Source organism: Trachypithecus francoisi, unplaced genomic scaffold (assembly GCF_009764315.1).
Source record: "Trachypithecus francoisi isolate TF-2019V2 unplaced genomic scaffold, Tfra_2.0 Contig00030, whole genome shotgun sequence".
Lineage (NCBI taxonomy): Eukaryota > Metazoa > Chordata > Mammalia > Primates > Cercopithecidae > Trachypithecus > Trachypithecus francoisi.
In genome coordinates this window covers 170820-242908 of record NW_022680463.1, presented here as the reverse complement: position 1 = coordinate 242908, position 72089 = coordinate 170820, and positions in this window count along the sequence as shown.

Sequence of the window (72089 nt, the reverse complement as noted above, 5' to 3'; positions counted from 1 at the left end):
AGAATCTCTTGAGCCCAAGAATTCAAGACTGCAGTGAGGTAAGATCACGCCATTGTATGCCATCCTGGTGACAGAGGGAGGCCCTGTTCCTAAAATACATTTTAAAATAAATAATAAAAATAAAATAGATATTAATAATTTTGTTTTGCAATTTGGGAACATAGTATTTTCTTAATCAATATATTCATATGTTTTTATGTATAAATATGTATGTATTTTTTAATAGTCATTAATACTGCACATTTGCTTGCTCATGGGAACCAACCCAGGACAGCGGTGGGATCGGATGCTCTTTCTCCTTAATTCCTGAACACATGCATTCCCTGATGATAGGGGAAGGTTGTGACCAGGAAGGATTTCTGCCTTGATGCTCTGTGGATCTTTCCCCAGGAGGCATCAAAACTGTTCAGTGAAATTCTACACAACTGAGGAAGTAGAACAGTCTCTACTCATATTATAAATAATTTTATTTGCAGGGGATATTATTTTGTTGTTAATTTAGAGTGAATTAAGCAGTATAACACAGACTAGCCTGCCACTGGAGAATAAGGTTTGGTGACAAATGTCAAGTAGATTAGGTTTTAAAAAATTATTATAATCTTAGTTTACAGCACAGTTATGTGAGTAATTGGGACAATTCCAACCAGTCTAATCTAAAGCTTCAGTTAGGCTTTTAGACTCTCAAATATCATTTTTAATTTAGTTTAAAATTCGTGTTAGTGGGAAAAAATGGCAAGTTTTTTTGTTTTGTTTTGTTTTGTGTTTTGTTTTTTGTCTTTTGGTTTCACGCATTCCTTTCCTCAGTGTTCTCATACATCTATTTTAAAGCTCAACTGACAACCAATATTCTCTTCCTAGGAATTCTTTTGGTATATAAAGCAACCACAGCACTATTATTTAGCCCCTTCAGATAAAATGAAAACTACACACAATACACACACACACACACACACACACACACACACAGATACACACACAGAGTCACTGATCAAAAGATCAGTACAGGCCAGGACCTAAAACAGAAGGTGAGTAGCTGTAGTTGACTGAAATGAAACCAGGTCAGAGTTGACCCAGACCCAGCCAACAGTTGTTGATAGAGGCTTTGAAGAGGCTCTATCAGATACGTATCAGATTATTATCTAGCCCCAGCAAAAGGGCATTGAAGATCTGTTGAGTTTAAAAGACAATGTCCTGATGATTTGACCTTGCCAGGGTAGGAGCATTCATGACTTTGGCCTTTAAAACCCTCTGCAATTATCCAACTCAGTAGTGATAGTTTTTCTAAATGTCTAAGTTGCTTAACAAATCATCCAAAACTTGGTGGCTTAAAACAACAACCATCATTTACCATCTCTCAGTCTCTGTAGGTCCTCCAGAGTATTCAGTGGTGATGCTGGCTCAGGCGCACTCAGGAGGATGGAGTCTGGTGACAGCTCAGGCTGGGGACATTGCCAGGTTTCTCCTCTCATCTCTCTGGTGCCAGGGCTGGAATGACTCAAATAGCAGGGGCTGGACAGCTGAGATCCTCAGGCACCTCTCTCTGTGTCTCTATGTCTCTCCCTGGAATCTCTCTCCAGCACTGTTTTCAGGGTGGCAGGCCCTCTATTATGCTGTCTCAGGGCTCCTGAGGCATGTTTCCCCATGAGAGCAGGAGACCGGCAGAGTTGTGTCACCTTTGCTAACCTAGCCCAGAGGTGACCCACTATCACTTCCACCATTTTCTATTCATTAGAAGCAAGTCCCTAAGTTCAGTTCACATTAGGAGAGGGGAATTGGACTCCATATTTTGAAAGTGGTGTGCAAAAAAATCAAAGATGTGTTCCAAACCATCACAATGGCTATGCCTAATAATTACTTATTTTCATAAGTACTGGATGGGTTTTACCCAACATGATAGCAGGTATAGATTTTTCTTCCTTAAAAACTTTTGAGCTTCAAACATAGGTCATATGTCATCCTTTTTTATTACATAATGAAATAATTCTTAAGCAAATCTTTTGTGAAATAAGGAGAGCTATAAATAAATAGAGTAAATAAAATAAACACATAAACATCTAGATGAAATGCTCATAAAGATGTCAGACTTAAAAATGTTATCAGGTCATTTGTACCACCCATTTACTTTTCCTATGAATATTATCTCTTGGAAAAGATAAAGGCCAGTGCTTTAAGCAAGTAATATGCACAATTTTAAATATGAGTGAAAATAATAGATGTTGAAAAGAAACATCCTTTTACATCCTCTTAAAAGATCATGCCCCAAAACCACTGAGGCTCTTTCCTGGACACTTTGAATATGATTCTCATTTGAAGCTGACGGAAATTAGAATAATTATTAACACAAACACAATAAGTAATAATTAATTTTTGCCTTCTTGTGTATGCCTCACGGAGTATTTCTGCAATCAATCAACTGACATGCCACCACCTGAATTAACACTAAAATGTTTCTTTGGTATTCGACAGGTGTTATCACTGACTAAGAATCACAGCCTTTTTAATTAGCAAAATTCATTGTGTTGAGGGCTAGTTAGGCTTTTATCAATTAAAAAAAAATTCTTCTTTTTGAATAATAGTGAAAATTTAGCACAGCCCTTGAATATCCCCAAAGAGGTGAGCATATGAAAAAAACCACCAACCCAGGAAAGAAGAAACATAAAGCAATATTTATACCCCATCTGTGATTCTTCCAGAAAGAGCTCTAGTGGATTACCTGCAGGGAGACTAAAACTTAGAGCTCTAACCAGAGAAGCAAAAACAGACAGGAAGCATGGAAAATAAGATCAGCCTAAGGTTAAACAGAGTTTGTAGAAAGCATATGCTGAGGATTTCTTATTTTAAAAGTTAAGCTTGCCGCATATTATAACATCAACATATTCAATGACTATTTCATGTCATTTTCACATGTTTCCATAAAACCCAATGAAAGAATTGAGAAGGGAACAATTCTCAGTTCTAAATTTGCTTTATATTTGCCAATCATTTTCACACTGAAAAGAACTGAACCGACATAATTTCAGAACCAAAGAAAGGCACATTTTACAGGGCAGGTGTCCTGGTCTACGACTCTCATACAGAGAATATTCTTGCGGAGAATATCAAGGCTGAGGTCACAAGCCCCAGGTAAGAAAGACGTATTGAACCATTTTGGTTTACAAATAAGTAAAAGAGAGAAGTCTCAGAGCTTAATTGCCAAATAGACTAAAAATCTCACATAATTTTTAAATAATAAACTAATTATAAATAATAAAATTAATTTTTAAAGCTGGAACATTTCCTCAAAATATATTTTTGTCTTATTCCCTACAGTTTAGAGGTGGATGGGCTCCAATGACTGTGTTTCTTAGAGTATTAGAATGAATGGGATCCTGTTCTTTGAATTCGCAGACTGATAATAATAGTCCCTACCACTCTGCAGCCTTTGCCATGTGGCCTGGGTTTCAATTAGTATACTTTTAAAATATAATCAAAGCTGAACTTATATTTGTAGCTGTCTCCAATGGAAAGCTGTAATGACAGCTGGGACTAAAATGAAAGGATTTCTGTATCATGTAAAAGGCACCAAAAAGAAAACTATCAAGATCCGGGTTCTCCATCTTATCCTGGACACCAGAAAGCTTTGGGATCTGAAACTAATGCTCCCCTCTCAGGTACTCCATTTCCAAATCCGTATATTCGACTAATTATCTAAGATCCCTCTGGCTGTCAGTGGTTACGGTTATTTGAAACAAATCCTCATGACTTCTGTAATAAGGCCTCAAACCTAAAATCACATGTCAAAAATGAGATAATCAAGAAACAAACCATGATTTAACTTCCCCTTTTGGGATTCTCTTCAACTCTGACACAGCCAGCCAGCACATGGAATACTAACCAAGTGCTATTGCTGAGTGGACACATTGAAAAGTCACCACGATTTTATCCATAAAATACTTACTGAGATTCGATCAGATATAAAATACAGTTGTAGATGCTAAGATAGGCAGGTGTGAGGTGCCACCCCTCCCTGGAATTGCTGGCAGCACCCACAGGGATATGAGACAAACACACTCCTAAAGAGGAAAGAACAATGCTGCACAAGTAAGTAATGCCACAGGATCCTTCAGGTGTCACTTCAGCAACTGGAAACCTCTGTGGCCAGCAGCACCTCTGTTTGAGTTCTCCTTGCTCCCACTGGGCTCATTCCACCCACTCAGCCAGGCCGGCTATGCTCAACTAATGCTGCTGACTTGGGTCCCACACTTGCCATGGGCAAGCCGGGCATGGAGCAGCAAGAGGTGTATGAGTGAGCAAGCACAGGATCTGGCCACTGCACACAACCAGGTATGTCAGCTGCTGTGGTATGGCAGGCAGCTCCAGGCACTGGCACAGGCGCTGGCTCAGTGTGAGGCTGTGGCTGAACCAGATGTACCACAGGACACACATGGCTTCTGCTGTGGGCATCAGCATCTGGACAATGGGAACACAGTGGCACCCAAAAGCTCAGAGATGCCAGGAACCACAGATCCCCAAAGGGGGTGTTACAATGTGTCACAGTCCTGGCTCAGGGAGCCTCAAGGTCTGCGCTCCCAGAAGGGCCACAGCTCTTCATTCCCACAGTCTGGGAGTGTGTCACCACCCATAGCTCTGCAAGCTGGCCAGGAAAGCATTATACCTCCTTTAGCTCCAGCCATTTGGTGGGGCCCGAGTTCTTGTCTCATGTCCAGGAAGAATGAGTTTACATGGACTACTAGAGGGTGAGCAAGGCAGAGAAAAGCCTTATTAAGAGACAGAACACCTCTCAGCAGAGAGGAGGCCTGAAGTGTGTAGCTTCTATCCACAGGCAGTTTGTCCAGAAGAGAGTAGAGAAGGACCAAAATGGGTAGCTCCTATGCACAGGCAGGTCATCCCAGAGAGTATCTGAGTCTGGCTGAGTATAGGATTTTTATGGGCTCAGGAGTGAGGAAGTGCATGCTGATTGGTCCATGGGTGGCCATGGTTGGGCCTGGGAAAAGCACCATAAGTTCTCACTCTGGGTCATGAACTTCACCTGAAACTGGCAGCCTGGCCCTCAGGCTACAGTCCATCCCTGGCTTGAAGGTGGGAATTCACTGGGGACCCACCCCTTCCCATCTAGGAACCTGTCTACCTCCTGCCACCATCAACATGCTGTCTGCAGTGCCCAGGCAGTCCATGTTAAGAGTGCCCGCAGGCCCATGCAGAGCCATCCTCAGTCCTCTGGGCTCTCTCCCTGAGTTCATTGGTGCCCAAAGTTTCAGAGGTGTCTGAGGCAGCAGGCAGCTAGTGTGTCACCACTGCCTTGAGCACTTGCATACCCAGCCAGGTCACGACAGTGCCCAGGCTTGGCCACAACTTTGCTCCACACTGGAGCGGGCACCAGGAATGAGGAGAGGCCAGGAAATGGGAACAGGCACTTCCAAGACTGCCAGGGCAGGAGTCTTCCCAGGCCCCTGAAAGTGCAAGGATGCCAGGGTCTGGAGCCATGGCTAGGTGGATGGAGCTGTTCCCGGGAGTGTGGGGCTCCTGCCCCATCAACTCAGTAGGGTGCAGGGCTTCTGCCTGTTCCTGGCCCCCACCAGTTTCATGGAGTGCATGGCCCAAGGCATCCTCACAGCGGCTGCTCCAGATGGGCTGCCGCAGCCATCAATGATAAAACAGGTCACAGTGATATCAGGGCAGTGATACACAGGATGGGGAATGTCCAGCCACTTTGCTAAATGTAGCAATGTCTGTGAAGGGTCTCCCAATAATCTCCTTTAGCTCCCTGTAAAGTCACCCCAAATAAACATAAAATCTATACCAGAAACGATGTGCTTGTCATGCAAATGCAAATTGAAGGCCAATTCCGTATTCCTTACTTCTAACCAATTAATTATCCCATTTGCACAATTTCCAAATAAAAATTCTTGCCTTCGTTTTGATGATGGTCACTTTTTAAGGAGACCAGGTCTGAACGAATTTGTTAGTGAGTGAAAACTTCACAGTTCAGAGTTTGTATATACTAGTGTGAACTAGTATGCCTTAAAAACAATGAAAATGATACTGAGGGCTCAACCTGAAAATAAAAATGCACAATTGTGCCTATATAAAGAGGAGGATTTATGAAACCAGGTCATGAATTTACAGCAGTGCATTATACACAGGAACCCAGTCATCATTTTTCCCTTCTGTCATTAAGGTCTCTTTCTGCAGAGATGCTCTGTTCCAGACAGAAACAGTCCAAATTATAAACATTTTCTAAAGGATTTGCCCAGTCAAGCCCATTCAATGAGCAGATAAGTTCTGTGGCAATCTGTGTCAACTGAGGAAGAGTAGATGTGTTCATGTGCTCGTTTTACTGTGTGTGCCCTCTAGCTGAGAATCTTCACTCAGTTTTCTTGCTCCCATCCTTCTCTTCCCCTTCTGTTCTCCCCCAGCACACACGTTGAAGGACCCAGATGGAAGGGCCCTTCACTATGTGAGAAGGGGAAGCCCTGCTGAGAGGGAGAAAATCACAGCACAATTGGTCACTGAGGCAGCGGAAGAGGCAGGCAATGGAAGAGGAGGATGGCCTGGCAAGCCCCTGGAGAGGATGTGAGGTTTCATCCTCTGCGCAAGAGGTAACGATTGAAGTACATCCCAGGGGAATAAGCGTGGCAGGGACACCTTGAGACATGATCTTTCAGACTGCAGAGTGGAGGCCACACCGATGCAGGGTCCAGAGTGGGTCACTGAATTGGTCAACAGGGAGGCTGTACAAGCATTTTTGGGCAAGTCAGGATGGTGGTTTGAACTTGGCTGGTGACCATGGAAAGAACAGGAGCAATTCAAGCAGGGCTTTGGAGGCAAAATCCACATGATCTGTAAATAGGCTGTATGTGTGGGCGTAAGGGAGAAGGAGTAGCCAGGGGCTTCTGAGTGTTTGCACAGAACCACACGCTGCTCGTGACAGGCTCCAAAGGACTCCGCCCTGTCTGCATATGCACCCTCTGTGTGGAAGGAGCAGCAGTACAGACACAGGAGGTGAGGGGACCATGGCCAGCTGCCCACTGCCAAATGCCTTGGAATAGCTCTTACCTCCTAAGTACCCAAATTTAAATCAAGTACACGATTCAATCATTCTTCCATTTTTTCCAAAAAAAAAAATTATGACAATAAGTTCTTTGTTTTTGTCTGTTTCTACCATGCCTGTTTCACAGTAGGATTTGAAACTTAAATTTCAAAATATCCTGAGAAATAAGACTCCTCTTGTGTTTCTGACCACATGGAAGCAAAAATAATAAGACAGGCTGAGCGCGAACATGTTTACAGATCCATCCTTAAAACAAAAAAAGAAGAAAATAGATGAAGCATTTGATGTTTGGAATCTCTTTTCAAACTGAACCACATTATTTGTATTTTCAAAACCAAAAACTTGCAGGGATTTCCTAGTTGGTGTTGGTGTTGTTCAAGTGCATGTTTTACAATCAATGCTCTTTGGGGGTTTTATAAGCTTGTTTGTTTTTCATGGTGCCTATCCACAAGTAAAATAGAGTGGATTTTGCTGATTACATGAACGTTGAGTCTACAGGTTTTATGACACAGTGCGTTATCACCATTGCTCCATGGAGTTTAATCTTTTTCCATTAAGTTTCTACGCTCAGAAAGTGTTCACTTTTACAAAGAATGTAAACCATTACTATAGACTCTAGGAAATCTGAGGATGAGTTTTTGGTGGAACAGGTCTGGAAGAAGGTTAAATTCTCAAGGCATAAGTCATTTGCATCTAATAAAACACAATAGATGTGTTGTGTCTAATAAAACACAGTAGACTCCACGTGTCAAAGAAAGTATCCTCAAATAATATAATAATATGAAGTAGAAATGGCAAATGGTAAACAAAGCCAACTTCCCAGTAAAAATCTCAGGAGGTTGTTTCTCACAGACTGTTTTCATGAAAAAGACTTGAAGTAGTTTGCAATAAAACACACACACAGAATAAGACAAAAATAATACAGAAAAGCAGGATTGAGAAGATAGATGTCATGCAAGGGATTTGAGGAAGACATTGCCTAGGCTATCTCACCAGCTTTCCTCCTGGGCACGCGAAGGACGCTGCTCTCAGCTCTGGGCTGCTCAGTGACGCTGTGTGACTTGTATAAGCCAATGAAATGGGAAGGAATGTGACAGGTGTTACTTCCTAGTGCAGGCAGTGAAAAGCCCATTTGTGAACTTGGGTTCTCTGCTCCCCTTACACTTCAACTGAGGACAACATGTACTCTCAAGGATGAGGGAGTGGAGCCCACATCCACTTGGACTTCTGATGGAGTTTCCCTGCCAATGCCTCTGCCAACCTGCTCAGGACTTTTTGTTGATTCTGCTAAACCACAGAAATTTGAGGGGATTTGGGACTTATCCTAGCCAGTCCCGACAAATACTGTGATTATTTAGAAAAGGAAAAAGAAATGTCTGTTCCCCAAAAGGCATGGATAAGTGAGATTAGCAATGATATAAAGCCTAAACTAAGTAAATAATTGTTCATCCAATGTAATTGTGTTAGGTTCTGTTTTTTGAGTATTTGCATCCATTAAATGTTCAACATGCATTTTCTCACTTAATGCAGATGTGGGAAGGAGAGTTTAATGGAATAAATAATTTACATGATTTCTAAGAAATAGAGCAGGACCTGAACTCAGTGGATCTACTTCTAGAGCAGAACTTGGAACTGTGATTCCAAAAAAGGACTTTTGCACAGAGGGTTGCCTGGTAAAATTACCACAACTCAGCAGAAGAAAAACCTTTTCCTAGTTCCAAATAGACTGAAACTTGGCACATGAAGTTTTAAGTAAGGAACACAATGAACAACTTATTTAACAGTAGAATAATAATAACAAGAACATGGGTTATGGGATGAGGTAGGCACAGGGTTGGATCCTGGGGTGACCACGCTTTTTGAGGGAGATAATTAAGAAAAACAATATGCCCTCTTAGGTGAATACTGTAGAGTGTCACATAAAATCTAGAGGTCCCTAAGAGAGATGTTGGTTTGTCTTTTTTAAAACTTTTTTTTTTTTTTTTGAGATGGAGTTTTCATTCTTATTGCCCAGGCTGAAGCGCATTGATGTGATCTCAGCTCACTGCAACCCCCGCCTCCTGGGTTCAAGCAATTCTCTGGGTTCAAGCAATTCTCCTGCTTCAACCTCCTGAGTAGGTGGGATTACAGGCACGCACCACTATGCCCGGCTAATTTTGTTGTATTTTTAGTAGAGACAGGGTTTCACCGTGTTGGCCAGGCTGGTCTTGAACTCCTGACCTCAGGTGATCCGCCTGCTTCAGCCTCCCAAAGTGCTGGGATTACAAGTGTGAGCCACAGTGCCTGGCCTTTTAAAAAACTTTTTAATTTCAAATAGTAGTTGAAATATTTCAACTGGTATTATTCTGAAGTAATTTCAGATTTACAGAGTTGAAAATGATATTTCACTATCAATTGTTGACTTTTCATGTATTTGCTTTCTCTCTCTCGATGTACACATACACAAAAATTATTGGTTGGTTCTGAACCACTTAGGAGTTCATTTCAGACTTTAAGTTCAAGTATCTATTTTTTCAACACAAAAACATGTCATCATCAATCTACAGTACAATTATAAATTTAGGAAGTTTAGCATTGATACTATACTATTACCTCATACAGATGCTCCATGACTTACAATGGAGCTAAGTCCCAATGAACTCATCATTAATTTAAAATACCGTAAGTCAAAACTGAATTTAATACACCTAAGCTACCAAACAACACAGCTTAGCCTAGCATACCTTAAATGTGCTCAGAACACTTACATTAGCCTACTTTGGGGAAAATCATCTAACACAGGATTCCTGAGCCCTCGGGCCATGGACTGGCATTGGTCCATGCCTGGGACTAGGAGCTGGGCCATACAGCAGGTGGCGAGTGGTGGGTGAGCAAGGGAAGCTTCATCTGTATTTACAGCCACTCCTCAACTCTTGTATTACGCCTGAGCTCCACCTCCTGTCAGATCAGCGGCTGCATTAGATTCTCATAGGTGCGTGGACCCTATTGTGAACGGCACATGTGAGGGATCTAGGTTGTGTGCTCCTTATGAGAATCTAATACATTATGATCTGCCACTGTCGCCAGTCACCCCTAGATGGGAACATCTAGTTGCAGGAAAACAAGCTCAGGGCTCCCACTGATTCCACATTATGGTTAGTCATATAATTATTTCATTATCTATTACAATGTAATAATAATAGAAATAAACTGCACAACAAATGTAATGAGCTTGAATCATTGCCAAACCATCCTCCCCTTCCCCGGGTCTGTGGAAAAATTGCCTTCCGTAAAATTGCCTTCCGTAAAACCAGTCCTTGCTGCCAAAAAGGTTGGGGACCGCTGATCAAACACAAAACCTATTTTATGATAAAGTGTTGAATATCTTGTAATTTATTTGTATACTGTACTGAAAGTGGAAACCAGAATGGTTGTATAGGTGCTGGAAGCACAGTTTCTCCTGAAACCATATCTCTTTTGCACCACAGTCCATATTCAAATTTTGCCAGTTGTGCAATGATGTTCTTTAATCATCTTTAAAGTACTTCATGAGTCTTCATCTTTTTCAGAACTGTGGCATGTTTTAAGAGTAGAGATTAGGCATTTTGAAGAAACAACCTCTGCTTAGATCCCCATCATGCATTTTTGAGAGGAATGCCACATAAACGATGTTGTACCCATACTCACTTGCTTAATTATTTGCGGTCTATTATTTGTTTCTGCTGCCTACTTCACAAAGCCTTTCAGGTTCAAATGAGATTGCATCTTTGAAAATTCTTTAAAAGACGTTACTTCCATATGCAATTAATAAAATACTGTGTTGCATAAACAAAAATACTAGTTTATTTTCAATGAAAATGTCACAATTTTAAAGAAATGAATTCAAAATGAACATTCTCCAACTTTAGAAGGGAAAAAAATAACATAGTTATTGTTTTAACTGCATTGCATACAATGAGCTATTTTTTAAAAGCCCGTATGTGAGATGGTAAAAATATTTGAATAAAATAAAGCAACTCACTCAATTATGTTGAAGTATCTCAGGTGAAAGAGCATGCTTGATCTAAATTGCTTTTTGTAAATAACTCATTTTCCTGCTTCATTTAAGTGAATATAGACTATTGGAAAACTAGTATCCGACTAAAGTGTAGATCCAAAATATTGGCCCTGTCACCTTCATATTGAGAGGCCTCCTGCAGTCCAGGGCTGAATAATCACAAAACACAGCTTATGTAGGTTATTAAAGACCTACTTTGAGGTCTTTGAGGTCTGGAGTTAGAGAAACACGTGAATGCCCAGAATGTATATGAAGGTCTCTGCAACGGCACCACATCAGGCTGAATAACACAAAATAGAAAATATCTTCAAAATTCCACTCATGTTCCTAACACTCACTTTTCACATTGCTAATGGAGGCTCAAAAAGAAGGGTTTGCCTGTCTCTACTAAAAATACAAAAATTAGCAGGCGTGGTGGTGTGTGCCTGTAATCCCAGCACCTCAGGAGGCTGAGGTGGGAGAATCACTTGACCCTGGAGGTGGAGGTTGCAGTAAGCCAAGATCATGCCACTGCACACCAGCCAGGGTAACAGAGCGGGAATCTGTCTCAAAAAAAAAAAAAAAAAAGAAGGGTTTGGAACTGAGCAGACTAAGGAAACTCTGTTTTTCCCTGTCTGGGTAGTTAAGTTTTGTTTTATTTTGTTTTTGTTTTGTTTTGGGTTTTTCAGATAAGTAAAAGGATTAGCAAGAGGTTATAGAAATCTCTAGGGGACCCAGAAGCCTTGGAATATGCTTGATTTATCTTAAGGAATGGATCTATCCAGTATAGGCTAATCAGGCTTCAACATTTGCCATGCAGTAAGATGTAGATTACTGATATCATTTGGATCTGTGTCTCCACCGAACTGTCATGTCAAATTGTAATCCCCAATGTTATAGGTGGGGCCTGGTGGGAGGTGACTGAATCATGGGGGTCGTTTCTCTTGATTTAACAGCATCCTCCATGATGTTGTCATGGCAAGGGTGAGTTATCACCAGATCTGATTGTTTACAAGTGTGTAGCCCCTCCCCACTCTCTCTCTTCCTCCTACTCCAGCCATGTAAGACGTGCATACTTCCCCTTCACCTTCCACCATGATCAAAAGTTTCCTGAGGCCTCCTCAGAAGCCACATGCTTCCTGTACATCTTGCATAACCAGACAATTAAATCTTTTTTCTTTATAAATTATCCAGTTCCAAGTATTTCTTTATAGCATTATTAGAATGGACTAACACAATTAACTAAGTAAAAAAGATCTTGCATTAAACAATAACAGTTTTCATATTGGGGGTTTATGAATACTTAGTGGTTTGCAGATCACCATCAAAAAACCATAAATGTCCACAAACTGCAAGTAAATTGTACATGTTTGGGGAGAAGCCCCATAGCATTCATTAAAGTTGCAGTATAGTGGAAGCTGGGTTAAAAACACCTCCATCCCAGCACTTTGGGAGGCTGAGACGGGTGGATCACGAGGTCAGGAGATCGAGACCATCCTGGCTAACATGGTGAAACCCCGTCTCTACTAAAAAATACAAAAAACTAGCCGGGCGAGGTGGCGGGCGCCTGTAGTCCCAGCTACTTGGGAGGCTGAGGCAGGAGAATGGCGTGAACCTGGAAGGCGGAGCTTGCAGTGAGCTGAGATCTGGCCACTGCACTCCAGCCCGGGAGAAAGAGCGAGACTCTGTCTCAAAAAAAAAAAAAAAAAAAAACACCTCCAGTGGTGTGATGTGATCACAGGGGTCTTGACCCACTTCCCTCGTTAACGTGATTAGTCTATTTTTGCTTCTCTGATGCACATCGCTCGTATCCCCCAGTCTCTTCCCTTCTGTCTGGGTCCCAGTTGCTGTATGTTCTTCACCCTTGCCTTGTCTTTGCCTGGATTCTGTTTCTGACAGCTGATCCCTCCTTTATGATATACACTATCCCTTGCTCCATTCCACCTAGTGTTGGACTGGAAAATCCACAAGAAGATTCTTGTTCTGTGAGTTGTTAAAAATATTCTTAAGTGGATAGATTTTTGCAATATGCATCATCAAGGTCAACGTAGACATGTGAATTACTTCTATAAAGCCTTGAAATAGATTTAAGCAAAATACTAGACAAATGGTAATTTGTTTTTAAATTTCTTAACTCACATACTTTAGAAAATAAAATTAATTGGGTAATTTAAAAATGAATCATAAGGAAGTCAAATTTAGCGTGTATTTAATACAATAGGAGTAGTAGTAAAATTTAAAAACTGAGCATATTCCCAAAAAAGCTATAGCCATGAAGATACATTCTTGGGTAGTTTTCATAATTGTCTGGGTCATACATATATATTCATACATATGTATCCTTTTCAAATAATGTGGAAATCATCATTTCTAATATGAAATTTGGACAGCACAGGTCAAGAACTGCTACAGTGAAGGCCACAGCAGTGAAAATGAGTTTGTTCCTCCTGAATTTCTTTGCAGTGGTTAATATTTGACTAAATTCAAAATGCCAAGTAAGAGAGAAGTGGAGATTCAAGGACTCACCAAGAAAAATGAAATTTTTTTCCCTGTGGAAGATCAGGAATCATGAAATATAATTAAAACAATTTATTTAAAAAGAAGGCAAATGTTCTAAGAACTTTCCTAGAATCCCAATTACCACTGCAGGTGCCAGTCACACCAACACTTGACTGGTTTGGCAACTATTTTTGCTAGGGGCACAATAAAAAAAAAATCTTAATTTAGTTTTTTCACTATTTTCAGGGTCAGATATCCCCAGCAGGCACAAGAGCATTTGCCCAATGTCCTGCACTTTTCAGAGGAATGTGAAGGAGCAGTGATAACTGGAAATCTACTAAGCTTTGATTCTGACCTCCAAACTCCCCCTAGCCGCGCATTTAAGTCCCAGCTATTAAAAAAAAAAAAAGAAAGAAAGAAAGAAAAGAAACCTCTACCAGTGGATTGACATCCTGAGAATTATGCCAGCCTGAAGAAAAGAGTTTAATCAATTCTGATGGAGAAAAGAAGGAGTGGTAAAGCCATGTATAAAATGGTCAGCATGGTGAGAACAACTTGCACTTGTCTGTACTCTTGGTTTCTAAATATTTTCACATAGATGACTTTGTTTGATACCCCCATTCACTCTGTGAGGTTGAAAGTGAAGTATTTTCAGCTCTTTTCAACAAATTGCAGTTTTTTAAATTAGCAAATGAAGAGGGAATGTCAGGAAGCAAAATGGTGTGGTGTTAGGCAGTAACCCTGTGACAGATGGGGTGAGCTCCCAGAACGATTCCTTCAGTGCCATTTCAACATCTTCCAGCCACTGCTACTGATATGGTTTGGCTGTGTCCCCATCCAAATCTCATCTTGAATTGTAGCTCCCATAATTCCCATGTGTTGTGGGAGGGACCCAGAGGGGAGGCAACGGAACCATGGGGGTAGTTTCTCCCATACTGTTCTCATGGTAGTAAGTCTCACGAGAGCTGATGGTTTCATAAGGGGAAACCCCTTTTGCTTGGTTCTCATTCTCTCTTGTGTGCTGCCAAGTAAGACATGCCTTTTGCCTTCTGCCATGATTGTGAGACCTCCCCAATCATGTGGAACGGTGAGTCCATTAAACCTCTTTTTCTTTATAAATTACCCAGTCTCAGGTATGTCTTTATCAGCAGCGTGAAAACAGACTAATACAGCTACTGTGAGCAAGGAGTTTAGTGATATTCTCACGACCTTTCACTAACAGTTCTAGACACACAGATGTGGGGGTCTCCCTTCCCGATTCTTTGCCTCAAACCTCAGACAACTTGCCATTTAACTAGCCCTCTGATTTCCTTCACCCTTTTGTTTTAAGCTTAACGTCTGGGGAGCAAACTGCTTTCAAGTTCGTATGGACAATATGGACCAACTTCATCACTGTCACCCCACATCTGTTCTCGAAATTAGAACAAGAATAACTATAGAGGCCGTTCATGTTTACCTTTCTAGGATTTGGTTTTCTTGTATTTAAAATTAAGGAAGAAGACAAAATAAGTCTCCAAGACCCATACCAATTCAAACATGAAAGGTTTGCAATCTGGTAAAAATATTTGTAAGATAATCACTCTTACAAAACTTACTTCTAAGGCCACTGGAGAATCTTCAGAAGTTCCAATAATTTATAGTGTTCACTGCCAATGAATATTTCTATCGAGACTCACATCTAAACAACCACATAGCCATTATCACAGCTTTATAAAGAGTATCCAAAATGCTAGTAGAAACAACCTCAACCTAGAAATGACTCAGAAAGATGAACAGCATGTGCAAATGCCCCTTCCTCCCGTCATCTCCGCACCTCAGGGATCCCTGGGGTGGCTGCCAAAAAAAGCCATTCTGGGTAGGCAAAAAGCATGAGAGGATTTGGAGGTTCAGAAGTAAAGAAAGGAAAGGTACTGTGAAAAAGGCAAGGCAGCATGGAGCTGGCCAGGGACAGATGCACAGAACGAGCTGACCTTCCCCAGCCCAAAAATATCTTCCCCCCACTGTGCCTGAAGTTTTGACTACACTTTGGCACGCTGGCTAAAATCACATCACTGGGACATGCTTTTTGGATAATAAGCAGAAGGCTTTTCTTCCCCCCTAAAATGCAACTAACTCTAGGAGAGTTCAGAGACTGTCAAGCGCTGCATGCACTTGTGTGGGTTGGTTCAATCAGATTGCTTTCCTCCTGACACCCAGCTGAGACCAACAATCCTGAGTTACTCAGAGTTTTGAAAAGCTGGAAAGGGTAGGTAGGTAATTTTGGTGAAAGATAATTTTAGGGAATGGGCTAATTTTGGTTAATGTAGATGGAGAAGTCCAGAAACACTGAAGAATGAAGGAGTTGCAGAAAGCTTTTAAGAATGTCAATTTCCTATTTCCAGCTGCTTCCTGGAGCTACCCTCGAACTCAGGAAAGGAGGGACCACACACTCTGCCTGATATTCCATGCTTTTGAGGATTAGGTAATATCTCTTTCACAGATAAGAAAACTGAGGCTTAGAGAGATAAAGAGACTTATGCAGGGTCAAGGTCAGACCATGTTACCTCCAACACTGCAGGCTCCACTTCATCCTCTTTCTTGCCCTTCTCCTTTTGGGTTACTTACTGCCTTCCTCTTCACTACTACCAGGACTCAAAAGTGGAGGTAACAATACTGGCATAACAATGTTGCCCAGGTGCCATTTCTGTGATCCCACCTGGTGAGCCTAGTGAACATGTGTGCCATTGTTTCTGTGGAAGAACATATGTGCTGGGCTCCAAATAGCCAATTTTCAAATAAGCTATTGGTATACAATTGCTCGTAAGTTGAGGAAATCATACTTTTCCCCCTAGCTACAAAAGTAAATTAATAAAAACTATAGAGATAACTTCTTATTTGAAATCTTCCCCCCTGTTCCAAGGCATTGTGGTTGGTGCTGACTTGTGCTCTTTGAGCAGGAACTGTCCTGCACAAGCCAGGCTAGAGATTTAGCAAATGTATCAAACAAATAAATGAATGTGAGTGAATGAAATCTAATCTGGGTATGTTACTCAATAATAAAGTTATATGCATGTATTTTTCAGACTAGACCGCAGAGGAAACCATGGGCTATCTCTGGCTCTGGCCGGCAATGAAAAGCAACTCCATGTGGCATAATTTATTTGCTTTAGAACGACCAGTTGGGACATGAATTTGTTTAGTGTCTTCTGGCATTTGTACTCCCTTTTTTGTCTTATAGTCTTTACTCTTCCAAGAGTTTCTTTTGACTATAGAGATGAGAAGAATGGACTAATTCTAGAACCAATCATGGAGAGCTTAACTTGGAAATATGAGCAGACAGGTAATTTCAGGATTCGGAGATCATGGGGAGGGTACATTAAATAAAAATCTGTGAGTTAAAAAGTACAGTCACACGTATCAGGTAGTTGAGGTGTTAATGAAACAATTCCACTGTAGAACTTTTTAGGAGCAAAAGCTTAAACTCCCCCCGCCACCCCACCGCCACTGCCATTTCTATCACCAATCTTTGGTTTAGTCTTGGCATTTTCAATCTAAGGGGAGAAGCCTGATAACTGGTTACTGGCAGATCTTCTGTAAATTAAGCTACTCAAGGGCACAGCTCAGAAAACTTACTACTTAATAAGGAAATATCTACAATGAAATTAGTAATCCCAGGGCATAATGTAAATGTGGGAAAATAAGACAAATGTGATTTCAATAATTACTCCCATTTCTGAAGGCAGAGGAAGCAATTTCCTGTCTGAAACTTCTTGAAGAAACAGAAGCTAGGTGCAGGTGAAAGGATTCAGGAAATCTGGTACTGGATGTAATCCGGAACTGTATAATCACACTGCTAATGCCCAGGACAGAGAATTGGATAAGGAAACAGCGGCATAAACATATTATGGGATATGACTGAGCTTAATAGGGGGAAATCCTGTCATAGACAACAACATACATAAACCTAGAAGACACTATGCTAAGTGAAACAAGCCAGGCACAGAAGGACAAATACTGCATGATTCCACATATAGTCAATCTAAAATATTTCTAACACACGGAAGCAGAGACTAGAATAGTGGTACCATGGGCTAAGAGAAGGGGGAATGAGGAGTTGCTATTCAATGGGTATCAAGTTCTAGTCATGTAAGCTAATTAAGTCCTAGAAGTTTGCCGTACAACATCGTGCCTATTATCTTATCTTACAATATTATATCGTACACTCACAACTTTGTTAAGTGGGTAAATCTCATGTTAAATGTTCTTGCACAATTAAAAAAAAAAAAAAAAAGGACTGCTTGGCTTCAACTCTCAGACCCATCACATATCCTACCTGAGTGGCCTGGGGCAAGTTTTTAAACTTTCCTCATTTCAGAGTAGGGGTGGCAAAAGGAGAATCCTAAGACCTCAATTGGTTAACACATGTAAAAGCATTGGGCATAGGGTAAGCCCTCACACACCATTAGCTGTTTACTCCACGCCTAGTGAGCTTGAGACCTCAGGGAAGTTTGGCTTTTCTGGATCTCATTTGCCCCATCAAGATGACACAGTGAGGCAGCCCTGAGCCAAAGCCATGTTTGCGAAACAGAACAAGTGACCTTGGGGGCAGCAGAGCAAGTAAATACTAAGGAACATTGTCGTTGCGCTCCTTACAACCACCAGGAGTAGATTAAAGCAAGGGAGACCATGAATTTCCTGCAAGAATTTCCCTATGAACAAGAAAGATTCCTGGGCTGCTGCCTGAGATAATTCAATTCCAAGAGATCTACCACTTAGTTTGGAATTTTTAAGTGTAGACCAAAGATTGACCGTAGCATTAGAGATTTAAGCTTTTGCTCTTAAAAGTTCTAGAATGGTATCACCGTTTTTTAAAAACCTCAGCTACTTTACTGCAATGACTGATATGTAACTGTATCTTTTAAAATTCATCATTTATGATTCAACTCACTACAAGTAATTCTGATCCTAAAATTTTCTATGCCCTCAAAATTCCAAATTTAACTCTCCCTTTTTCCCCATAATGTAGCCCCTGCCCCCAAAGCATTCCTTTACATACCCCTGAATTTCACCTCCAGTCACAGTTCGTTCCCCTTACAGTCACTCCTCAGGCTGAGTCTGTCATAACCTCTCTACGTAAAACTCTCCCATCATCTTTTCATCCCAGAAAATTCCAGTCACAATTGCCTTCTGGGAAATCTAAATCAGGTTATGGTAATGTGACAGCTCATTCAATATCCTGAAACTCCCCAGCCTCTAGCCATCAACTCCCATTCACAAAATCATATTTTATAGAAAAACTTTAAATGAAAGCTTAGATTAGGCAAAGATTGTAGTTTGGTCAAGATACCTGCTGGGATTCACATTCTCCACGGAGGAATCTGACTGAGTTCTAAAGAACAATTAAATGCAGTCAATATTACTTAAAAGTTTGAGTTTCTCAGTAAAGGCAGTCTGACAAGAAACAATGATCTGGAACTTGAAGGAGGCACCCAGAGATTTCAAATTTCAAATTCACTCTCTAACATCAGGACTATTAGAGAGCTCCTTTAATTCAGACCAAAATGGTCAAGGCCATGTTCAGGTAACTCATATTTTTGAGATTGTTGGAATGTTTGACCTCAGTGGGGGCACAGTATATGAGCTGAGAGTTGAATGTACACCAGAGGTTTGAAACAATGTGATTTGCCACTAAATGGCCTTGTGATCTTGAGTAAGTCACAATTCATATGGGACTCCCTGTTCTCATCTATGAAATAAGGGCTAAGTCAGATGGCAGGTACGTCTCCTCACATGCTAAAGGCTTTTCCATGCACATTCAGCAGTCAAGCCCATATGGCAAGACCTGAAGGGTCACAACCTGAATTTCATTTTCTCAGTGAAAAGTGCTCACACGGATGATTCTCTATCTCTCTGTCCTCTTTGGAAATATATTTACAAGATTCTATTACCGTCTTCCTATAACCAAGTTGATTCAAATTATTATCTTTCTCAATTTTATAAGAAAGTAGGTCTTTAGTTTTGAAAACATGCCTACAAAACATATTTAAATGTGAACTTAACAAGAACAAGATGCCTTTTGCCCAAGTCAGTAGAGCCTGTCCTAAACCTGTCGTTTAAATGATCACTCATGAAATAATTGTCTCTCATAAGAAGACATGAACTAAAGGGAGACACAGGTATGATGGAATGGAATGCAGCCTGAGTGCTAAAAATCTGGTCCCATTTCTGCATCTTGCATGAGTGGCCTCATGATCTTGACTGTCCCTTCCTGCTCTAAAATTTGGTTCCTCTGGAAAACACACTCTGTTCATTTTGGCCTTGAGTCTTAGCAATCTCATATGGTAAAAATGAGTAGCAGGTGCATAGCAAACAGTTCATAAACACTTATCTAATATACAACAAATTGAGCAGAGGTTCTCACCAAATTCTACTATGCTCAAGTTAATAAGAATTGAGAAGAGTGGAAGATTCCAGAGGAGGAATATAAATATATAAACATATGCAATTGAATTTTCTGATGGATCCTTAACTATTGAAGTATAAATTTACATTTGAGTAGTGTATACCTCCCACAACAAACTTAGATGGTTTGTATGTCATGTTTGAAAATTATATCATGTTTTATACTATCAGAAAAGGAGTCCTGTAGCCATATCCTTTGAGATGTGCAATTGCTACAATGTGCCTAGTGTGTTGTGCAGCGAAAAAAGATTAAAGAAATTTGATTGATGTGTTCACAGTTGTTCAAGAAAAAAACAGGCATTAGAGAAACTGTTCAAGTGAGGATTAAAGCCAAAAAAAGCTTCTCTCTTTCAAAATGGATACTTTTCAGAGTCTGCCTAAAAGATAATGTCTCCCAAGGTACTAAAAGCTACTGTGTTATCATCTGGGGAGGGATGCTCATGGCTGTGTGACCTTGGGCAAGTCCCTTAGTTTTCTATTTATAAACTCAGGCATTCAACCAGATATCTTTTCCAGCTCTAAAAGTCTATACCTGAGTCTGAGAATGAATGCCTTCTTGCAAATGAAGTTTAAGTCTGGCTTTTTATTATGATACAGTGTGGTTCAAATACAACCCAAACAAAACCATGTCCCCCACTGCACAAAAAGAAACATCCAGAGCAAGCTTGATTTACATGGGAATTAGATCCAGTCTCAGATTTCAGCATCCTTATGGGTTCCCACTAGAACGCGCTTGAGTCTCCTCCGCCCTGTTCAACTGTGTAGTAAATCTTCAGGATGTGAGATCAGTACTTGTTCTGATAAATAAGTGATCAACATTAAGCAAATGCACTAAATCATCAGCTTCCCTCTCCTCCGTCTCCCTTCCCTGCCAAATTCCTATGGAAACAAACAAACAAAAAAGTCAGAAGCAGAAAATGTTTTCGGCCCAATACATGATTTATTTGACCAAGATTGCCCTATATTTTATCAGCGTGGCCTCCACCTGCCCTCCCACCTAGCAGAACTATTTTCAGCACATAGGCTGATGCTTATTTTTGTAGATGCACTAAGCCACATCTCCTGTTAGGCAGTTTTTGTAGAGGAAGTTATCCTTAAGCTCGTCCAGCTGTTTTCTCAAGTGTACCTTTAGGAAAAAGGGAACGGGAAGCCTGAGAAGACACAGCTAGCTCAGAACTGTCCCTCGTGACTACAACTCAAGAAAAATATCTCAGGGAACTTACCTTGTTAATAGCAGATCAGCAGCACCTCCTTGTATGAAGGGCAGTCATCTCATTTCTTTACTTGCCCGTTGTAAGTCCTGGATAATTACTTTTCTCATTCTAACTTAATTTGCATTAAGCTCAGGGTGTTTAGTTTTTGAGACCTAACACTAAAATCTGGCAGACACTGGCTTGTGGTTAGGAATGCAAGACTCCTGGGAAAACATCTGGCCTCATTTTGAACAAATGCCTGAATTCATTTTATTCTCATCTAGAAACCTCTCTGAATGTCCTTCCTAATGAAGTATATGCTGCACACACATTATTTTAAAATAAAAATAGATTGACAAATGACCTTTGAGAGAACCAGGAATAGGAGAATGTTTGCTACTTTACCATGAATTAATCATTAAAATGATTCCTAACACTTTCCTAAAATTTTAAAGAACGATGCACCAACTCAAGACATTCCAGTCTGACAATCGTGCTTTGAATGGACAGCAGCATTTTCAGCTCTCATTATTCTTCCATCGTCATTCTGTAACTTTACTGAGTCCGTATCACAACTACAGAAGGAAGCATGCTGCATAACCTTTCTGTATACAGTACCTGTCATGTGGTTACTAAGCATTACAAAACATAAAAAGGGTGACAGCAATATTTTAACTATGAATTAGCTAGTAGTTACTTAGAAACTGTTGGCTTTTCATTAGCATACAGACATGCACACATATTAGCGTATGTATTTGTGTATATTTGTATATGCATACAGATGTGTATATGTATATATTAGACAATCAACTGGAAGTGTTTTTATTTCGATGTATGAACTATGTCTGAGAAGAACTAGAATCTCCAAACAAATGATAATGCATCTGTATTCCAGCTACAGGAATCCAATGTAATTCTCTTCATCTACCTACTCCATCATATAGAAGCAGAACTTCCAAGAAAATACTCACTTTTTTCTAAATATTTCTCTCTGTTTAGTGCCAGAAAGCTAAGAGACCATGCATACTTAAGCTGATAAAAATGTCACTGAAGCATCCAACCTAAGGAGACATGGAGTGCATTTGAATTAAAGAAAGTAATGAGTGATACAATGCCTGCGCCTCCTCATCTTCTCCTTCTGAAAACCTGACCTCCTGGGAGTCTACATGTGTGGGATGAAGAAATGCAAATGGTCCAAAACACTGTGTGTCAAACTCAAGGACCGAGTCCTCCAAGTGGATCCAACAGTTCTCAGGAGGGTAACATTAGGTATATTGTAATTCCATGAGTAACTGATGGGTAGTTTATTTTTTGCATTAAATAAATAAAAGTAATATTATTTCACTCATTACATTTTTTTCAGTAACTCTCCACATTAACTAGTTCTATGGAATACTGCATGGTATATGTTATATTCTCCTCTTATAGCCCTCCTAGAAATATTTAAAATATGGAAAAAGTTACATTACAGGGTTTATTAACAGAAGAGCTAAGATAACACCATGTTCCAATATTTATTGTGGACTGCAAGAAATCATTGAGAATTCCTGGATGACATAGTTCTTAAGAGCCATCCCACTTTGCCATTTGTGAACTCTGAGTTGTGCGGTGTTGGTAATGTATAACTCGGTTTCTTCTTCCAGACTTTCCTGAATTTCCTGAAACTGATCCTCTTCACAGAACATCTCATTAGCATGGATTCCTTCATCTCTCCCCTCCCTCACCCAAGCCACCCAAATCTAGAGGCCACCAAAAACATCCTCTCTGTGGAAGATGTTTGCAACATTTTTGGCTTGGTGTTCCCATTGCAGCATTTCAATACCAGGAACTCATTGATATTGTCACTTGGGCTATTTTAATCCTCCACATTTTGACATAACCTAAAAAAATAAAATACTGTAAAATGAGCTTTCGTAAGTTGTGTGTGAAGTATTCACCTCCACTGCATCCTTCAGCCATAGGCATTATGGATTTTCCAGCCTTTAGAGTGAACATCAGCAAACAGATGGGAGTTGAAGAGGCAGAGCCGGAGATGGGGCAGAGGTTAGTGAGCCAGAGGTCACTGAGAGTCATGTTCACCCACAACTTCTCACCCCCAAGGAAGGCCGCCAACTGCTGTGAGCAAACTCTGCTTTTTCTCTGAAAAGTCATCTATATTTTGAAAGACCTGCATTGTGACTTCACAGATTCAATAATACATAACTAGAGGGAATCATATAAAGTAACAGTGTCATGCAGGTTGCACAGGAAATCTGCGATTCCATTCCTCTGGATAATGTACTTCATATGTAGGACATCTCTGGCTTTGGACAGTGGGACTAATAGCCCATCTGGATGCACTTTAGAAATGAGATTCCAGAGGGTGGTTCCAAGATGGCCAAATAGGAACAGCTCCAGTCTACAGCTCCCAGTATGAGCAGCGCAGAAGACGGGTGGTTTCTGCATTTCCAGCTGAGGTACTGGATTCATCTCATTGAGGCTTGCTGGACAGTGGGGGCAGCACAGTGGGTGCAGCCCAGTGAGCATGAGCTGAAGCAGGGCGAGGCATCGCCTCACCCAGGAAGTGCAAGAGGTCAGGGAATTCCCTTTCCTAGCCAACAGAAGCAGTGACAGACAGCACCTGGAAAATTGGATCACTCCCACCCTAATACTGCACTTTTCCAACTGTCTTAGCCAAGGGCACACCAGGAGATCATATCCTGCGCCTGGCTTGGAGAGTCGCACACCCACGGAGCCTCCCTCATTGCTAGCACAGCAGTCTGAGATGGAACTGCAAGGCAGCAGCGAGGCTGGGGGAGGGGAGCCTAGCATTGCTGAGGCTTGAGTAGGTAAACAAAGCGGCCAGGAAGCATGAACTGAGTGGAGCCCACCGCAGCTCAAAGAGGCCTGCCTGCCTCTGTAGACTCTACCTCTGGGGGCAGGGCATAGCCCATCAAAAGGCAGCAGAAACCTCTGCAGACTTAAATGTCCCTGCCTGATAGCTTTGAAGAGAGTAATGGTTCTCCCAGCATGGAGTTTAAGATCTGAGAATGCCTCCTCAAGTGGGTCCTTGATGCCCGAGTAGCCTAACTGGGAGGCATCCCCCAGTAAGGGCAGACTGACACTTCACACGGCTGGGTACCCTTCTGAGATGAAACTTCCGGAGGAATGATCAGGCAGCAACATTTGCTGTTCAGCAATATTCGCTGTCCTGCAGCCTCTGCTGCTGATACCCAGGCAAACAGGGTCTGGAGTGGACCTACAACAAACTCCAACAAATCTGCAGCTAAGGGTCCTGACTGTTAGAAGGAAAACTAACAAACAGGACATCGACACCAAATCCCATGTGTACATCACCATCATCAAAGACCAAAGGTAGATAAAACCACAAAGATGTGGAAAAAACAGAGCAGAAAAGCTGAAAATTCTAAAAATCAGAGTGCCTCTCCCCCTCCAAAGGAACGCAGCTCCTCACCAGCAATGGAACAAAGCTGGACGGAGAATGATTTTGACAAGCTGAGAGAAGGAGGCTTCAGATGATCAAACTTCTCCGAGCAAAAGAAGGAAGTTTGAACCCATTGCAAGAAGCTAAAAACCTTGAAAAAAGATTAGATGAATGGCTAACTAGAATAACCAGTGTAGAAAAATCCTTAAATGACCTGATGGAGCTGAAAACCATGGCATGAGAACTATGTGATGAATGCACAAGTTTCAGTAGCTGATTCAATCAATTGGAAGAAAGGATATCAGTGATTGAAGATCAAATGAATGAAATGAAGCAAGAAGAGAAGTTTAGACTAAAAGTAGTAAAAAGAAATGAACAAAGCCTCCAAGAAATATGGGACTATGTGAAAAGACCAAAACTACATCTGATCGGTATACCTGAAAGTGACAGAGAGAATGGAATCAAGTTGGAGAACACTCTGCAGGATATTATCCAGGAGAACTTCTCCAACCTAGCAAGGCAGGTCAACATTCAAATTCAGGAAATACAGAGAACGCCACAAAGATACTCCTCAACAAGAGCAACTCCAAGACACATAATTGTCAGATTCACCAAAGTTGAAATGAAGGAAAAAATGTTAAGGGCAGTCAGAGAAAAAGGTCGGGTTACACACAAAGGGAAGCCCATCAGACTAACAGCAGATCTCTCGGCAGAAACTCTACAAGCCAGAAGAGAGTGGGGGCCAACATTCAACATTCTTAAAGAAAAGAATTTTCAACCCAGAATTTCATATCCAGTCAAACTAAACTTCATAAGTCAAGGAGAAATAAAGTCCTTTACAGACAAGCAAATGCTGAGAGATTTTGTCACCACCAGGCCTGCCTTACAAGAGCTCCTGAAGGAAGCACTAAACGTGGAAAGGAACAACTGGCTAACAGCCACTGCAAAAACGGGTCAAATTGTAAAGACCATCAAAGTTAGGAAAAAACTGCATCAACTAACGAGCAAAATACCCAGCTAACATCATAATGACAGGATCAAATTCAAACATAACAATGTTAACCTTAAATGCAAATGGGCTAAATGCTCCAATTAAAAGACACAGACTGGCAAATTGGATAAAGAGTCAAGACCTATCAGTGTGCTATACTCAGGAGACCCATCTCACATGCAGAGACACATATAGGCTCAAAATAAAGGGATGGAGGAAGACCTACTAAGCAAATGGAAAATAAAAAAAAAAAGGCAGGGGTTACAATCCTAGTCTCTGATAAAAGAGAATTTAAACCAACAAAGATCAAAAGAGACAGAGAAGACCATTACATAATGGTAAAGGGATCAATTCAACAAGAAGAGCTAACTATCCTAAACATACATGCACCCAATACAGGAGCACCCAGACTCATTAAGCAAGTCCTTAGAGACCTACAAAGAGGCTTAGACTCCCACACAATAATAACGGGAGACTTTAACAGTCCACTGTCAACATTAGACAGATCAACTAGACAGAAAGTTAAAAAGGATATCCAGGAATTGAACTCAGCTCTGCACCAAGTGTACCTAATAGACATCTACAGAACTCTCCACCCTAAATCAACAGAATATACATTCTTCTCAGCAATACATCGCACTTATTCCAAAATTGACCACATAGTTGGAAGTAAAGCACTCCTCAGTAAATGTAAAAGAACAGAAATTATAACAAACTGTCTCTCAGACCACAGTGCAATCAAACTAGAACTCAGGATTAAGAAACTCAATCAAAACCGCTCAACTACATGGAAACTGAACAACCTGCTCCTGAATGACCACTGGGTACATAACGAAGGAAGGCAGAAATAAAGATGTTCTTTGAAACCAATGAGAACAAAGATACAACATGCCAGAATCTCTGTGATACATTTAAAGCAGTGTGTAGAGGAAAATTTATAGCACTAAATGCCCACAAGAGAAAGCAGGAAAGATCTAAAATTGACACCCTAACATCACAATTAAAAGAACTAGAGAAGCAAGAGGAAACACATTCAAAAGCTAGCAGAATGCAAGAAATAACTAAGATCAGAGCAGAACTGAAGGAGATAGAGACACAAAAATCCCTCCAAAAAATCAATGAATACAGGAGCTGGTTTCTTGAAAAGATCAACAAAATTGACAGACCTCTAGCAAGACTAATAAAGAAGAAAAGAGAGAAGAATCAAATAGATACAATAAAAAATGATAAAGGGGATATCACTACCGACCCCACAGAAATACAAACTATCATCAGAGAATACTATAAACACCTCTATGCAAATAAACTAGAAAGCCTAGAAGAAATGGATAATTTCCTGGACACTTACACTCTCCCAAGACTAAACCAGGAAGAAGTTGAATCCCTGAATAGACCAATAGCAGGCTCTGAAATTGAGGCAATAATTAATAGCCTACCAACCAAAAAAAGTCCAGGGCCAGATGGATTCACAGCCGAATTCTACCAGAGGGGTACTAGGAGGAGCTGGTACCATTCCTTCTGAAACTATTCCAATGAATAGAAAAAGAGGGAATCCTCCCTAACTCATTTTATGAGGCCAACATCATCCTGATACCAAAGCCTGGAAGAGATACAACAAAAAAAGAGAATTTTAGACCAATATCCCTGATGAACATCAATGCAAAAATCCTCAATAAAATACTGGCAAACAGAATCCAGCAACACATCAAAAAGCTTATCCACCATGGTCAAGTGGGCTTCATCCCTGGGATGCAAGGCTGGTTCAACATATACAAATCAATAAACGTAATCCAGCATATAAACAAAACCAAAGACAAAAACCACATGATTATCTCAATAGATGCAGAAAAGGCCTTTGACAATATTCAACAGCCCTTCATGCTAAAAACTCTCAAAAAATTAGGCATTGATGGAACATATCTCAAAATAATAAAAGCTATTAATGACAAACCCACAGCCAATATCATACTGAATGGGCAAAAACTGGAAGCATTCCCCTTGAAAACTGGCACAAGACAGGGATGCCCTCTCTCACCACTCCTATTCAACATAGTATTGGAAGTTCTGGCCAGGGCAATCAGGCAGGAGAAAGAAATAAAGGGTATTCAATTAGAAAAGAGGAAGTCAAATTGTCCCTGTTTGCCAATGACATGATTGTATATTTAGAAAACCCCATCATCTCAGCCCAAAATCTCCTTAAGCTGAGAAGCAACTTCAGCAAAGTCTTAGGATACAAAATCAATGTGCAAAAATCACAAGCATTCTTATACACCAATAACAGACAAACAGAGAGCCAAATCATGAGTGAACTCCCATTCACAATTGCTTCAAAGAGAATAAAATACCCAGGAATCCAACTTACAAGGGATGTGAAGGACCTCTTCAAGGAGAACTATAAACTACTGCTCAATGAAATAAAAGAGGACACAAACAAATGGAGGAATATTCCATGCTTATGGATAGGAAGAATCAATATCATGAAAATGGCCATACTGCCCAAGGTAATTTATAGATTCAATGCCATACCCATCAAGCTACCAATGACTTTCTTCACAGAATTGGAAAAAACTACTTTAAAGTTCATATGGAACCAAAAAAAGAGCCCACATTGCCAAGACAATTCTAAGCCAAAAGAACAAAGCTGGAGGCATCACTCTACCTGACTTCAAACTGTACTACAAGGCTACAGTAACCAAAACAGTGTGATACTGGTACCAAAACAGAGACATAGAACAGAGCAGAACAGAGACCTCAGAAATAATACCACACATCTACAACCATCTGATCTTTGACAAACCTGACAAAAACAAGAAATAGAGAAAGGATTCCCTATTTAATAAATGATGCTGGGAAAACTGGCTAGCCATATGTAGAAAGATGAACCTGCATCCCTTCCTTACACCTTATACAGAAATTAATTCAAGATGGATTAAAGACTGAAATGTTAGACCTAAAACCATAAAAGCCCTAGAAGAAAACCAAGGCAATACCATTCAGGACACAGGCATGGGCAAAGACTTCATGTCTAAAACACCAAAAGCAATGGCAATAAAAGCCAAAATTGACAAATGGGATCTAATTAAACTAAAGAGCTTCTGCACAGCAAAAGAAACTATCATCAGAGAGAACAGGCAACCTTCAGAATGGGAGAAAATTTTTGCAATCTACTCATCTGACAAAGGGCTAATATCCACAATCTACAAAGAACTCAAACAAATTTACAAGAAAAAAAAACAACCCCATCAAAAAGTGGATGAAGGATATGAACAGACACTTCTCAAAACAAGACATTTATGAGGCCAACAGACACATGAAAAAATACTCACCACTGGCCATCAGAGAAATGCAAATCAAACCACAATGAGATACCATCTCACACCAGTTAGAATGGCCATCATTAAAAAGTCAGGAAACAACAGGTGCTGGAGAGGATGTGGAGAAACAGGAACACTTTTACACTGTTGGTGGGACTGTAAACTAGTTCAACTATTGTGGAAGACAGTGTGGCAATTCCTCAAGGATCTAGAACTAGAAATACCATTTGACCCAGCCATCCCATTACTGGGTATATACCCAAAGGATTGTAAATCATGCTGCTATAAAGACACATGCACACATATGTTTATTGAGGCACTATTCACAATAGCAAAGACTTGGAACCAACCCAAATGTCCATCAATGATAGACTGGATTAAGAAAATGTGGCACATATACACCATGGAATACTATGCAGCCATAAAAAAGATGAGTTCATGTCCTTTGTAGGGACATGGGTGAAGCTGGAAACCATCATTCTCAGCAAACTATAGCAAAAACAGAAAACCAAACACCACATGCTCTCACTCAAAAGTGGGAATTGAACAATAAGAACACTTGGGCATAGGGAGGGGAACATTACACACCAGGGCCTGTCGTGGGGTGAGGGAAGGGGGGAGGGATAGCATTAGGAGATATACCTAATGTAAATGATGAGTTAATGGACGCAGCACACCAACATGGCACATGTGTACATATGTAACAAACTTGCACATTGTGCACATGTACCCTAGAACTTAAAGTATAATTTAAAAAAAAGAAAAGAAAAGAAATGGATTCCACTTCCAAACACAGCAGCATGAGAAGTTCTGCAGATCCATTTCCTAGCAAAACTGGTAAAAATTATTGTTTATAAAAATAATCCAAGAAAACTTACTAAACCTCAGTAAGAACAATGACAATCTATAATATTTGTGCCAAGACCCACCCCCTCCCTCTCCCCTCCTAGCTCAATGAGATGGAAAATCCACCCTAGAGAAGTGCAGCCAAGAACATGAGGTTTGCTCCTCACCCAGCTCCTCAGAGGATTATCGTCTCTGGAGGGGCAGGACATCCCCATTTCCTTTGTAACCCTTAGCTACCTATTGCTGAGGCTAAGTTCGAGGTGAGTGAGGCTGAAAAATGAAGGTTTCTTTCTTCCACTCTGCCCCCACTTGTGGGACAGAGGTTCTGCCTTGGGTCTGGCACAGCTGAAAATTATCCAGTCCCAGTCGTCCTTGTCTCAGCTGGAAAGGTAGAGGCTTCACACTCAGAGAAGAAGGCCAAGAAGACCTAAGGTCACTGCCACATCCACCCATTGAGCATTAAGTTTTTAAAGCCCTAATGTCACACTGTCCTAAAAGCAGCAAGGTAAAAATGACTTCTCACTAACATAGGAAACCCAATAAGAATAGTAGCTGATTTCTTTCTTTTATGACTTTTCCTGCCCCTCCATCCCTTCCTTCTCCTCGCTTTTTTTTTTTTAGACAGTTTGACCTGAATGACTAAACTATAGACACAAGGGATTTATCTACGTCCTTTGTGACTCATAGAGTTTAAGCATCCAATTAAATATCTCTAGGCTTCAGTTCCTAGGGTTTTCCAAATTTCTACTGACAACTATTTCATATATAGACATTTTAAAACTAGGATTCAACTGTTTAATCATTCTCAAGACAGTTTTTTAAACATAATGCTTTTTTGTATTATTAACAATATTTTAAAAACTTGTATTTTAAGCTTAGGCATACATGTGCAGGTTTGTTACATAGGAAAACGTGTCATGGGGATTTGTTGTACAGATTATTTCATCACCCAGGTATTAAGCCTAGTACCCATTAGTTATTTTTCCTAATCCTCTCCCTCCTCCTACCCTCCACCTTCCAATAGGCCCCAGTGTGTGTTATTCCCCTCTATGTGTCCATGTGTTCTCATCATTTAGCTCCCACTTATAAGTGAAAACATATGGTAATTGGTTTTCTGTTCCTGCCTTAGTTTGCTAAGGATAATGGCCTCTGGCTCTATCTATGTTCCTGCAAAGGACATGATCTCATCTTTTTTATGGCTGCATAGTCTTGCATAATGTGTATGTACCTTATTCTCTTCATCTGGTCTACCATGGATGAGCATTCAGGTTGATTCCGTATCTTTGCTATTGTGAATAGTGCTACAGTCAACATACACGTGCATGTGTCTTTATGATAGAATGATCTATATTCCTTTGGGTATATAGCCAGTAATGGGATTGCTGGGTTGAATGCTATTTCTGTTTTTAGGTCTTTGAGGAATCACAACACTGTCTTCCACAATGGTTGAACTAATTTACACTACCATCAACAGTGTATAAGTGTTCCTTTTTCTCCACAACTTAACCAGCATCTGTTATTTTTTGACATTTTAGTAATAGCCATTCTGACTGGTGTGAGATGGTATCTTATTGTGGTTTTGATTTGCATTTTTCTAATGATCAATGATGTTGAGCATTTTTTCATATGCCTATTGGCTACACATATGTCTTCTTTTGCAAACTGCTCATGTCCTTTGCCCACTTTTTAACGGGGTTGTTTTTCTTTATTCTTGTAAATTTGTTTAAGTTCCTTACAGATGCTGGATATTAGACCTTTGTCAGACGCATAGTTTGCAAATATTTTCTTCCATTTTGTAGGTGGTCTGTTCACTCTGTTGATAGTTTGTTTTGCTGTGCAGAGCTCTATAGTTTGATTAGATCCCATTTGTCAACTTTTGCTTTTGTTGCAATTGTTTTTGGTATCTTCTTCATGAAATCTTTGCCGTTCCTATGTCCAGAATGGTATTGCTTACGTTGTCTTCCAGGATCTTTATAGTTAACAGTTGAGTATTTATTAGAAACAATGAAAGCCAGAGACAATGGCATAGCATATTCAAAGCACTCAAAGCAAAAAACTCTTGACTGACAACTCTATTCCCAGCAAAGCTATCTTTCAAAAATTAAGTTGAAATAAAGACATTCCCAGATAAACAAAAAGAGAGAACTTGTTGCTAGCCAATTTATCTTTCAAAAAGTACTAAAGAAATTTCTTCAGGCTAAAAGCATGTGATCCCAGAGGGTAAATACATGAAAACACAAAGAGCCCTGGCAATGATGATTATATAATTATATATATATAAAAGCATAAATACATATGTCTACTCTTTTCCTTTCTCAACTGGTTTAAAAAGCAATTTGATAAAACAAAACACATATAATTTATTTTTAGGTCTATAACATATGGAAATATAACATATTTGTAATAATAGGACAAAGGAGGTGGGTGGGAACAAAGCTATTCTGGGCTAAGAAAATCAATCTACATGGTTCCTGAAATCCATAGGAGCAAAGGAAGAGATACAGAAATCACAAAAATGAAAGTTAATATAACAAAAGCTAAAAATATATAGATTCTCTGTTTTCTTCTCCAAGTATCTTAAAACTTAAATCTATATAATATCATAATTATAAGAATATAATACTGGGCTTGTAACATTTATAGATGTAATAAATATAACAATGATAACATAAAATGGAGGAAAAGAAGCCGGGCATGGTGGCTCACGCCTGTAATCCCAGCACTTTAGGAGGCCAAGGTGGGCAGATCACAAGGTCAGGAGATCGAGACCATCCTGGCTAACACGGTGAAACCCCGTTTCCACTAAAAATACAAAAAATTAGCTAGGCGTGTGGCGGGTGCCTGTAGTCCCAGCGACTTGGGAGGCTGAGGCAGGAGAATGGTGTGAACCCAGAAGGCGGGGCTTGCAGTGAGCCGAGATCGCATCACTGCACTCTAGCCTGGGTGATAGAGCGAGACTCCATGTCAAAAAAAAAAAAAAAAAAAAAAGAAAAGGAAAAAAAAGGAGGAAAAGAGAATAAGAATAAAACCATACTGGAGTAATAGTTCTTATACTGGAATTAGGTTAGTATAAATTCGAAGCTGATTATTATAGGTTAACATGTGTATGGTAAGCCGTAGAGCAACCACTAAGGAAATAACTTAAAAAGTTTAAAAAAATTAAGAAATAAAAATGCTACATTAGATAAATATTTGCTTTATCTAATATATAAGAATTAGAGAAACAAGAGAGGCATGAAACATGTAGGAAATAAGAGGTAAAATGGCAAATGAAAAATCCAACTATATCAATAATAAACTTAAGTATGAATGGATTAAAAAATCCAATCAAAAGGCAAATATTGTCAGACTAGACAAAGAAAGAAAGAAGACCCAATCACATGCTGTCTTCAGGAGACACATTTTTAATTCACAGATACAAAGACACTGAAAAAAATGATAAAATATGTATGTATATATATATATATATATATATCATGCAAACAGCAACTGCAAGGAAACTGGAGTGACTATACCAATATCAGACAAAATAGACCTTAGAACAAAAAATATATGTATTACTAGATATGAACAGGAGTATTTTATAATCATAAAAATGTCAATTCATCAGGAAGATATAATAATTGGAAACATGTATACCTGTAACAACATTATACCAAAATAAATGAATTAAAAGCGGCAGAAACAAAGGAAGAAATAGACAATTTAACAATAATAAATGGAGACTTCAGTGCCCCACTTTCACGAGTGTATAGAACAACTAGGTAGAGATCAACAAAGAAACAGAAGTCTTGAACACATTAACCCTGACATACATCTAGAGACTACACCACCCAGCAACAACAGACCACATGTTCTTCTCAAGTGCACACAGAGATGAACTCTGTGTTCATGCTAGGCCGTAAGACACACTTTGATAAACTTTAAAGTACAGAAATGATAAGAAGCATGTTCTCTGACCACAACGAAATGAAATTAGTAATCAATATCATAAAGAAATTTGGGGAATTGACAAATATGTGGAAATTAACCCTCTCCTAGGTAAACCAAAAGGGAAAATAGAAAACAATTTGAGATGAATGAAAATGTAATAAAACAACATGTAGAAATTATGATATGCAAATAAAGCAGAGGTTACATGGAAATTGATAGCTATAAATGCCTATACTAAAAAATAAGAAATATCTTAAATCAGTAACCTAACTTTCCACTGTAAGGTGCTAGCAAAGAACAAACTAAACCCAAAGCAAGTGCAGGGAAAAAAGTACTACTAAAGATTAGAGACTAGAAAACCAACAGAGACAATTCATGAAAACAAAATCTAGTTCTTTGAAAAGATAAATAAAATAGACAAACCTTAACCAGATTGATGAGGGAGAAAACATGAAATGAGTCAAACTACTGAAATAAAAAAAAAATGAAAGGGGGTATTAGTACCACCCTACAGAAATGAAAAGGATTCTAAAGGAATTTATTTACCAATAAATTAGATCAGTTAGATGAAATGGACAATTCCTAGAAATACATGCTCTACAGAAACTGAATCAAGAAGAAATATACAAACTTAATATACCAATCACAATAAATTTAATTAGTGATAAAAAAAAAACCCACAAAGAAAAGTGCAGAACATATGTCTTCATGAATGAATTCCCCTGAATATCTAAAGATTGCCCATTCTTCACAAACTCCTGCAAGAAATGGAAGAGACTAGCACACTTCTTAACTCATTCCATGAACACAGTATTACCCTGATACCAAAACCAGACAAAAACATCACAAGAACAAACTACACACCAGCATGCATACCTTATAAATACAGATGCAAAAATCCTCAGCAAAATACTAGATAGTGCAATCCAGTCACATGTAAAAGGAAATACATATCACGACCAAGTATGATTTATCTCATTAATGTAAGTTTGACTTAACATCTAAAAATCAGTTAATGTAATACATCTTATCAATTTAATAAAAGCACCAAGATAACATGATTACATTACAGACAGAGAAAACACATTTGACCAGACATAATATCCTTCCTTGATAAAAATGCTCAACAAACTAGGAATACAAGTAAAAGTCCTCAAGATGATAAGGGGCATCTATGAAAAATGCACTGCTAATGTAATAATTAATAATGAAAGACTGAATTCTTCCCCTTCCCCTTTATGACCAGGAAAAACACAAGAATATTATATATCACCACTTCACCCACTTCTATTCATCATTGTACTGGAGGCTTTTGCAAGGGCAATTAGGCAGGAAAAATAAATAAAAATGCATCTAGATTGGAAAGGAAGAAGTAATACAATTTCTATTCACGTGTGACATGATCTTATATGTAGACAATTCTGAGGAATCCACTGAAAAACTATTAGAACTAATAAAAGAGCAGAGCAAACTTGCAGCATACAGGATCAATATAGAAAAATCAATTGCATTTTTCACATTTCCAATGAATGATTAGAAAATGAAATTAAGGAGCAATTTCATTTACAATAGCATCAAAAAGATCAAAATACTTAGAAATAAATTTAATCAAGGAGGTACAAATCTTATAATCTGAAAACTACAAAATGTTGAAATGAATTTTTTAAAAATAAAAATAAATGGAAAATAATAGATGGAAAAATATCTCACATTTATAGACCAATATTATAGATTCACATTGTTAAAATGGCAATATTTCCAAGGTTAATCTACCATGTAAGCCCTATTAGAATCCTAGTTAGCTTTTTTGTAAAATTTGTCAAGCTAATTCTAAAATTCATATGGAATTGTAGGGCAGTCAGAATAGCCAAAATAATCTTGAAAATGAATAATAGAGTTGGAGGGTTCACATATTCCAACTCTTTGAAAACTTACTTTGCAGACAAACAGCAATCAAAACAGTGTAGTCCTAGTAGAATGAGGGACTTGTAGATCAATGGAATAGAATTGAAAGTTCAGAAATGAAGCCATGTGTCTATGTTCAACTGATTTTGACAAGGGTACAAGATCATTCAATGGGAAAGACTAATCTTTTCAATAAATGATGCCAGGAAACTGGATAGCCAAGTGAAAAGAAAGAAGTCAGACCTTTATCTCACATCATATATGACAATTAATTCAAATGCATCAGAGACCTAAATGTAAGTGTTAAACTATAGAACTCTTAGAAGAAAACATCAAGGTAAATCTTCATGACCTAGTGTTTGCAACGGATTCTTGGCTATGGCATTAAAAGCATGAGCAACAAAAGAAAAAATAGATAATTTGAGTTAATCAAAATTTAAAACTTTTGTGCTTCAAAACATACCATCAGGAAAATGAAACACAATCCTCAGAATGGAAGAAAATATTTGCAAATTATATTCTTCATAAGGCATTTGCATCTACACTATACAGCTCTTCCAAATAAATAATTAAGTCCACATAACTCCAATACAAATGGGAAAATTATTAGACACCTCTCCAAGAAGATAGACAAGTGACCAAAAAGCACATAAAAGAATGCTTAACACCAGTAGTCATCAGTGCAAATCTAAGCCACAATAAGATGGTACTTCATACCCACCAAAATAGCTGTAATCAAAACATAAGACGATAGCAAGTGTTGACAAGAAGATGGAGAAAACCTAACCCTCACACACTACAGCCACTTTGGAAAACAGTGTGGTAATTCCTTGTTTTGGTCCGCTCAGGCTGGGCAGCTTAAGATAAACGTATTTCTCGCAGTTCTGGAAAGGCTGAGAAGCTGAGATTGAGGTGTCAGCCGATTCCTCACATGGCGGAGAGAGGGAGCGAGTTCTGGTGTCTCTTCCTCTTATTATAAGGACACTAAATCCCAACATGAGGGCTCTACCCTCATGACCTCATCTAAATCCAATTCTCTACCAAAGGCCTGTTCTCTAAATACAGTCACATTGGGGGTTAGAGCTTCAGCATATGAATTTGGGGGGTGGGGGAGGTACACAATTCTGTACACAGCATTCCTTAAATGGTTATTTAAACATAGAGTTATCATCAGACCTAGCAATTCCACCCACAGACGTATACCCTAGAGAAATGAAAACACATCCACACAGAAATTTATGCACAAATATCTATAACAGCATTATTTAGAATAGCCAAAAGGTGGAAACCATCCAAATGTCTATCAACTGAGGAATGGACAAACAAAACGCAGCACAGCCATACAAGGGTGTATTATTCGACCATGAACAGTAATGAAGTACTGATACATGGGACAACAGGGCTGAGCCTTTCAGATATTATTCTAAGTGAAAGAAGCAAGTTACAAAGATCACATAGTACATGTTTATGATAATATAAAATTTCCAGAACGAAAAAAATGTATTAAATTGTATTTATAGAAAGAAAAAGTAGATTAGTGATTGCCTAGGGCTTGGGAGAATGAGGTGATGAGGAGCTATAACTTAAAAAAGGGCATTTCTTTTTTAGGTAATGGAAAATGTATAAATTAAATATGTCAACAGTCGCACATATCTTGAATATACTGAAAACTATCCAATTGTGCATTTCAAATGGGTGAATTTTGTGGTATATAAAGATACCTTAATTGAACTTAAAAATCTAGAGACTAGGTCGGGCGCGGTGGCTCATGCCTGTCATCCCAGCACTTTGGGAGTCCGAGGCGGGTGGATCACGAGTTCGGGTGATGGCGGGTGATGGAGACCATCCTCGCTAACACGGTGAAACCCCGTCTCTACTAAAAATACAAAAATCAAATAAAATAAAATAAAATAAAAATAAAAAAATTAGCCGGGCGCAGTGGCGGGTGCCTGTAGTCCCAGCTACTTGGGAGGCTGAGGTAGGAGAATGGTGTGAACCCGGGAGGCGGAGCTTGCAGTGAGCCGCGATCGCACCTCTGCACTCCAGCCTGGGTGACAGAGCGAGACTCCGTCTAAAAAAATAAAAATTAAAAAAAAGTCTAGAGACTAACAGTAATTTCATGGTCTTTTCTGATTATAAAAAAAGTTATATTATTCAGTAGTGGTAATAAGAATAGCAATAACTATAAATAGCTTTAAAGTAAATAGTGTATGGTTAAATAAAAAATAAGAACAACAAGAAGAAAATACTAGCCCATAAAACACATAATATAAAAGTGAAATAAGAGGGTCCCATAGCTTTGGTGGGTGGGGCAGTGTAACAGGCAGGGATATTACTTTAAAACATGATTTTGCTCTTTGACAGGATCATTTTCGTGCAGTTATGTCAAAACTGATCATTCAAAATGGCTTTGTCAAATGCCCCACGTGGCTGTGGGATTGCCCTCTCTGCAGCAATCAATTCATCTCCCAAATGTTTGATCTGCTAACAGCTATTGTGGCCACCTCCCAAGAATCCACAGCACATTCTTTCATTTCAGGCCGTTAAATAAGCTTTTTAAAATCTAGAGTCTACAACCACTAAACTCCTACTAATTTCATTGAGAAAAGAGAGTAAGTAAATTGTCTAACCCTAAAACCGAATCATTCTTCATTCTCTTTATCCTTTTTCTTTGCTGTCCAGAGACTCACAGACGCACATCCGGTTTTCTTTAGTTTTTTTTTTTTTCTCTCTCTCTTTCTCAGTGAGCCTTTCAGGTCATTCTGCACATTATTATTCAAATAGTTCCTCCAGGGCGCATTTTTGCATTTGTTTTTTAAAATAACATTTTAACATGTTTATCAAATAATCATATACATATTTATATATAATTATGTAACTCTATTCAGCAATAACAACATAGTTTTAAAAATATGTTATATTAAAAATAGAACTCTAGACTAAAGAGAACTGATATGAAAAAAATAAAGCAGAAACCCAAAGGTTTACTTCTTTCTTTCTTTTTTTTTTTTTTGAGATGGCATTCTGCTCTGTTTCCCAGGCTGGAGTGCAGGGGCGTGATCTTGGCTCACTGCAACCTCTGATTCTGGGTTCAAGTGATTCTCTTGCCTCAGTCTCCTGAGTAGCTGGGATTACTGGCGACCGCCACCACACCCGGCTAATTTTTTTGTATTTTTAGTAGAGATGGGGTTTCACCATGTTGGCCAACGAAAACAGCTAATTTTATTCAGCCTATAAAACTCTATCTACATGCAGCACAACTGTTTACCAGCTAGACTTCTCCATTCTTTGGACATTTACCAAGATCCTTTAAACCAAGAAGACACTGTTACTCATGATCTCAGCTACTGAAATGGTTGCCTTGGGTTTGTTCTTGGCTTTATCTTCTCTGATTCCAAAAAAAAAAAAAAAAAAGTACATCCACTGCTCATCTCCTATGTGGGAATGCTACTAATAGACTTGCTTCTTCTTTAATGGCATTATTTAACATGATTGCAAAAATGATATAAAGCATTGCTCTGACTGCAATTGCAGCTTTACCAGTTGAGTATTATTTCAGAGCTAACACCACCGACCACTGAAAGAATAAAATTCAAGAAAGATTATTGAGGTACAAAAAGAAATCCAACACAGATGTTTCAAATAAAAGAACTTTAATGAGGGAGTTATATAGAGAGTTGTCAAAAATGTTAAGGTAACTAGTAAGGGCTGTTGAGACAGCCTGACTTGGAACGGTGAGAAACTGTCAACACTGGTAGGGCTGGAAGGGCAGGGAGATGAAAATGTGCTGTTGGAGCCCTGTGAGAGCATCAGGCTGGAGGCCGGGGTCACCCAGCAGGAGCTGCCATCACTGAGGGACACAGACACTGCCTGAACCATGGGGGTTGGGGGTGGGGAGAGAACTGTCCCAGATAATCTCTCTCACTCTCCTCTTTTTCTCTGCCTTTCTCTGCATTCTAGTCTTTGAGTTCCAGCCAGTGAGCTCAGGGAATGAAGTCCATAGGAGTCAGCTCCCTTATGCATAAGGAGGGAAGAGCTGGACTGGGAATTTTCCCGGGGAGGCAAAGGTAGAGCACGCTAGTCTAGGTACTCAGGAAACAGAACCCAGGCTTCTCAGGAAACATCCTTGGACCAAATACCTAAGATCCTACTGCAGCTACCAATCTGTAGCTTTTCTGCAAAGCCAGGATAGCCTCCAAGAGCTATTTCCAGGGATGAGCAGAATCTTCATTTCCCTCTGCTATCTCCTCATAATTTCACCTTTGGTGAAGACCCCTCCTTTCACGGTGATTCTCAATGGACATAGACTATGCAATTGTAATTTTCCTGGTAAAAGATCCAGAAGTAGAAGTGGGTACACTGGCATTCCTTTGATGGGGTCTAGGTTGAATATTAGAATGTTCAATCAGACAAGGAATTCTGGGTGTTGAGAACCAGCTGCAGGTGGTCATCTCCTTTGGAGCAAGAGCAGAGCAGCCTCTGCTACCACGTGGTTCTGTCCAAAGGCCACAGCCTCTCCTTTCTTCTTGAGACTACTGCCCATACATGGAATAACCATTTATCACATCTTTACCCAGTTTACTCTCAAAATGTAAGGCTATACAGCCGTTACCTTGTGACCGTCATAATAACTAAGGCTCTGTTATTGACTAGCACAGATGTCATCACAGCATAGACTCGGAACTCTCTTGTGCCTGCAGCCTTGATAGTTAGGGGAGTATTTGTGGAGTACATCATGCTATTTGGTCTGTCATACAACATCAACTTCATTGTGCCTGTATCAGCCAGGGTCACAGCAGGGAAAGAGTTCCACTCCAATGACTCAACTGAAGAGATTTTAATGAAGGAACAATTTCAGAGGTGTGAGCAGCATTAAGGGAACCGATGAAGGATGTCAAATCACCCAGAAGTTTTCAGTTATGGGAAACTATTACCACTTTTAGTGCAGAAAAGGAAAGTGTGGGGTGCTGATAATGCAGTTAGAGCTGGAGATCTGCAGCAGGGCCTGCCAGGCAGATGTCGGTCACGGAGGGAAACAGCTACCTCCAAACATGAGATGCATATGGGCTGGGGGAAGTGAATTCCCCTCCCTACTTCTCTCTCCATCTGCCTCTAGTATCTGGCAGATGGCCTCCCTCTGGCCACACCTCAGCCTTCCCAGGAGCAACAGCACTCACGTAGGCTGACATACGAGGGTCCACCTGCCTGGTCCATTACAAGACAGAGGAGCAGGTTGGAAAGGGGTAAGGCATGAAATGGAAAGCAACCAGTCCCTCATCCCTCCATAAGATCCTTCTAAAACTACTTTATAATATTGGGAGAAAGCTAGATTTGAATTCTTGCCAAGAGGACACAATTACAGAAGTGCTGAAAGATTTTGCTAGTTATGTAACAAATGCCCAGTCAAACCTGAAAACAGCTTTATAGATTCCATTTTAGGGCTAACAGTCTGGTTCAGGCACAGAAGTACTAAGAATACAATCCATTTGTGTGAAATTCTCTACATTAAACACACATGCATTGTATATTTTTTCATTCTGTCTTATCAGTAACCATTTTTTAAAACTCTTGGGGAGTAACTCAACTTTATTCCCTAAAACAACCAACCAACTAAACTGTGGCTTTTTTTTTTTTTTTTTTTTGAGACAGGGTCTCGCTCTGTCACCCAAGCTATAGTGTAGTGGCACAATCATAGCTCACTGCAGCCTCAAACATTTGGACTCCAGTAGAAATATAACTTTACTTAATTTCCACTTTCTCCAAATCCCATCAACATTCAGTGTATGTAAAGGTACCATTCAGTACCTCTAATGTGTGTGTGTCTTGCACATATACAACTCTCTCTCACACACAGAATCTACTATAGAACTGGAAAAGAGAGCATAAATAGCATCATATTGATGTTTGAAAAATTGCATAATTTCTCACCTCAGGCTCCCCAGTAGCTAGAATTACAGGTGCCCAGTTAATTTTTTTTCTTTTACTTTTTGCAGAGATGGGTTCTCACTGTGTTGCCCAGGCTGGTACCTATTATTGTGAAATAGTGGGATTGTTGTTTATGGAAGTTACTGTAAATGTAAATAGAGTACTATGACTTAGCATCAAAGCACGGTGGCTAGGGGGTTCCATGTTGCCTTTTTTTCTCCTGTTTAGTATGCAGAAAATTATACGGTTCCTTCCACTCCAGTTTCATTGTATCTGTCACACCACAAATAATATGATCAATCACAATTTGTGTCTATGGTCAAATGCCTTGTTTCTCTAAATTAGGTATTTTAACTGTCTTTTCACTTTACATCAGAAAAAATTGGTTATAGACTCCAAAAACAAGTCATCTTAGTAAAGTGTTATGAGGAAATATTGCACTGCAAATGAAAATTGTACCAAAGTTTCATTGAGTTTTGGCTTTTATTTGGACAGTATTCTTCTAGTTTAATCTCCTAATACAATTGTTCCCATGCCTTTCACTCTTTTACTGCAAGAGCTACATCTAATAAAGTTAACTATTCTTTTGATATTATTTTGAAGTAAGCTATTTACACAGTTGTAGCTCTAATGACTCCAGAGACTTTAAGATTCTTGATATTTTTTATTAACATTTTAACATCTAGGACTAAAAGTAAACTACATTTTACATTTTCAATATTTACATGGATTCTTTTATGATGCTAGTTTTATAATCTCATGTGCCTTTGGAGAATTATAGATGAGTGGCTAATTTCCAATTTAGGTAAAGGAAGGAACCTCTTGATAAGTTAAATGGATGCATTTTCTTAACTGAACACAAGCAAAACCTCCAATTTTGAATGTGGCAGGGAGTGTTCTGCAAACCCAGGGCTATGGTCCTCTGTGTTCTGTGCACACAGGATGCAGGGATGGCATTTGCTATGTTTTTCCTGGCAAAACCGCTTCTTTCAGGGAAATGAGAGACCTGCCACAGTGAACTCCTAGCATGAACTTTAAGGCTCAGAAACATACAAGGCAGTCCTCCACCTAATTTTAGGTTTTTCATTCTCCTGCTCCCAAATGAGCAATAACCTGCCAGAGATGTTAAAGAAATTTCCTACTGTGTTCCGTTAGTAGGGATGCTTCCTCCCCCTTCCTCACTCGAGGGGGTCCAGGAATTGGCAATGTGCTCTGCTTTCACACACCCTACACAGAAACACAGCTATCCGCAGGTCCAGGAATAACCCACCTCCAGGCTCAGTGGACTTCTCCAGCTACAATTACTTGTTTGATGAGTGTATAGATTTAAGTACCAGTTCTAAGACTATGACTCACAAACTTCTATCTCTGCCCTGGATATCTCCTGTGAACTGCGCATGCACCTATGCAAATGCCTTGGCGACATCTGTATTTGGATGACAAACAGGTATTTCAGTTGTAACACATACAAAATTGAACTCCAGACCTCTCCCTAAAAGCTCCTGCACCATGCTATTCCTGGGCTCAGTAACATGCTCATGGATGCTCTTCCCTTCAGGCACTTAGGCCTAAAATCTGGTAGTGATCCTGACTCTTCTTTCTCCCCACTCTACATATAATATGTCATCAAATCCCATTGTCTTCAAATATTTCGAGAATATGAACACTTCTCACATCCATGAAAGAAGGGCAGGCTCCTATGCCAATGAAACAATTGGAGAATCTGAAAATCCTCTTGGAGTTTAAAAATGTACTCACTAAAATTTAAACGTCACTAAGTGGATATCATTTCATGATACTCCAGGAACTGAGCTGGTAATTTGGAATCTCATCTTGAGCAATTCTATATAGCCTTAAAAGAAAACCAGATAGAAATGTAAGGAAAAAAATTCGACATCACTGATCATTAGAAAAATGCAAATCAAAACCACAATGATATACCATTCATATCAATCAGAATGGCTATTAATAAAATGTCAAAAAACAACAGATGCCAACAAGATTGCAGAGAAAAGGGAACACTTTCACCCTGTTGGTGGGAGTGTAAATTAGTTCAACCATTGTGGAAGACAGTGTGGTGATCCCTCAAAGATCTGGAAATACCATTTGACCCAGCAATCCCATTACTGGGTATACATCCAAAGGAATATAAATCATCCTACTATAAAGATACAGGCACACGTATGTTCATTGCAGCACTATTCACAATAGGGAAGACATGGAATCAACCCAAATGCCCATCAACGATGGACTGGATAAAGAAAATGTGGTACACATACACCACGGAATACCATGCAACCATAAAAAGGAACAAGATCATGTCCTTTGCAGGGACCCGGATGGAGCTGGAAGCTGTTATGCTCAGCAACCTAACACAGGAACAGAAAACCGAACACCGCATGTTCTCACTTATAAGTGGGATGAGATCACATGGACACATAGCAGGGGAACAACGCACACTGGGGTGGGTTGGCAGGGGGTTGGGGAGGAAGAGCATCAGGAAGAATAGCTAATGGATGCAGGGCTTAATACCTAAGTGATGGGATGATCTGTGCAGCAAACCACCATGGCCCACGTTTACCTATGTAACAAACCTGCACACCCTGCACATCTACTCTGGAACTTAAAATAAAACTTAAAGAAAAACAAAAAAAGAAAAAAGAAAACCAGATAGAAAGTATGGGAGGGAGCTTAAGCGATAAGAAAGATGGATGATCCAAAAGTACACTATTTATTTATGGAAGTATCAGGACAAGAGAATGGAGTAAAGGGTGGAAAAGAACTAATCAAAAAAAAAAGAAAGAGAGAGAGAGAGAAAATCTCTTGAGCTGAAGATGGACTTATTAGGACAAAGTGCCTTGCAAGTACCCTGAGGAAAGACTACACTAAATTATGGAGAATCAACAATCAAAGAAAATTTTTAAAAAATTATCAAGCTGAAGATGAACTTGAGTCATAGAAAACTGCTTACCAAGTTGCTGGACTAGAATATTTTTAAAAATACACCTATAGATGTTTCCTCACCAAAATTCTATAAATAGAAGAATCCAATTTTCTAGCAACAAAAGTGTTTACCTAGATGAGAAAGAAATTCAAAGTAACATAGTGTTTCTTCACTGCAATGTTAAACCCTAAGAACCCATCAAGTCATTTTTAAAGGGTCTTGGAAAAGAATTTGTCTACAAATGTAGGGATTTCTTATATGCTTCTCTATTGTGACCAGGAAAATAATTAGTAAAGTAAATATATTTATTTTTGTGAAGCATGTTTTCCAATTGGCTTTTCTCACACAAACACATTAAACTGAATTAAATATTTGCAACTCTTCCATAAAGGAATTATTGGGATTTTTCTCCTTTTGGACAAAGATTTTTAATCATCTTAGGCTCTCTATAAACCATAGCCTCATAATATAAAGTATTAGGAAGGAAGGAACTCCAAAAGCATATTGAAACTATGACTAGATTTTAAAATTGACAAAAACATAGTGTATCATATTCATGTGCTCAGATATAGTAAAACTGATTCACAATTGATAACAAATCTTGTACATTAATTTAAAATAAGGTCTGTGTGTTATTTCATAAACAGAGCCTGATTTGTATCAACCATGATATGGGAAGCTATGATATAGTTGTAATTAAAAGAATGAAGTTCCTGAGAGTATTTTCCTTACATTTTTCACTCCTCTGATGATCCCACAGAATCATTCCCACTCTCTGGGAGAGCTTCTTATCTTATCCATTAATAACAAAGCAAAAGACATGGTTAATGGATAATTACATTTCCTGGGATTTTGGCTTTTGTGGCTGATATACTTCATCCTATTTCATATTACTCCTACCATAAAAGGTTCTCTGGTATATTATTCATCAATTATTTCCACTTATAAATGGTTTAGCAAAATGCCTACTTACTATTAGATCATTCAGAGCATATATTATTTCAGAATCTATATTTTATACACATATTGGCATCCCACTAGAAATAGTATGAAGAGAAGGACAATTTGTACCACTATGAATATCAGTCTAAAGCAAGTAAGTCATTCATGGTACACAAATGTCAAATATCCAGATCAAATCACATGAGTCTTACTTGTTCTACTTTCCTATAATTACAACTATCATACTGAACCAAACACAGTTTACGTATCACATTCCGTAACTTACTAATTTTACAATACGCAAATATGTACATGTATACTATTTGCAAATCACCATTTTTAATATTTCATGATTTTTATTTCAACTGAATTAAAGCTTGTTTTTAAAAATTGCAAGCATACTCAAAACAGAAATTATGTGTGTGTGTGTGTGTATATATATATATACACATAGTCACAATTTTTCTAGGCATCCTGATGTAGGTGATTAGATGAAAGAATCCATTGTTTTACAGGATCAGTCTCAATATTTAGGTGAAAGGTATGCTATAAAACTAATACTGTATTTCTGGAGGAAAAAATGTGCAGAATAGTTTTCCATCTATGCCTCTCCTGGGATCATTTTAGATAGACAACCTAAACATCAGTCCAAGCTTCCTTTCTCTGTATATTGTTAAGTGTTTCCTGGTGCTAGAACACTTCTTTGAACCTACGTTCAGGTAAGACCCTCATGCTTCTCGAGAGTTTTGTCTGATCATTGAATACCCACTGAGCTTGGTCTTTGTTGTCTTTCCATTAGAAAGTGAGTGTAACATCAGTACCCAGTGACAGTTGTCCCTATCAGATCCCTTTCACTATCTTTCCAGGTAGGGGACAGGTCACCAGGTGTACATTTCCTATTCGACATTGTTTTAAAGCTTGTCTTGCTTGTAACAAATACTTTCATATCTTTTAGCTTCTCCAGTAGCACTAAATCTCTTGAGATTTCTTTGAAAGAGGTAGTGTCAGATTAAAATCAGCTCTTCCTTCAATGTCGTTACTGAAAGAAGTGAAAGGAATTAGATGGTGAATATCATATACTTTCCCTGATGATATCTCCCTTAATGCTGAAGTGCTGTTAGTATTCTGTGCTCAGATCCAGCGAGTGCCATTTGCTTCCCTCTGAGATCAGCAGCTCGAAGCAGAAGAGCCAATAATCCATCTTTCAGAGGCTGCTCTTTTCAGTTACAATAAATTTTGATGGAAGGTGGGCAAATTTTGAAGATAATTAGAACATACTATACTTCCTCTGTTATTCCTCTTGACATAATAACTTAGAAAATATAGTTTATATTATAACAAATTCATTTGCTCAAAGCATGTGTTCCAAATGCATCTCCAGGATATTTAGAGATACGGTGATGCCTCTTAGTGAGAGGTGTCACTTGACACTGGGGAATGAAATATAGACTGTGGATATGTTTAACAATAGCTAAATATGTTAAAATATTAATGTATTTTGCTCATTTAAGATGACCCTTCTTCTAGATACTCTACATGTACAAAACAAATAGTCAAAAGGAATTTGCAACCAAGAAAATGGGCTTCTTTAGCAGACAGCCTCGGATCGATCCACCTATTTTCTCTATCTATATTTTCAAGTTTTCCCAGAGACACACTTCTCTCCTTAGAAAAAAAACAAAACAAAACAAAAAAACAGTCATCAAGTAACTACTCTGTGTCAGGCATTGCACATACTGAAGAGACATAGTGAGCAAAGACAGAGGTAGTCCCTTTCACAAGATCGCCGGTGCCTGAGTGTCCAGGCTACTGCGTTAATGTGCTCCTACGAGGCAGGCTAGACACGATCATCACCATGGGACACCCTCAGTTTTCACAGTGAAGCCTATCAAAACGTATGTGGCTTAGCAGCTGGGAAATCAGGTATCAAGAGAATTCAGTGACAAGAATGAAATATAAATTTTAGAAACTTCTATCTCTCTAAAAGCTGCCTGTCAGAGGATTTCTATAAAGTTCTAGCACATCCCAGAAACCAGAGCTAAACGAGTTCCCCATGAGACCCATAAATTATGAGACGCACTAAACAAAAGAAAATTGCCAAATTTCCAAAAGCTATGTATTTTTATAAGCTTTATCTGAAATCTGGTCATACCATGAGGCCAGTTAGAAAATAAAAAATAACCTGTCCATGAACTTTGAATGTTACAGTTGTCTAATATTTGCAATAGAATTCATGGATATGATTAAATTTTGTTTTTAGGCTATGTGAAGATAAACCATTTCTAGTTAGCTTTAATCCACGTTAAAGATAAACCCTGAGGCCAGACGCGGTGGCTCACGCCTGTAATCCCAGCACTTTGGCAGGCCGAGGTTGGGGGCGGATCACCTGAGGTCAGGAGTTTGAGACCAGCCTGGTCAACGTGGCGAAACCCCGTCTCTTATTAAAAATACAAAGAATTAGCTGGGCGTAGTGGTGCGCACCTGCAGTGCCAACTACGTGGGAGTAAACCTCGGACCTAAGGTACAAAGTCTGGATTCTCTCCTCGACTCCCCCATAGCACTGTAGGCTTCCTTCTTAAAGGTTGTACGGCACATCCTTGCAGCTGCCGGTTTTCCCGCCCATCTCCTTCACAGTCCAATGTCGTTGCGAAGACAAAGTTCCCGTCTGCCTTGCTCACCATTGTGTATCCCAGTGCCTGGCAAATACAAAGTACTCATAAAAGTTTTTGAATAAATAATCAATGTGTACTGTAAATTTAGAAAAATATTGTATAGGTATCTATGATTAACTATCTTATTTAAATCAAATTGATTTCATTTCATATACCCTTAGGAGTTTATTTTCATTGCCCTATCTGTGAACTATTCAAGTCAAGGTAGCTCATGTCAAGAGCATGGCTCTGGAGTCCAGTCTTTTCGATCAGATCCTGGTTCCATTGTGACTTCAAGTTGCTTCTCTGTTACTTGAAGTTACTTCCTGTTAGAGAATTGTGAGTGTAAGGTAAGATAATTACTGTGAAGTATATAGCCCAATACCACAGCAGCTGCTATTTTTATTTGCCAATGTTATTTTCATTAGCAAAACAAAGTAGCTGATAAGGTAATATCCCACCTCATAGGGAACCAGACAGGCCTTTGGCTCACACCATTAGCTGCTGTTGGCAGGTTTTTCACTTTCAGAGTTTTGGCCTCAAAACTAAGTATGGGCCTGTGCCCAAAATTAAACATGTTATTTCTTTCCATTGTCCACTCCAATGAAGTTGCTGTTGTAGAAGTAGCAATAAACTTTTACAGAGTAAATGTTTCCCTAGCTAGTCTCATCTCAAATTTCTGCTTAACCTATCTACAGAAACCCACAAAGAACAAAAGAATAATAATCAATTTTACTTCAACCACAAAACACTGTGCTATATGTAACATGCTTTTCTTCACAATTAGCATTTGTGTAATGCCACCACGTGCAGCCTTTCTATAGGGTAGTTTAACAGTTCAACATCCAGAAAACAGATGCACAAAGATGTTAAACAGAGTGTTGTTTGATATAGCAAAATCAATTTCAAATGGAAACATCTGCCACTTGGTTAAATTAAGAAGTGAATAAACTGCTTTGCTTGAGGATTTTGGATTTTTAATTTTTTTTTTTTCTAATACACAATTTTAAAGTTTGTAATGAGAAAGTCTTTATCTTCCTATAAGAAATATACTTTAAAGCAACCTAAACAATATATCAATACAAAAAAATAGAGAAACCAAGAAAATAGCAATGTTTCTGGAAAGGTGTTAACCAAAATGTTAACTTACAGGAGTCATATGTTTTAATTATATAAATATCACAGTGTTTAAACTATTATTAACTATATGTATTTCCTTTTTTGATTTTCTGCCATGTTTGGAAGACAGCTGTGATTTACAGGACAAGAGCCCTCACTTATCCATCTCTACAGAATTTATTGCAGTGAATAATAATTATTTGTTGGGTAAATATAAATAAATAAATGAGTGCACTGTTGAACAACATCATAACAATCATATACATTTCATCTGAGGAAAAAAGCAATGAATTGGCAGCCTTGGTAAATAGGAAATCTCTATTAGAACATTATGGGCCAAAATCCTTTATTATTATTATTATTATAATACTTTAAGTTCTAGGGTACATGTGCACAAGGTGCAGGTTTGTTACATATGTATACATATGTCATGTTGGGGTGCTGCACCCATTAAATCATCATTTACATTAGGTATTCCTCCTAATGCTATCCCTCCCCCCTCCCCTCACCCCACGATAGGCCCAGGGTGGGGAACATCAAAATCCTCTTTGCACTGGGAAGAGAAATGGACAAAGTAAACTAGTTCTTGAATAATGTTTAGAAAAATGATGGGGTCTGGGTGTGGTGGCTCACATCTATAATCCCAGCACCCTGGGAGGCTGAGGTGGGAGGATGGCTTGAGCCCAGGAGTTCAAGGTAGGATCGTACCCCTGCACTCCAGCCTGGGCTGCAAAACCAGACCCTGTCTCTAGGAAAAGCAAATGGTGGAGCTGTGTTTTGCATCCTTCCCTTTCCCCCTCTCAATTTCACATTCAAACACTCAGGACCTGCCCATTCCCTCCCACTTGGAACAAAACCTGCTTTCAGAAACTATCTGGTATCTGTCATGTACATGTTGACATGAATTCAGTTCATTGTTCCCCTTCCCAGGTGTCTTGGTGAGATTTAGCTGGATAATCTTCTCCTGCTTTGTAGTGGGGTTCTTTGGTCATCATCTGACTCCAGAGCCATACCTGTGGGCCTAATGTGTGAAGCTAGCTGAGGAGACTTGCTTAGAATGCAGCAATTTAGGCACTAATGTTCTGTTTGAAATGGATTGTGTAAATGACTTTTAGTTATGTGTCTTAAAAAAGGATTGGTGGGTTATGTTCACCTGAACAGCTTCAGCCCCAATGCCTAGACTCCACTGATGAGGAAAACAGTTCTGTATCTACTTGTGTGGTCCCTGCAGATGCTATTGGACAATTTGAACCCTGACAGCTGGCCACTCTCACCAGAGGTAAGCCAGTCAGGAGCATGTCCAGCTGGCTCAATGGGACATAAGGCCCAACAGCTGTAACTAAAGCCAGCCTAAGGCCCCAGGACATACACCAGGTCCTGACTTGCTGCTCCTGTGGAGTCCCGCTGGTGAAGAGATTGCTCCTCCACTGAGTGACCAAGACCTGGTTTCCATGAAGACTCTTTCAGAATGACTCCACCTGCCTCCTTCCTTCATCTGTGCATGTGGAATCTGACAGATGGCTAAGCAATGAACACTTAGATAGAAATCACAGTACAACATGCTTGTGTTTCAGTGGTACTCTGACTGTGTCTTCATGTCCCATGCATTGAAAGTAAAAATTAGCTGCTTTTTCTCTATAACTTGAACTAGTGTATCATGGAAATTATAGGATGAAAAGTTTTGATTCCATTAAAGGAATTCCTGACACCAATAGTTGAGGGTTCTTGGGGGTCATTTCCAATCAGGCATTCCCATCAGGCAAAACTTTTCCCCACCAATGAGCAAAGGCCATTCTGAGACCAAGTTGAATGTTGCTCTCTCCCAAAACAATGAGCAAGACACAGAAGCACCTGCTCTGTGCATGGATTCTTATTTAGGAACTCAAAAAGTAAGGAGGGCTTACTATGATTATGAGAAAAGCTAACACTTATTAAGGTAAAAATGCTCTCATAATCTCATCTTTCCATGACCTCTTATCCACTGAAAAAAGCAGTTGAATTTCCAAATTATAGGGAAATTATTTTGTAAATTTTCCTGAAAATTTTTATCAAAGGACCATCTTAAAGTATCTAATAATCAGTTTCCAATCACTCACTTAACAAGTATTAATGTAATATCTAGTTTGTTTCAGAAACTGTGCTAGATGCTAGGAATACAGGGGTGCAAATGATAGAAAATGCAGTTGTTCATTCTGATTAGTGAAAGAGAAAGACATGAATTCCCCATTCTGACACCAAAACCACCGTGTCAAGGTGACCGGCAGCCAAAGCTCAGCTGATTTGATCTCCCTACAGCACTTGATGGTGTTGATGATCCCTTCCTCAACACTGGGATCAAAGGAGAAGATTCCATCCTCCTTCTTGCTGATGGAGCTTCTCATTCTCCTGGTTGTTCTCTCACATCTCCTCATCTCCCTGACCACTGTTGGAGTGCCCAGAGTTCTGGTTTGACCTTTTTTCTAGTCTATACTACCCTCATGGTAATCTCTTCTGGGCACAAATCTTTAACTATCTTCTATATGCTGATAACTCCTAGATTTATAGCTCCTGCTCAGCCACATTCTTTGAACTCTAGACTTATATATGCAACTTTGATATCTACACCTTGACTATTTAGAAGGCATCACAAACTTAACACATCAAAACTTAACTCCCATTCCTTCCCCCAGAGCCTTCTCTACCTTCGGCCTTCCCCATCTTTGTCAATGTCCATTCCATCTTTGCAGTTTGCTCAAGCCAAAACTCCTGACACCTTTCTTAATCTTACATATCCCACACTCCAACCATCTGGAATCCCTTTGGCTCTACCTCCAAAACATAGCCAGACTCTGGCCTTTTCTCGCCTCCTCCATTTCTCAGCACCACATTTCACAAAAGTGAAGGAATGTGATTGTCTCTTGCTCAAATGATTGCAATTTTCCCACTGACATCCCAGATTCCATTCTGCGTGTCCTCAAGTCAATTCTTAACATATGAGACAAAGCGATCCTTTGAGAACTTGGCTCATTGTCACTCTCCTACTAACAAGGCTTACGAGGCTCTATGTCATCCCCTTCATTGCCTCTTTAACTTCACCTCTCAGAGCTCTCCTTTGCTAAGTGCTCCAGCCACAGGGACTTCCTTAAGAATGTCACTAAAATCTACCACCAGTGACCAGCATCCTGCCTCGGGGCTTTAGACTTGCTGTTTTCACCTCCTAGAATGCTTCTCCTGAAATATCTGCTAATTCCATTTCCTCATCTGTTTTTACTCAAATGTATCTTCTCACTGGAGCCTTTTCTCACCATCCCATGTAAAACCACAGTCCCTCCCAGCCACTAGGATTTGCCCTTTCCTGCCTTAATTTTTTCCATAGCATTCATTAGTATGTGACATCCTCATATTTTTATATTCATCTTATTTATTGTCTGTCTACCTTCATTGAACTCAAAGCCTCATTATGATAGAAAGTTTTCTTATTTTATTTACTAATGTTACCTCAATACATAGAACTGTATCTGGCTCACAGTAGGTGTTAGACACAATTTTAAAAAAACACACAATACGTGATAAAATAAACAAGTAAACAATTATACAAATATAATTGTAATAGTTATTGGTGTAAGGTTTTATGATGGGGGATGTGAGAGCAGTCAGGAGGGGCAGAGGAGGCTTCCATGTGAGTGTGCAGCTGAGAAAGGGTGATTTGCTCGGATTAGCCGTGAGGAGAGGAGGGAGAATATCCGGAAGAGTCAGCGTGGTGGTGACCATGAGGCAAGATTGTGTGGTCCAGGACCCAGAGCAGGAGGATGCTGCTGGAGAAATAAGTGAAGCAGAGGGTGACTCGATTCAGGGTGGGTGTGTCAGCAAGAGCTCAGTCTCAGAGGGCATGTGAGTCATGGAAATAATTTCCATTTTGTCCTAAATGGAGTGAGGGGCCAATAAATCATTTCAAGAAGAGTGGCGTGATTAAATTAGCATTTTAGAAAGTTTACTTTTTCTCCAATATGGAGAAAAATTGGAGGAGGCAAGACCAAGGAGGCAGTCCCTCCTTTCATGGGGCATACATATCCCACGAAGAGATAAAAATCATCAAATGTTGTATTTTATCAACTCAAATCACTCTTTTTTTTCCCTTTTGAGATGGAGTTTTGCTCTGTTGTCCAGGCTGGAGTGCAGTGGCGTGATCTAGGCTCACTGCAACCTCCATCTCCTGGGTTCAAGTGATTCTCCTGCCTCAGCCTCCTGAGTAACTGGGATTACAGGCATGTGCCACTACGCACAGCTGATTTTTGTATTTTTAGTAGAGACGGGGTTTTGCCATGTTGGCCAGGCTGGTCTCAAACCCCTGGCCTCAAGTGACCCTCCCACTTTGGCCTCCCAAAGTGCTGGGATTACAGGCTTGAGCCACCATGCCTGGCCTCTCAAACCACTCTTTTTTATTCGCATTTTATAGTTTCTGAAGTTGGGATGTGGGTTACCATCCACAGTGTCTTGGATTTGATAAAATGTGGCAAAGCAGAAAACATCAGGCCATGAGAAGTGCTGCAGTATGAGGAAAACATGACAAGGTGCAGACAGTGGATGTGAGGTTGTGAAATGTATATTTGGTCTTTGTCCTAAAATCCTTGGAACCTTTAAAATGGCAAGGGTCTTTTTGTATGTTAATAAGTAGACTGGTGACTAGCAGCCCCTAGGTACCTTCAGGATGGGGGCTGGTCACCCAAAGAGCCAAGGCAAGAGCCAAGGTGGGACTTCCAGCCCCACCCCACAACCTCCAGGGAGGGGAGAGGGGCTGAAGGTTAAGCCAATCACCAATGGCCAATGATATAATAGTCATACCTATGTAATGAAGCTTTCATAAGAACCCAAAGGAACAGGATTCAGAGATCTTCTGGATAGCCAAACACAGCCGGGCAGAGTGGATCATGCCTGTAATCCCAGCACTTTGGAAGGCCAAGGCAGGTGGATCACTTGAGGTCAGGAGTTCAAAACCAGCCTAACCAACACGGTGAAACCCTGTCTCTACTAAAAACACAAAATTAGCCGGGTGTGGTGGTGCATTCCTGTAATCCCAGCTACTTGGAAGGCTGAGGCAGGAGAATTGCTTGAACCCAGGAGGTGGAGGTTGTAGTGAGCCGAGATCACACCATTGCACTCCAGCCCAGGCAACAAAAGCAAAACTCTGTCTTAAAAAAAAAAAAAAGCCAAACGTGGGGACATTAGGAGAGTGGCGCACCCTGAAAGTGCATGAGAGCTCCATACTCTTTCCTACATACCTGGTCCTATGAGTCCCTTAATCTGTGTCCTTTGTAATATCCTTTATAGGCTGGGCGCGGTGGCTCAAGCCTGTAATCCCAGCACTTTGGGAGGCCGAGACGGGCGGATCACGAGGTCAGGAGATCGAGACCATCCTGGCTAACAGGGTGAAACCCCGTCTCTACTAAAAATACAAAAAAAAAAAAAAAAAAACTAGCCGGGCGAGGTGGCGGGCGCCTGTAGTCCCAGCTACTCCGGAGGCTGAGGCAGGAGAATGGCGTAAAACCCGGGAGGCGGAGCTTGCAGTGAGCTGAGATCCGGCCACTGCACTCCAGCCCGGGCGAAAGAGCAAGACTCCGTCTCAAAAAAAAAAAAAAAAAAAAAAGTAATATCCTTTATAATAAACTGATAAATGTAAGTATTTCCTTGAGTTCTCTGAGCTGCTCCTGCAAATTTATCAAATTGATAGAGGAGGTTTTGGGAACCCTGATTGGTAGCTGATTGGTCAGAAGCACAGGAAAAACAACCTAGAGCTTCCAATCAACATCAACAGTGGTGTTTCATCTTTTGGACTGAGCCCTCGACCTGTGTGATCTGACTCTGTCTCCAGTTGGATGGTGTCAGAATTGAATTGAATGAGAGGACTCTTAGTTGGCGTCCACTGAAGAATCGATGGCTTGCTTGGTGCATGAAGAAAACCCCACACACATCTGGTCACAGAAGGATTCTGTGCTAAATATTGCAGGATGAGAACAGAGAAATAAAAGTTTGCTTTTTCTACAGTGAATACAAGACTACTTTGGCCTGAGTGGCCAGGGCAGCCTTTTCAGAGTGGTGGCATTTAAACTAAAATCTAAGTGACCAAAAGAAGCCTTCCATAAGAGGACATGGCCAAGCAGAGGCAACAAGGAGTCCCAGGACTCAGGAGTGAGTTTGTTGTATTTATCAGTTATCCATTGCTAAGTGAAAAAACAACCTCAAAACCTAGTGACTCAGCCCAACAATCATGTATTTGTCACAACTCTGTGGCTCAGCAGTTTGGGTTGGGTTTAGCCCATGATGGTCAGGCTCACATCATGTCTGGAGGCTAGCAGAGATGGAGGAAAGTGACTCCTGCATCTCTCATGAAGCAGCAGAGTAGTTCAGCCTTCTTTCAGAAGCAGCCAGAGAAAAAGAAATCCCAAATCTGCAGTGTTTTTTAAGCCTTTTCATATATCATATTTGCTGTTATCTCAAAGGTCAAAGCAAGTCACATGGCCAAGCTTGGAGTTAATGTGGGATGGATCAGGGAGGGGTAATTCACTGGTGTGTCCTTACTATAACAATACCCGACAATGAGCTGAAGGAAGAGAAGGAAGGATAGAGAGAAGGGAGGTAGCAAATTTGAAGAGGTAGGTAAGTAGGGTTCAGATCATGGTCTTTCTTTATAGACCAGAGAATGTCTGGTTGTTTTCTAAATGGATGGGGAGATACCATAAAGTTTTAAGCAGGAAAATAATTTGATCTGGTCTACATAGTTCAGAGTGCCTCCTTATCATTGATCATTACCAATGTGTCTTGTAATTGGACAAGAATGTGAGCAGGAAGGCCAGTTAAGAGATTGCTCTGTCAGTGGTCACAGGAGAAGACAGTTTGGCATGCCTATGGCGTGTGGCAGAGAGATGAGAAGAAGCAGCTGAACAGAAGAATCTTAGAGGTATCGCTGAGGCCTGGGTTAGATCTGGGGACAAAGGGCATCGAGAGCCTTTGTCTCTGTCCAGTAACACATCCTGGTTTTAGCAGCTCAGATGGGGCCCATGGCCCAGGCAGGGCTCTGTAAATTTGCTAAAGAAATAAATGCATTAACAAATTAATTACCACTTTGATTTTTGGTTTCCATTGTAACTACCTGGACAGAAATGGGCTGCTAACTGATTCAGGTGTTTCACCTTACTCTGGGGTGAGTTTTACTGCAATTTTTACTGTAATAATTATCTATTGCTATATAGCAAATTATCTCAAGTGTAGTGGTTTAAAACAATACACACTTACTATCTCAGGAATCAGGAACAAGTTGGCTGGATGGCTTCAGCAAAAGGTCTCTCATGAGGCTGCAGACAAGATGTTAACCAGAACTGCAATCATCTGAAGGCTCAGTTGGGGTTGGAAAATCTACTTCTAAGGTGGCTTCCTCACACAGCCAGTGACGTGGTGCTGGATGCTAGTGGAAGGCCTCAGTTCCACACTGGGCTTTCCCATGTGGGCCCCTTCCCAGGCTGCTTGAGCATTCTCACAACACGAAAGGTGGCAGCTAAATATGTATCCTCTTCGTGACACAGTCTTGGAAGTCTCACATTATGACTTCACCATATTCTAGGCATTAGAAGCAAGTCACTGTCCAGCCCACATCCAGAGGGAGAAGAAGCAGATATTTTACCTTCTGAAGGGAGGTGTGTCAGAGTATTTGTAGGCAATATTAAAGCCACCAGAATTGTTAATGATATTCACCATCTTTTGAGTACCCAACAGGTGTCAAGAATTGCACTAGCTATTTTATGGACACTGTCTCATTTGACCCTCACACCAGCATCTTACAGATGAGGAGAGAAAATCTCAGAGGATCTGCAGATGTGTCTGAGATATCAAGGCTAGAAAGAGATAGAACCAGGACTCTAAATTGTATCAGTCTGACTCTGAAACCTTCCCTATTTTTGTCCTGCTGTATCTGGGCCTTTTCCCAAACAGCACACAGAACCTTAAGAAAAAGCTTGGCAGTTTAGAAACCTAATTTCATATAAGGCATCATCTGTCTGTTTTAAACTACATGCTACTTGGAAGCACTGACCACTTCATTGCACACATAAAATTGTATTAATATGAACCTCATTATTCAGAATTGGTGATAATGATTAAGTTTATCACAAAGTTTAAATGTATTAAACAAAGTGATGGTATAAATAAGATTTCATGTAAAACATGATAGCTTTGGGCTCAGTGCTGTGGCTCACACCTATAATTTCAGCACTTTGGAAGGCTGAGGTGGGTAGATTGCTTGAGTCCAGCAGTTGAGGACCAGCCTGGGCAACATGGTGAAATCCCATCTCTCAGTTGGAGACCAGCCTGGGCAACATGGTGAAACCCCACCTCTACAAGAAACACAAAAATTAGCTGGGCATGGCAGTGTGTGCCCATAGTCCCAGTTACTCAGGAGGCTGAGATGGAAGGATCACTTGAGCCTGGGAGGTCAAGGCCATAGTGAGCTGCGATCCAGCCTGCGATCCAGCCTGCCATCCAGCCTGCCATCCAGCCTGCGATCCAGCCTGCCATCCAGCCTGCGATCCAGCCTGCGATCCAGCCTGCCATCCAGCCTGCCATCCAGCCTGCGATCCAGCCTGCGATCCAGCCTGCCATCCAGCCTGCGATCCAGCCTGCGATCCAGCCTGCCATCCAGCCTGCGATCCAGCCTGCCATCCAGCCTGCGATCCAGCCTGCGATCCAGCCTGCCATCCAGCCTGCGATCCAGCCTGCGATCCAGCCTGCGATCCAGCCTGCCATCCAGCCTGCGATCCAGCCTGCCATCCAGCCTGCGATCCAGCCTGCCATCCAGCCTGCCATCCAGCCTGCGATCCAGCCTGCCATCCAGCCTGCCATCCAGCCTGCGATCCAGCCTGCCATCCAGCCTGCGATCCAGCCTGCCATCCAGCCTGCCATCCAGCCTGCGATCCAGCCTGCCATCCAGCCTGCATCCAGCCTGCGATCCAGCCTGCGATCCAGCCTGCCATCCAGCCTGCGATCCAGCCTGCGATCCAGCCTGCCATCCAGCCTGCGATCCAGCCTGCGATCCAGCCTGCCATCCAGCCTGCCATCCAGCCTGCCATCCAGCCTGCCATCCAGCCTGCGATCCAGCCTGCCATCCAGCCTGCCATCCAGCCTGCCATCCAGCCTGCCATCCAGCCTGCGATCCAGCCTGCCATCCAGCCTGCCATCCAGCCTGCCATCCAGCCTGCCATCCAGCCTGCGATCCAGCCTGCGATCCAGCCTGGATGACAGAGTGAGACCCTGTCTCAAAAAAATAAATAAATCATAAATCACAAAATATGACAGCTTTCACAGACATTGATTATGAAAAATTCAAAACTATAATGTTTTCACTAAGGCCTTACAAGATTTAATATGGTCTAAAGCTTCTTGGATGAGAGTTCATGTCTCTTTTTGTGCCAGAAACAATTAATGCTAAAAATTTCTAAGACACACAGTTTTACTGGTTCACTGTTTCAAGCTGACTTTCTTCCACACCCCCTCAAACACTTGGTGTTTTAGCCTTGAACCTAAACTGCTAACAATAGGATGCTAAGATGGAAACATCTTTTGGGGAGTGTCTCTGACACTTGTAGATATGCTAAGAAATATATGTTATAGCTGCACATGGAAGCCTTCCTGCTGAATCTGGAAATACGCTTACCTCAGATCATGGTTGCCACGAAAAATGAGCTTATTTTGTAGAACCCTGAACATCTGTCTTGAACAATGCTGGCTAACGTCAGGAAAAATGGAGTGGAACTGAGCCTATGCAGCTCTGAGAGAGTGAGTCAGAATGGTGTTTTCGAGTCTCCAGCCTACGGTGGGTGCCTGCCTTCCAAATCGGCTCACACCTATGTCCGAAGCTGTCCCAGGAAAAGCTGGGGATGTGCCCTTGGGCTTTCAGGGACTCCTTTTAGAATCTTTCACTGAGAGTTTCTTCTCTTCCCCAAATTTTCATTTTCATTTTTTTTTTTTTTTCCTGCTGAGCCACTATTCTCACTGTCCTCAAAGAATTTCTGCCTAATGCATTCACAGTCCATGGTGTCTCTGACATCTTCTGTCCCTCACTCCAGGTCTCCCACGCCTTCCTCCTCAGGTACACAATGTACACAGTGCCTGTTTTAGATGCCTTATCTACTCATTTTGAAGACAAAGTTTATTCTGGAAGAGCCTGAATAGTAAGCGCTAACATCTATCAAAAGAGATTACTGCGTGCCAGACACTCTCCCAAGTGCTGCACCTACACCCACACTCGCCACCCTCATCCCAGCCCTGAAAGGAAGGTGACAGTATTGCCCACATTTTATAAATGATGAGACCACGTGACATACCTGCAGTGACAGAGCTAACAGCAGGGCAGAGGCGAGGTTCAAACCCCCATCCTTAATGACTCTGCCCCAGCTGCCTCTCAAGCAGACCCTGGCCGATAGAAAGGTAATTCAGTCTCAGTGCTCAAAGAGGTGTCACCTTCATCTCCAATGTGCAGATTGTTTTTGCTCCCTCAGCACCACATTTCAGGATGTTTACAATCCTATTACCATGTGGCTCATTATTCCACGGATTTGAATCGATCAAATCAAACCCTCCCAAAAACACAACTAGATACTAGCTGGTAAGACACCAACAGACATGGTGTATGGTTCTGTCATTATCTTCCTCAATACTATAACAGCAAATACCATTTTACATCAGAGTTAAAGAAATAATTTGACCTGAGCCACAATCTGGTGCAATGTGATAGAAACAAAATGTACCTTCATGACTTTGGAGGCAGATGACCTGGGTTTGAATCCCAGTTCTACCACTTACAACATGCTTGTCCTCTGTGCCTCAGCTTTCATATCTGTAAAATGGGCATCATAGTGTTATCTACTCTGTAGCCTTGAGGGTTAAAAGAGTTAATACAAATTAAGCTATCAGAACAATGCCTAACACATGAAGGGAACTCTTAAAAATGTTAGCTACTATTTAACTTCAGCAGGTACTATTCTCACCCTCACTGCATACAGCTATAAGTATATAAGCACACCAGGCTTAGATATGATATTCTAAAGTTTTCAGTATTCCGCAGTGTCTTTTTTTTTTTTTTTTTTTAATGCTGCTGAGTGGCAGACTATCCTCAGAGACAGCCTCAGGGTAAGAGGCAGAGAGAGGCAGCACAGCCAAGGGAATGTTGACCTTTGGCTCTTGCCTGTGGCTGGAGAGTGACTCTCCCTAGAGTCTGCAGGGAGACGGTCCTTGAGAGAGGTGAAGGTTATGCTCTGCTAGGGCTAGAAGTACACACACATCTGCTGATAAACCCCAAACGAGGTGACACCTGCCTTCCCAGGTGTCACTCAGGCAACTGGTGAGATGGACGGATTGTCCCTTCTAGCAGCTCAAGCCTTGAGGCTCTTATTTTCACCTGTGCACAAATAGAAGTCATTCTTGAGGCGAAAGGGGGAAAATAGGAACATCGTCATCACTACGTATGACCCCATATGAATCCTGGACCCCTAAGCGGTGTACGTTCAACAGGAGCAGAATGTGAGACAGTGTAGATGCTTCCCTAGAAGTTTGTAGGGTGCTAGGGGCAAAGTGACCAAATTCCATTCCACAGAAATGACATCCAAGAGAAGCTGGCTGCAGGTGGAAACAGGGACATATTTTGTAGAGCACCAGTCCCCATCCTTTTTGGCACCAGGGACCGGTTTTGCAGAAGACAATTTTTCCAGGGACCAAGGGTGGGGGTATAGTTTCAGGATGATTCAAGCACATTATGTTTATCATTAGATTCTCATAAGGAGCATGCAACCTAGATCCCTCATATGTGCAGTCCACAGTACGGCTCCTGCCCCCCTAGATTGGCAGGAGGCGGAGCTCAGGCAGTAATGCTGGCTCACCGGCTGCTCACCTCCTGCTGTGCGGCCAGGTTCCTAACAGGTCACTGATGCATACCAGTCCACGGCCTGGGGATTTGGGACCCCTGTTGTAGAGGACAGATCTTGAAATTTAACCTTGATATAGAGGAAGGAGTGGGAAGAACAGGACCAATTGTCGTCACACAGTGAGAACGATTGCTGGGACAGACAGTGGGGCCCAAGTAGCCGAGGCACTTGGGAGCTGAGGAGCCACTTGGAGACGTGGTGTCAGCATGGAGGAAGTAAAGGCCAGAGAGTGAGAGCAAACAAGCAGATCACTATTCCGTGGAAAGACAATTTCCACTTGGATGGTCTTGACACAAAAGGTCTTCAAAATGCTACAGTGAGACTCTCCAAAGAGTCCTCTTTGGGGTTCAGTCAGAATGGCTTCATGATACAAGTGTTCTCCTGGCATGCTAACACACTCCATCTGAAAGAATAGGAACTTAAATTTTTATATAAACATTTTCTAGCTCCACATTCAGTCTGGCTAACTGCTGATGAAGAAAACAATTTCTTTATTAATCAAGTAGCTTAAAGGGAGAGTAAATAAACATGTCTTGACATGGGCATTAGTGAAATGCAGAATTCAAGGGAAAAACAAGGTAGCATCTTCCTAAATTTTTTTTCCATTTCTAAAGAGGCTTCTTGATGTTGTACTTTTAAACACATTCAGGGATGCATTTTAGATAGCTTATCTTAGAACCTGGGTCAGAAGGTTCTATCTCAAAATCAGCTGGGAGGAACATGGTATTCTCTGACAGCTTGCTGCTTGTTGTGGTATGCTCATCACATGAAACCTTTTTTATTTGCATAATATAGAATAGCCAGCAAAGCAAGTAAAATATAGTAATAATTATCTTGAGTTTGTATGAGAGATACAAAGAATCCACCCCACTGGGTCAGATAAAAATCCACAAACTTAAACAATGTTTGTCATTTAGAGTACAGGGCCTTGGAATTCATAAAGCCATATACAGGAAGAGGGAAATCTCATATATTTTAATAATAGAGAGAATAATAAGTTTTAATTTTCTACATGTCCATGCTGATTAACTTATCAAGTAACAAATTTTTTCTTTAAGAGCCATATTTTGCAAATAAAAAAAATAGTACTTTATCTATAAACAACATATTCAGGAATGACATGTTGCTTATAGATTCAAAAAGTTATTCAGAAAAACTTTTCAAAAAAATATTACCCAAAATATAATTATTTTTAAAAATCTATATTTAAAATATTCAAAAAAATTCAGGAATAGTTTTTATTCAACAAATATTTATACTTATTTTTCATGCAAAATAAATCACATATAAGCAGTCCTTAGCTCATATATCAGGTTCCCTATACAAAACTGACTGGTAAGTCACTTGTTTAGAAGCTAATTTGTTGGTTAATGAGAAATCAATACTCATACAACCAATACTCAACTGCATGTTATGAGTATATTAAAGAGACATAAACATAGTCTGTAGTCCAGTTGGTGAGACAAAACTGATGCGTGCATTGCTAGTAAACAACTGAAGGCAACTGTGTAGATTTTGTGGTGAGATAAAGAAAACATGTTGAGATCTAGAGGAGAAGTAAGACCTGTAAGGTTTGTTTCCCAGGAAGCTTCAGGTCAGAGGAGTGGACCTTGAACACAGACTGAGACAGGATGAGGCTGGAGTGAATGTTAAATCCACACTGCTTTTTGGTTCTGCTGGAAAGTTCTCTCCTTCAAATTTTGAAAACAATAACATGAGTGAAGGGATTGCATATTCTATGTTCATGAGAGTCAGGATACTGGTCTGATTAGAATGAGGAATAACTGTGTTATTCATTTATCTATTCAACTGTATTTATACTAGTCCATTCTCATACTGCTATAAAGAAATGCCCAAGATTGAGCAATTTATAAAGGAAAGAGCTGTAACTCACTCACAGTTCTGCATGGCTGGGGAGGTCTCAGGAAACTTACATCATGGCAGAAGGCAAAGGGGAAGCAAGACACCTTCTTCACAAGGTGGCAGAAGTGGGAATGAACACAGGAGGAACTACCAAACACTTATAAATCCATCAGATCTCGTGAGAACTCACTCGCTATCATGAGAACAGCATGGGGGAACTGCCCCATGATTCAGTTACCTCCTCTGGTCTCTCCCTTGACATGTGGAGATTGTGAGGATTATGGGAATTACAATTCAAGATGAGATTGCGGGTGGGGACACAGACAAACCTTACCAATATTTAAAAGCCAACTTAGTTTTGAAAGAAAGGAAGAGTAGTTTAGAGGTAATGGGGAAACTAACAGGGTCACTGAAATTTTTTGAACAGTGGCACAATGTTCCAGAAATGATGTAATACAATAAGTTATTTCTACAGCAGCATGAGGATATGTTCAACATAAGATGAAAGCCTGCTCATGAATGTCAAGAAAACAAGGAGAAATAGATGAGGAAAAACAAGAAATAAAGTAGCTTTTATTTCATTTCACATATCACATGTATAGATGGATTTTTCCCTTTTAAAGCATTTCAAAACAAAAAGAAGAGGCCGGGTGTGGTGGCTCATGTCTGTAATCCCAGCACTTTAGGAGGCTGAAGTGGGTGGATCACCTGAGGTCAGGAGTTCAAGACCAGGCTGGCCAACATGGTGAAACCCCGCCTCTACTAAAAATACAAAAATTAGCCAGACTTGGTGGCAGAAGCGCCGGTAATCCCAGCTACTTGGGAGGCTGAGGCAGGAGAATTGCTTGAACCCAGGAGGCGGAGGTTGCAGTGAGCTGAGATCACACCATTGCACTCCAGCCTGGGTGACAGAGCAAGACTCAGTCTCAAAAAAAAAAAAAAAAAAAAAAAGGATGACATGATGTAACAAATAAGCATTAACTAATAACAAATGTTAAAAATAATCAGAAAACAATTTTTTATCAGAAAATGATAATAAAAGAAAGTACAATGTCACAATATAAATAATATCATACAAACTAAAAAGCAATGCAGAAAGCTAAAATGTTACCAAGAGATGAATATTTCACAGTGATAAAATTAACCATGATGTGATTCTTGAATTTTTATATACATACATTTTCCTCTTAATATAGTTTATTTTTTATTTTTATTAAAAAAAATTTTATGTCCCCATGAAAAAGGTAGAATATGATTCATATGCAAGAGTCTTTTACATGTGCACAGATTATAATTTCAAAGAAAAACACCTAATGGACAATACAAAAGCTGGAAAGCAATAGAAATTCACTAGCATCAATATTCAAATGATATGCCCAATAAAAGAGCAAATGTGTGCATAAATTTCCTTGGGTTTAAAGAATCTTATAAAATTAACTTCTTGGTATCACTTTGGGCACATTGTTTGAAAAATCAAACCACACACACAGACACACACACACACACACACACACACACACACACGCCTAACCAAACTCAAGTTGCAAAGTAAAATGGACAGCTAATTCAATTATCCAGTTAACACAAGCTTCTCTTCCAAAACCTCTCTCCTCTCCCTATGTCATCATCGACTCTATTGTTAGGGTATTTTAGGGGAAAAGAAAGGCTCTGGCTAACTTCTCAAAAGTAATAGGCTCATTTCGCTCCTTCACACTGACACAGCCCTGGCTTGCTTGGGCAAGGCAGGTGACAGGCTCAGTGTCACCTCTCCCTTCCCTAATGATAATGATCCTCAATACTCACTTAGTGGCTTCCTCCTGAAACCTGCGGTGTTCTGCCTCGGGCTGTCTCTCTTAAGAGAATTTGGACACAGCTTCAAGATTTGATTATTCTGACTCCCACTGTTCATTAAGATGGCACAAACGCACAGAGTCCAGGGACACCCGGAGTGTCCTAATTCTGTACACAGTTTAGTCTCCACTTCTGGCTATTTGCGTCTATCTGGAAAGCGAACCACATAATCCAACTGTGCGCAGCCCACGTAGCTTCTGTTAGTTTGATAAAATAGAGGTGGTCCTGTTACCGCTCAAGTCTGGTCATTATTTCCACTCCCCATGCCCTGTAGGCCCTTCTCATGCCATCTCAGACTCATGGTTAAAAAAAGACAAAAAGCAAAGACAGTCGCTGCGTGCACAGGGCTAAGTGGTGTCATAAGCAACATCTCTCTCACCTGTCTGTTGGCGACATCAGTGTCCCCTCGCTGCGAAGGGCTGGAAGTGACAATGAACTGGGAGGCCTAAGAGCTTCACCTGCTCCCAAGGTCTGTCTTCATAGGCCTCTCCTACCAGGAGCTTTTGACATTTTTTCCAGAGAGCACTTTTTGAAAAGATAGGGAAGGGGCCTGATCTACTCTGTGAGTTCAAATCTTCTGCTGAAGTAAATACACTGACAATTCTGCCAGGCCCTCAGTTCTTCCGTTTATTGCTTTGCACTATTGTTTTTACTCTAATCTTTCAAAACAACTGGCACTCACACCGGCGACCTCAGCTCCCGAACCCAGGTGTTTGCCCCTGTCTGGTTGCCTCCTTCCCACCTGAGCTGGCCATGTGGGAAGTTAGCGCTCTGGTGAGGTGTCGCTCACTTAGGCTCACTTAGGTCAGAATTGCAGTCCCCAGTTTCTCTGGACAAAGGAAAAAATTCAGCATTTTCATAGCTCCCGCGTTTGGAGAGGAAAACTATAGACCTTGCCAAAAAGATCCAGCCTCCAACCAGTCATTTTCTATTAGCTGATACGTTTAAGTGATCATTCAATATCTTGGAAAGGAAAAGGTAAGAGTGCTGGTCTGAAAAACAAGGCACTGTCTATAAGGAAACAAGACACCCTAATTTTTTTTTTTTCACATTTCCACACTTAAAGAGAATCCCAGACCAGGAGGCAGTAAGAACTCTCAGATGACCTCCTCTCCATTTCCTGTCAAAGGAGAAAAAGACCACTGTCCCTCCAGCCACTGTGGGAAGCCAGGGTGAGCCACTTTAGACATCTTAGGGCTCAGCAAACTTTCTTCATTACACTGAATCTTAGTGCTTCTGACTGGCTTATTGCTTAATGAGAAAAGAGAGAAATGCTTGGAATTCCACCATAGATTCAGAGTCAAAAAAACAAGGAAAAGAAAAATGTCTCCCTACAGAGGATAAGCTTTAAAAATATCAAACCATTACTTTATGGAGCAGGGATCTAACAGAAGAGTAGGTGGAGAGTGGAACTAGAGAATTCATCCAAACGGTGCTGAGTGGGAAACAGAGTTGGAGCACTGGCTTTGGAGCTGATAGCACAGTCCAAGGACCCCTTTCATGAAAAGAAAGCGACTGAGCGGCTGTCCACTACCATCGTCTCCCACCTACCTCTCACTATGCATCTGCTTATCAAAAAAAAAAAGATACATTGATTGATTTATTTGGCAGCATTTTAGTGGTTACAACAAAGCCAGCACTTACCTGGTATATTCGATCCCTACAACAACAATGTGGCCTAGGAAATACTGCAACTCCCATTTAACAATTAAGAAAACAATTGTAAAATTAGGGGCTTATTCAAATTCAATTTCAGATGAAAGGAATGGACGTGGGATGGGAAAATTGTGAGTCTGCCTTTCTCTTGTGAGAGACTCTCCCTATCCCTACCGACTGCTGCCCACTGCCCACTACTCCTGCAGCGAATTCTTCACCGACCTTTTCAACAAAGATCATCTTAGCTTCCTAACTTTGCCAGCATCTTCTTCCTCGGCGTCCCAGCTAATGCCCCTGCCTGCTCACTCATCCTGAGTCCTGAGCATTTTATTTTTTAAATTTCTGAATAGCGTCTAATGAGCAGAACCCTTAATCTCGCTAGCTGCTGTCCAGCTGGCTCGTATTTGTCCTTATCCTCCAGATGTGGCTTCACTGTGCACTCCCAGGCAAACAACAACAGCAACAGAAACCAGTCTTGGTGGGGTGTGAGTGTGCCATCTTCAATATCGTCACTGTGAAGTCTCCTCATGGCTTTCCTTACACCTTCCCTCAGTCCACTCCTCCCCACCCAGGTAAGGCAGAGAGAGCTGAGAGTAGACACACCATCAAGCAGAGCCGGAGCCCACTGTCTCCGGGAAGTGGCTCATGTCCTAACGCCTTATGAACGACGGCCTTTGTTTAGGTTGCTTGCTGCCCTTCACTGATAATGAAAATCAAGTTAAATCAACTAGCTATGGTACTTTAAATTTAAATAAACTTTCACTGTGTAGAATTTAAAAATAGTAAAGAAAATCAAGAACAAGTTGCAATAACAGAATCCTAATATCTTACTGTCATTCACATGGGTAGAGTTTGTGAAAAAGAATTAAGTAGCCACAGCTCCATCCTAGTTAACTAGTGGGTGTGCAGCATTCATTATAAAATATAATATTTTGAGGAGTGCAGCAGAGAATTGCTAAGACTAGCAGAGATCAACAGAAACATAATATTTTATAGGGGATATTTAATGATGAAAGGGAGAGAAGGAATGAAGGTGGTGAAAGGGAGGAGAGAGGGAGAGAGGGAGAGAGGGAAGGTTCACACATGACCTGAGAGCTCATGTGGGGAGATAGAGAGCTGGTCTCCCTATGCCCACTCCTCTTTTCAATGCACCCTCCACACTGCTGCCAGGATGACCTCTAAAATAAATCTGATGATGCCATGGCCCTGCACACACTTAAAATCCTTCTGCAGGTGGCAATGGCAGCCTTCAATTCTTTTGAATTGGGGCTCACAGAAAGAAATACATTTTATACAAAAATTAGCTGGGTGTGGTGGCGAGCACTTGTAATCCCAGCTACTCGGGAGGCTGAGGCAGAAGAATCTCTTGAATCTGGGAGGCGGAGGTTGCAGTGATGAGCCAAGATCATGCCATTGCACTCCAGCCTGGGCGACAAGAGCAAAACTCTGTCCCCCCCCCAAAAAAAGAAATACATTTTGCATCTTGATCCAGTACACATACACATGTACATGAGCACAGGCATATTCACACACACAACCAAAAGATCAGTTTCCTGGAGGACAGTTTAGTAGTTGCTAGGAGCTGGCGAATGGTAGGGAGCTGGTGTGCTACAAGGCTATACACAAGGGAGACTCGTGGTGATGGTCTGGCTCTGTTTCTTGATGGTGGTGGGATTACTGGAGACTACACATGCAATGGAATCACATGGCTCTATTTATGCCCATTCAGACCAAGGAGCCTGTGCATAACTGGTGAAATCTTCATAAGCACCATGGGTTACACCAATGTCAACTCTCTGGTTCTGATGTTGTGCTGTGATTGTGAAGGTTGCTAACACTGGAGGAGGCTGGGGTGGGGGTGCATGGGACCTCCCTGTACCTTTCTTTGCAACTTCCTGTGCATCTGTAATTATCTTGAAATAAAACATTTTTAATTTTTTTTTTATAAAAGAAAAATACATTTCATAAACAAAAATAAATTTCACCCATATTATAGGTGATGTATTTTTTAATTCTTTTCCTTTGGATATGTTGTTGTTGTTTTAAATACAGGCTGTGACCCCCTGCCCTAATGATTTCATGGCCTATTACAGGACTGTGAGACCCACAGTTGGAACACCACCGACCTAGGGAAGAAAACCTTAATTCTTTAGCGTGATCAAGGCTCAGCCTAACTTTCTATTTTCATCTCCCACTGCTCTCTCTCTATCAGTCTTATTCTCTAGTCCCAGGAAATCCTTCACCAGCCCCCAGCCATTTTTCTCTCTCTCTCTTGGTCCCTTGGAATATTCTTCTGACTTTTTTTTCCCCTAGACAGTCAGTCTTCAATGTTAGCTCAGTGCTGGTTTTCTGACAACTTACCCACCCAGATACACCCTTTCCTCTGAGTTTCCTTGGCATCTGTTGAATTTCATCTCACAATATGTGCCTAGATTTTTCCATTCAGTGGTTAACAATTCACACTGGGGACCATGGTTTGTTCAACATTGGGCCCCAAATGTTTGTACAACCTTAGGACACACTAGTCTCTCAAGAAATGAATGAACAAATGAAAGATCGAGGTGAGAAATAGGTCAGCCTTTGCCTGCCTCACCTTGCTTCTCACTCAAAACCAGTTGGAAAAATTCTATGGGGGTCTTTGTGTATTTTAGTCACATTTAAGTTTATTCTGATAATAAAAATATATCCAATATAGATAATTTGGAAAATATAGACAAGTGAAAAAATTGGAAGGAAAATCATCCTTAACCTCATCTTCCAGAGGCAATCATCACTAATATTTAAGTGTTTCCTTGAAGTATCTCTATACGTAAATTGTATATAAACACACACAAACACACACACACACACACACATTTTATAAAGTTGGAAACACAATGATTATATAGTTTTATGTCATTGTTTCTTGATTTTTAGCACCTTCCATATAATTCAAATTTCAGTATTCTTCACCATTTCTGAAAACTTCATTATAGGAATGAACCAATGCTGCTCTGGTTGAACACCTAGCTTGTTCTTAGCTTTTGCCACTATAGATAATACTGCAATGACTGTCCTTAAACATGCATTTTTATAAACACACACACACACCGTTCACCACCATTGTGTAATGGCATGTTTTCATTTTGGCTATCTTGATAAGCAAAAAAAAAAAAAAAAAAGTATTCGTTTGCATGGGTTGTTGGTGGATGGGAGTGGACAATGACCCTGACACACTTGACCAGGGTCAGGCCTCAGGACAGTGTGACCTGGACCAAGGGTGTATGGGCTGGCTTTCTAGCATATGAAAATTTGTTCTCCTTTTAATGCTGTTGATGATAAAGTTCTTAAAATAATGTTGTTCAGATGACCTAGGAAAACATGCAGGCCCCCCAGTTTCTGAGCCATACAAATGCACACACGCCCAACACAGCAAAGACACCCAATCTCACTCTTGTCACAGCTCTGCGCCAGGGCTACAGGCCCCTTTTCTTGACTCTCTCTCTCTCCATCTGCCCCACTTACATGCATGTCCTTCAGGACAGCAGCAAACATCAGCCTTTTTCTGGCCCCTTCCAGCCACAGGGACTCTCCTGCCTGGGGGCCTCTGCATGAAGCAGACACAGCCCAGCCTGTCTGCATCCACGTTGCCTGATAGCTTCAGGGCCACAAGAGGCTGGGGTGCAGCGCTGGGGCCTGCCTTGCCAACCACAGAGCCCCGTGGCCCCAGGAGTCTGGGGCTGCTCTGCTCCTGCCTCTGGCTGGCCGGTCTCTGTGTACTGGGCCACACCCCAGTCAATGCACCTTCCAGGCAAGAAGGCCCTGGAATTCCATCTGCCTCCCAGTGTCCAAAGCAGGGGCATTACCAGTCACCCCCAACTTCCCACTCTCACCAAAGGATTTTTCTTCCTTCTTTTTCTAAAGCCAGGCACAGATATCTCTTTCCTGATCAAGAGAAGCAGGTACACATTGCTTTGGCCTTAAGAGTGTTGGGAGAGGGGACAGGGTTCCAGCCTGCCATTAGGGAATGGGACTGCCATTCCCTAATGGTGTGACAACAGGAACGGGAGGTCATTATTTCCCTGTGATTTTCTTTGTGGTATTCTCAGTTGCCTGAACAGAATGAGCCTGGCATGAGGTCATCATGATGAGCGTGCTCTGCAAAGCATAACCTTCATGCCCACCCATGGTCCCATTGTGCAGGTGGGCGGTATGGGGCACCATCCTGGACCGCATGCACACACACCCTCCTGGGCTGGGGCACCTCACCTGGGGTGGAAAATGCGCCTGGGAGCCAAGCAATGAACAAAGAACAAAGCCAAGCTTACATCCCTCATGCTCTTTGCTGTCTAGCACACTCCATCTCCATGTGGCGCTGGCTGTCATTGTGCCCGGGGTAAAAATAGCTTCACTTTCAAGCTTCACCTTAACAAATTAGGACAAGGGTGAGAGGCCAAGGTTCTAGCAGAGGGATCCTTGGTAGAGACAATGGGATGGCCCCTCAGACCAAGGGGAGGTCAGTCCTGGGGGCAGAACCTTCGCTAATTTGCCTCAACTCACTTCGTCTGGCTCTGGCAGCACCACCCATCTAAAGATCCGACACATGTTCCTCGATACTGAATGGGCTTTGAAAGATGAATATGTTCCACAGAATCTATTTATCTTGGGGGAATGAATATAATTCTAGTCAGCGTTCAAAAGGCACTATTTTTTTTTTTTTTTTTTTTTTTGCCTGCACAGTAGCATATGGTTAAGGTAAGGTAATGTGTCAAGCCAAAGTCTTTTGTGAATCCAGGGCAAAGCTCTTTCTCGATGACATAAGGTAATTATGAATAGAGGGGTGATCCTCCTTCAAGTCCAGCAGGAGCTCAATTCCAACTATTCATATTGGTCATACCCACTTGGAATGACAAAATCATTTGATGGACGGTAGACAGAGATATGCATTATTCACAGGGGCATTTTCAAAGGAATCCCATAAATTATAGGCTTCCTGCAACTGAAAGTTCCAGTGAGCCAGCAGTGAATGCCAGGGGTGAAGAGGTGTAATCAGTGTGAGTATTGTTCCTGGTTAATTTGTCCCTCATTCGTGGCTACATTTTATGCCCTGGGAAGAAGGCTCGCTCTCTGATTTCTCAGTGATGCCTTTCCTCTTCCCAGAGACAGCCTAATTCACTGGTTCTTGACCCTGCTTTTTAGAATCCCAGTGCCAGGTCACACCCTAGAGATTCTTCATTGATCTGGAGTGGGGTCTGGACATCAGTATTTTTTTCAGTCTCCTCAGTTGATTCTAATGTGCAGTCAGGGTCTACAAACAGTGAACTAATCACAATTCCTTAAGAGATTTGCACATCTTTTAACAAATTAGGAAAAATTAAGTTGTGTTCTTTAGGAATAACTTCCCAGTAAACTTAGATTCCAAATAAGTAAACCACAACCCATCTAAGGATTATCCAGAGAAACAGAACCAATAGAGCATGTGTGTGTGTGTGTGTGTGTGTGTGTGTGTGTGTGTGTACACACAGAGGGAGTCAAAGAGAGAGAATTATTTTAAGGAATTGGCCCATGTGATTGTAGGGACTGGCAAGTCCTAAATGTGTGG